General features: G+C 40.0%; 3 protein-coding genes across 3 annotated transcripts in view; 1 reads left to right on the forward strand and 2 right to left on the reverse strand.

The window, feature by feature from the left end:
- Window positions 1–3,180: 3,180 nt before the first annotated feature.
- Window positions 3,181–9,419, reverse strand: LOC122431422 (tripartite motif-containing protein 43-like). Its single transcript, XM_043452733.1, has 5 exons — window positions 9,009–9,419; window positions 6,569–6,799; window positions 5,776–5,798; window positions 5,170–5,267; window positions 3,181–3,680 (listed from the first exon to the last, which is right to left on the reverse strand). The coding sequence occupies exons 1-5, from the start codon at window positions 9,417–9,419 to the stop codon at window positions 3,181–3,183; spliced, it is 1,263 nt and encodes a 420-aa protein (XP_043308668.1).
- A 30,359-nt stretch (window positions 9,420–39,778) lies between these two features.
- Window positions 39,779–48,799, reverse strand: LOC122431276 (tripartite motif-containing protein 64-like). Its single transcript, XM_043452499.1, has 5 exons — window positions 48,389–48,799; window positions 47,794–47,889; window positions 46,655–46,898; window positions 44,543–44,650; window positions 39,779–40,266 (listed from the first exon to the last, which is right to left on the reverse strand). Exons 1-5 carry the CDS (start codon window positions 48,797–48,799, stop codon window positions 39,779–39,781), a joined length of 1,347 nt encoding a protein of 448 aa, XP_043308434.1.
- Window positions 48,800–57,493: 8,694 nt separating this feature from the next.
- The window catches only part of LOC122431423 (upstream-binding factor 1-like protein 1), an 18,775-nt gene continuing 4,179 nt past the window's right edge, over window positions 57,494–72,089 (forward strand). Inside the window, exon 1 of the mRNA XM_043452734.1 lies at window positions 57,494–57,554. Within this exon, the coding sequence (XP_043308669.1) occupies window positions 57,494–57,554 (61 nt within the window). The remainder of the gene's footprint in view (window positions 57,555–72,089) is intronic.

Raw genomic sequence — 72,089 nt, forward strand, 5'->3', positions numbered from 1 at the left:
GGCAGCGCCCTGTGAGCAGGAGCTTTGTCTTTCTCTCTCTCTCCTGTAACTGAACCCTAGCTGATGCAAACCTGATACACTGACGATAACTATTAGCTTAACTTTAACTGTAAATCTTATAGTCCATTAACTAACAATGGCCCTCCCAATATATTAAGATAGATAACCCAAACTTTTCATGGATTTTTTTTTTTTTTTTTTTATTACTGCAAGTTCTTAGCAATAAAACTTACTTCCACTGCTTCTTCTTGGGTCAAGGAAGAAGGTGACTACTCTTTGACCCAATTAAAGACCTTGCCCAGGTTATTAGGAGATGCCAGTTTTGAAAATTTACATTTAGGAAGAAAATATAAATGCACCTTCTTAGAAGAAATGTATCATCAGTAATTTTCTGCTCTTTACTCCTGATTGCATGCAAGGTGTAGGTTCCACTGCTTGCTAGTTGCCCTCCAGACTATCATCTATGTATAGCTTCATCAATCACCAACTTGAATGATTTTGTTCATAAAACTTGCTTCCTAGACTTATTTTATTTTTATTCATGTAGTTTTATGATTGTGCTCATTGCAACACATTTAGTTACTAAGGAGTTTATAAAGGAAACATTTTACAAGGTAAGGCCCCAGTCATAATTACCAACTGCAACGTTCTCATATTTATTCTATGATCCATTACTTTTCTATGGATCTCTCCTCACAGACCCCTATATTGGAACTGCGGTGGGGAAATTTTAATGAGAGATGGGCTAGGTGACATTAAGAAAGCTTTCAAAATCTTGGCATCTCACTTCCTTACTTCCTAAATTTAGAAGTAGGTCACTCTCCTACTGGGAGTGCATAGATTGGGGCAGAACTATTTCCATATGTATATTTAAGTTCTGATCTGCCAATAAAGTGTTTCTTTCTGACTTAGAAAAGTAAAAATAGAAACAAATTCATGTTCATTTGAATGAGGTATGCCACTTGTTTTCAAGCCAGCTTCTGCATTTATTCTTAGCAGAAATCCTGACTCTTTGTCACTAATACATATTCTACTGATGTATGAATGATATTGGAAATCTGCTTAAGATTAAGGTCCTCTCATTATTTGTTCTTTACTCCCCCTCTAGGTTCCTGGCTTTTTTCCTTTTTTTTTTTTTTCATGAACTATTGTATCTTTTAGTAGTAGTAGTATCTTTTATACACAAAAAAATTGAGTTTGAATATTAATCTTGTTTCCAAAAGAAATCTTAGTGATTTATTTATTTTTTGTATACTTTTTTTTTTACTTTATTTTTTATTAGTGTGTTTCAGGTGAACAGCAGTTGCATCCGAAATAATGATCATACTTGACTTTTTATACCTAAAGTTTATTTCTTACTGTGTTTTGACAGTTGTCTAAAAAAACATTAATAGTGGTGATGTATTATTGTCCTGATTGTGAACTTTAAAGTTGACACTCCAAAGCTTTAATACAGAATTTGCAACTACTAACATGATTTAAATTTATGTTTAAATTAACATAAGTTTAAATTATTCTTAAGCATCTATTAGCTTATTTTGTTTTAGGTTTTTAGCTCTGTTGGTAAAGAATCCACCTGCAATACAGGAGACCCTGGTTCGATTCCTGGCTTGGGAAGATCCCCTGGGGAAGGGATAGGCTACCCACTCCAGTATTCTTGGGCTTCCCTTGTGGCTCAGCTGGTAAAGAATCTGCCTGCAATGCGGGAGACCTGGGTTTGATCCCTGGGTTGGGAAGAATGCCTGGAGAAGGGAAAGTTGACCCAGTCCAGTATTCTTGCCTGAGAAGACCGTGGACTGTATTCCATGGGGTTGCGAAGAGCTGGACACGACTGAGCGACTTTCACTTTCATTTCAGTTCATGATGTGTACTCGTACGTTCATGGCATCCTTTCTGTCAACTATCAGTCTGACTTTTCCTCAGACACATTAATATAAGGCAATTGTATTCATTGGTTACTTTCAGAAAGCCTGTTTTTTTCGAGAAATAAGCCACATGTAATGATTTTTTTACAATATGACAAATTCAGACGGATTATCTCAACCTTTGTTAGAGTGGAAATTCATATTTATGCAAGGCCCCATGGTATACAGGTTCTTCACTTGCTATTTTTTTTTTTTTTTTGATGACCTAGATGTTAATCCTCTGTTCCACAGTAACATTACCCACAGGAAAACTTGGAAATTATTCAAAGTCCAAACACTTCTTTCACTCCTTTCTCTAGATTATTATTTTTTTAATATAGAGTAAACTATTCATCTGCAGTTTTGCTTTTCTTGATTTCAGTTACCCAGGTGGTTAAAACCTTGTTCAGGAAATATTAAATGGAAAATCTAAGAAATAAACAATTCAAATATATTTAATTGTGAGTCATTCTCTGTGGTGCAATGAAGTCCCACACCATCCAGCTTTATCCCAACGAGAACATGTATTATCACTTTGTCCTGCTTATCCCACCCTCACTGACTTAACTTTCTGGGTTATCATATCAATGGTCCTAAAATTCACACTAAGTGTCTTCAAGTAGCCCTTATTTAATAATGGCCCTCAGGTATGGTGATAATGATGGTGGTATTTCAGATATGCCAAAGGGAAGCCATAGGGTCCATCCTTTAGGAGATTGTTTCTGTCTTTTCCCTTATACTATTGTAATAGCAAAAGACACGCAAATTCTGAGTTCTCTAAAAGAAATGCTTTTCCCAGTTTCCAGGGCAATGGCGATTTCCCTGCAAATCAGATTTCATCCGGAGGATGAATAGATGTATATAGGGCAGAGGAAGTTACAAGGAAGCAGGAGAAGTTTGCAGGCTGGTGTTGGCCTGGTTGGTGACCAGGTCTGCCTGTGCTGTGCAAGCTCTGAGTTCTTGTATTGAGGTCCAGGAAGTGGGAGGCACATGGTCATATTGTTGTGAATTTAGGAAGTTCATGAAGGAAGTGAAAAACCACAGCATACATTCTGGACACATGGTAACAATAGAAGAATTTATTGTCAAGAATATGGAGGGCAACCAAGTGAAATTTGCATTCGACACTATCTTCACATCAAATAACAATAAAGGAAGCTCCATTACAGTAGAAAGTGCCTAAAGGTCAGGAAGTCTCCTTGATATACTGCAGGGGACAAGGGTCCCCTCAGAGAAGGAGTCCTGAGCATCCCGTCTGGGCTGTGACTCAGCCTCCTCACATGTGGCCAGTGCAGATGAAGGGCCTGACAGGGAAAGTGCACACGCCATCATCGTATCTCCAAAGGAGGCAGCGCTTGGCAACATCCACAAAACTAATACTCCCACTGTCACAATCAAGGAACACCCCAACCCTGTCCAGAGGTCTCTCTATGCACAGAGGTGTGGTGGGGGCGGTGGTCCAGAGTTGGTAATGGTCATCCTGCTTCGCACACACAAGGAGAAAGTTGTCCCTGTTGGACTTGTCCAGTATGCCGTCGTCCTTCCTTATCCAGGAATCCTTACAGACACCTACAGCCCAGTCCCAAGAGCTGTCCACGAGCATCTCCCAGTACTGTTTGCCAGAGGTGAAGCTCTGGTCTCCCCATGCAGCAAAATACTTGGATGTTCCACCATCTGAAGATGCATGGAGGCTGCCATGTTCATAAGTCAGACGTCTTGCATCATCGAACAGCCTGATGTGCTGACTGCTTACTTCATTATTGAATGAAAAGGTAACTGTGGAGAGATGAGAGAAAATGTCAGTCAAAATCAGTGTTAAAAATCAAATTATCTACCAGAGAAGGTGGTCCACCTGGAGTCTCACTGGAAATACATTGTAAGATTGGAAGGGCAGTTCTGATTGGAAAGTATAGGATTTAAATATTGCTAACATATCTGCTGAAGAAAGAGCTAATTAAAATGTAAAAAAAAATTCCCACAAGTTTAGAGATTATAAGTTAGGGGGAGGTCAAGGTAATTTCTGGCTGGGTGTAATATTGTATATTTATTATATCTAAAAGATAGGACTCCTGGACATCGATCACCTCCAAGACCATGACAGCATATCTTATCCCCACCTTCCCTACCACTGTGCAAGGAAAAGAGCTGCATTGTAGAAAGGAAAATGGTGATCACTCTACCATTTCAGTTAAGTTAGCAAATGGACACTGAAGAAGTACAACCTAAGGATGGCTTCTTCAGAGTAGTTTCTTTGTAGGGCTTATCTGTCTTTGATCTGTGGTTCCAAACTGAGGCCTAGTCTTCCACTTCCTGTTAAGTCACCCTCCAGGGTGAGGTTTATCACGGAGCTCATTGTGGCCTCATCATCCAACCATTTGCTTCCTTTTGATTTCTGCATTTGATTTTTGAGGCTTATGCATTTTGTCATATTATGTGAGTGGAAAAAGCACTTTATGTCTTCAGTTGCTAAGAACTTGTTAAGCAAAAATGTTTTTAGGACTTCCCTGGTGGCACAGCGCATAAGATGCTTCCTGCCAGTTTAGGGGACATTCCTAATCTGGGACGATTCCACATGTTGTGGAGGAACTGAACCTGTGAATTACGACTACCGAGCCTGTGCTCTTGAGCCCAGGACCCACCACTACTGAGCCCACACGTTACACTTACTGAAGCTCACTCATCAGGGGTCTCTTGTGCTCTGCAGCAAGAGAAGCTGCTGCAATGAGAAGGCCACCACTGTCGTGAAGGGGAACCTGGCTCATCACAGCTAGAGAAAGCCTGAGCAAAGCAACAAAGCCCTCGTGTGGTTAAAACTAAAGAAAGAAAATATTTTAAAAATGATATAAATAAAAAAGAAAAGAAAATGTATTCTTAAAAGAGGTTTTAAAACTCTAACTTCACTTAAACTCTGAAATTTTAATATCCTGTTTTAATTACCAGTTTTCTAGAAGTCAGTGAGCAGCTGACATTGTATGTCATGATATTTCTAGGGCTCAAGAAGCCATTTTGGGAACATGTTACTTTTTTCATTATACAAATTTTTATGAAATTTAAAAATATTTGATGAGGCCTGAATCAAATCAGTATCTGCACCAGCCTGCATGTAATCTGTAAGGATGTTACTGACTCTGTGACCACATATGTCTGCACCTGCCTGTTTGCAGGCTGTTCCCCTGCAGGAGGTGAAAGCTAAGCAGGAAAAGACTCTGTGGACACCATCACTGAAGGAGCCTGCAGAATGGACGCACCATGGGTTGACACTCACCTCGGAAGCGGTGGAGCCAGTCCATCAGCCCGGACATGGGTCGCGCAGGGAGTTCAGGGACCAGGGGCTGAGGCACGTGCCGCTGTGCTGACTCACTCCTGTAAGAGGAAGATACGGGTCATCCTTCCGCTGCCCAGGGCTTTTAAACACAGCCTTTACGATAAGACAACATCCTTCAGCTCAGCATTCTTCATCTAAATCTCTTCTCCACCCTCATGGGATAGAATTGAGCTGTTTTTGGAAAATTACTCTCACTCTTCTTCTTGCCCTGATTCCAGCCCATTTCTCAGAGATAATTGCCTCTCTAACCTCAAATCTGGGAAAAACTAGTCTTTGCACGTCTAGCTGTTTGTGATTTTGAAATCTAAATCGGAAATTACTGACGTTGAAAAAAATTTTGCACTGAGCTGGATAATACCTCCCTCTGCCACAGGAACAAAAAGGCTAACTTCCTTTTGAGCAAGAAATCATACTCAGCAAAACAGGTGCAGACACATGTACACAAGCAATCTAGCATTATCTAGGTAAGTCACGTCATCGCTTTGTTAAATGCTGCTGTATCTCTGTCAGAGCCCACAGGTGCCCTCATCAGCATCAAAAACTTACCATTTCAGTTTGTCTTCCAATTCCTGTCAAGGAAAAAAAAAAAAAAAGACAAGTTAGACCTTATATATAGGCAACCATGATTTGGGTTGGCGAAACTTCAGTAGAGTTCAAATCATCACCATCAGAAACAGTCTGAGACATCTGTTTTCCTTTTCTTTCTGAAAACAAAAACAAAAACCTTTGGGACAACATATTTTATATGGATGGAATGTATTTCTTGATGAGTTAATGAAACGAAAGGTGAAACAGAGAAAGGACAAGAGTGCTGGTGATTCACCCTCCGCTCTCTGCACATTGATCTTTCCTGCGGCTTTTCCCCAGAGTGTAATAAGCTCCAAACTAATGTTTAGTGAGACCTGGTATATCCCAATAGGAAGTGGAAATATATACACACACACACACACACACACACACACACACACACATATACATGTGTATGTGTGTTTGTATATATGTATATACATACATATACGCACTTTGCCCAAATGTCTCCCATTACACATTTGGAGACCAAAAAATGGAATGAGTACATAAGCTGTTCCTTTCTGGTTTTAATAGAGGCAAGTTACAAAAGGAGATTTTGAAAAGGGAATATTCCCTGGGGAATGTCTGGGATCAGAATACTGTAAAGCTTGCTCAGTCATGAGTTGCATGAGTTGTACTTTATCTATAATATTTCCAAGTAGGAGAGAATTCCATCTTAGTCTCAGGGGATGAAGAAATTTACTATGTCACGGAAGTCAAAGGTGTGAACTGCAGGTAATGTATTTTCAAACAGATCCTCAGTTCTTACCTGGAGCAGCTCCACATCTGGTTTAGAGCACATTTGAATGAGCTCCTTGTGTATTTCTTGGAGCTCTCTCTTCTTTCTGATTATTTCCTCTTGCCTTCTTCTGAGTTGATTGCATATGTTTTGGCCTTCTTTTATAACACTCTCTACATAGTAATCTTCTTCCTCTGGGAGAAATGGGGGTGCCATCTGATAAGTTCTCCTAACCATGTCTCCATGTCGATACACATAAAACTGTTGAGAGATGAATTTCAACATCATTTAGTTTGCTCTGATTCACATTCTCTCCCAAGAAGCTACATCCATGCTAAATGCATGCCCTCCCTCATCTCAGAAGTCAAGTTCATTCCTCTTTCCTTCACTTTGTTTTCATTCTTTTTAATTGATCAGAAACCAAACCCACCCTTTCCTCAAACAACTTTCATCTAATTCAGGAGTTCCTAAAACACTTGGAGAAAATCTTTTCATGAATCATTTCTTTCATATGCCCCCTCTTAATTGTGAAAGAGCCCATGTAAGCAATTGAAATTTATGGGTGATTCATGTGTCATATGAAATATCCTCATTTCAATGCTAATAAGTAAGCTTGTGTTTCACCTAGTATCTCCTGGCTTTCTCTCTTAGCAGCCATGCTACATAATACTTTCAGTGTTGGTAATCTCAGGAAACATCTTCCTAAAATTTATTGCCTGCCCTCGAACAGTTGTCCAGCCTCAATCATTTATTGCTAGTGTTCTTTTCTCTATGAATCAGTTTTCTTCCTCCCTGTAAGTTCACAAGCTTCTTCCCATGCTGTTTGGAAGATCATTTCTCTTCATTCCATTTCATATTCCTCCTGGTATTGAATGATTCATTCTCTCATGCTCCAACTCATTCTCCTTATTCCTTTCCCCCTTGAGTTGTTTAACATGTCACATTTTCTCCAACTTGAACCAATATCACTCTCTAGTCAGAGAGCAATCACTCTTCACCATGATGGACACACTCCTTAAAATGTTAAGGAGTTAACTGTTCCTGTTTGCTTTGCATCACCTGGGCTCATGTACTAATCAGATTAGTACTAACCATAGTGCTTTGTACTAACCACAGTACTTTGTGGTTCCCAATGACATGCCTTTTACTTTCTGGAATGTATGACTGACAGAAATCTGTGCCTGAAATAACCCATGGATTTTAAAACATTTACTTGAACTTCAGAACTGGAATTGATCTTAAACTTGAGAAATTTTCCTTGAGATACTGAATCATGTCTATATAATCATCCACATCACACCATAAACCTCCACCTTAGAACTTTCTTCTAATGGGTCTTTTGTTTTAGTTATTGATCCACTGGATTCTAAAGAGCTCGAGAGGCACGAAAATGTTGGTTGAATGGTGATAAGATTTTTTCTGATGGTGTTCAACTCCCTCTCTGAATTTCACTATACATGGTAATTTCAGCTCACATTATTAATGACAAGTGTCTGACTGTCTGCCTCAATCTGTTTTTTTCAGAGAAATATGTTATTCTGCTTACCATCCAAGGGTCAGTTCCTCTGCCATTTTTCTTGAGATTTCTTTCAGTTTCTTGAATCTTTTCCCATAAAGATCTCATTTGGTTTGCCAACTTTTCCTGTAAAAGAATTGTGAATTTTAGTACAAGAAAAGCAAATACATTGGAGTTTCAGAGCCCAAAGATTGGAATGTACTGACGATTATTAGATAAAAGTCCTTGAGGGAGACACTGACAGACCATGGCAGGTGACCAGGTGTCCCTATTTTTCCTCACTCATGATCTGTTTTATGAAATTCTACACTAAAAATCCACACATCATTAGGTAATTATCTGCTGAAGGTATGACTAATTTTCAGCTTCTGTGGCAACTTACATCAAAATTTGAATATACTTATGTTTATCTTCTGTAAAAATCCAATGTACTGACTATATCTTCCTTCTTGTATAGGATTAGAAAACCTGTATTCAATGAAAAGTATTTTGGCACTTGTTGATTTTACAGTCAGTTTCTTTCTTAAAATGAAGGTCCTACAGTGTCATTAGCATAATAATATATCACCCAAATAATTTCAGTTAGCTTCATCAGCCAGCCATTGGATACAATTTCCACAAAGCAGGTATATTGCTCTATATTCTTCACCACTTTACTATTGTAAACTAGATCTGTTCGTGGCAGTCAGTAAAAGTGAAAGTTGCTCAGTTGTGTCCAACTCTTTGTGACTCCATGGACTATACAGTCCATGGAATTCTCTAGGCCAGAATACTGGAGTGGGTAGCCTTTCCATTCTCCAAAGGATCTTCCGAACTGAGGGATCAAACCCAGGTCTCCTGCATTGCAGGTGGATTCTTTACCAAGTCAGTAAAGAGAGGATTTAAGCATCATCATTTTAGTCTCTTAGCTGTACCACCCCCAAGCTTCCTACATGTCTCAGAGGCATCACTCACCCAGGATTCCTCAGCAGCCTCTTCAGCGGGACAATGTCTGTGAGTCTTGTGCTCCTGACCTTGAGAGCAGACCAAACAGAGCAAGCTCTTGCCAGCTTCACAGAAGATCGTCTTTGTCTGCTTGTGGGTCCCACACAGCTGTTCCTCACACTTCAGGAATTGCCTGAGATTGGCTTTTCTAACAGTGGACACCAGATTCTTCAGAAGAAAATTGGTTTTGAAGTTTGTCTGTTCTGATCGTTGTCTGCACACCGGACAACTGGCAGGGACTTCGGCTTGTTCCCAGAAAAGACAAAGACAGGACCTACAGAAGCTGTGTCCACAGCCTATGGTGACTGGGTCTAGAAGGAAATTCAGGCAGACGAGGCAGGTGAGATCCTTCTGGAAGGCTTCTGGGATTTCTGAGTCCATTTTCCTGAGGGAAGAACATCAGTTTATTCCTCTTTCCCCAGGATAAAAAGGGAACAAACAAAATTAGACTTGGGTTGTGACTAAATAATGCACTGCTTAAGGAGCAGAAGAATCTGGATTTTTCATTGGATGCAAATGGAAAACAGAAACACAAAGAGAGCTTTCAAGAGCTGCAGAAAATTTTCTCAGTGGCCTCACCAACACTACCTATTTTCTGGCCTGTTTCCCTTCTAACTACTGGAGAAGCTCAGTTTGCTGAGGTCTTGTTTTCCTCTAGAGAGCACGAGCTTCAGGAGCTTGACCAAATTGATGGCTGTACATGGTGGGTCCTGATTTCTGCAAACAGTCACGATTCTCTATGCCAGTCATTGATTTGGTGTGAGGTAGTTGATTAAGCTTGTGTTTTTATTATTTAACGTAATTATCATGCATTTTCTTTAGATGTCCTTTTTTTTTTATCTCAATCTGCATTTGTATCCAATTTTTTTTTTCTTCTTAAAGCACTTTGAGTACATTCAGAGTCAATAAAGAGGAAACTAAATCTTGGCAAATTGTAACTTATCCAACCAGTGTCACTTTTCTGACTGCTCAATCATTCCCTAGCTTCTTTAAGGTTTCTGTCAAAAATGTATTTTTTGGAGGGATGATAGTTACCTCACTTTAGCAATATTTTCAGCAATTCATTGTGTGCACTCTCAATAGTGTAGAGTATTATCTCTCTGGTATATACCGACACACTCCACTTTTCGGGTAAGTGGTGATAGGTACTACATATTGAATCAAATAGTCTTAAGAAATATTTTTAGAAGCTATATCAAACACAAAACATATCAGTCAGCCACTTTCTGAGTCCTGAAAATGCATGGGGACAACTAAGAAAGAAATGCAATCACAGAAGTAAAACACATCCCCCTAATCATTCCACAGTGCATGCCAAGACAAGCTAACAAAACCGGAACAGGATCATTTCACTAAATTAGTAAACAAGGTTGTTACATTGAAAAAACTCTCATTTTACCAATAAATTAAAATTAGGGAATTTCATTTGTTTTCCCTTAGGAGAGTCACAGGAGCTGCTCTGTGGTGAACTGTGTACTTACCTAAGGAGCTGTAGAAACAGTCTACCCTGGAGAATAATATGAAGTTGGTTCAGGGGTCAAGAGTTCCAAGTGTGGCTTTCAGAAGTCTCAAGATGCAGGTGAACTCCAAACACTCCCTCTCAGTTCTGGAGAAGACTGACTTTGCCTCCTGGAGTCTCCTTATATTGTGTCTCTGAACCCCACCCATTTGTTCAAGTGATTACATTTCACCAGTCCTCCAATGGGGTTAATATGGATGATTAGATTTCCTGAAACAAGACTCCTTTAACAAATTGGCTTATCTTCAAAAACATATCTGCAAACATCCTCTCATCAAGAGTCACTGATTGTATCACAAACCCAACCTGTGCCTCTGTCAATCATTTTTATTTTTAATTTACCAGACAAGTTGGAAAGATTCTTTCATCTCTATAGAGTTTAGCAAATGTCTTGAAAAACTTGGGAACTTGTTTTCTGAGGTTTCACTAAATATATTCTGTCATGGAAGAAGAGCTTTACTGTATTGATTCATTGAATTTTGGATTGTAAAAAAGCACTTCAACATAAGAACTCCTCTGGTCACCACTCTAGAATGGAAATTTCTCTGCCCCATATCCTCACAGAGATCAAGCTTCCCAGTGCCCCCCAGTAACAAAAGACCAGGAAACTCCCTGCCAGTAGAGAAAGGCCCCAGCTCAGACACCCCTTTGGGTCAGTTTCATGAATACGTTACTCTCAGTCAAAACAGAAACAACAGTGACCATCCTGGAAAAATTAAGGCAAAAAATATTTTGAAGAAGTCACACATTTCCTTACCTTTCTTCCCTGACATTTTTTCCACTGAACAATCAGTTTGAGAACACAGAATTTTTTAAAGGAGTAGGAATCTTGACCCTGTCTTTAAGTCTTTTAAGACACATGTACCGTTTGTGTACATTTCAAGTGGCTGATGCTCCTAAGTGCTTGTGAACAAGCTTTTTTAAAATGACAGTATGTTGCAAAGGCACAACCATTCCTTGCTGGGGCAGGTTCTTGTTAACATCAACCCCAAGGGATTTATATTCCAAGTCTTAACCAATTTCCTTACCACTCTCCTTTCCTAAGTGAAATATGCCAATATAGGATCATTGCTACAATAGTATAATTTGTCATAGTCATGAAGTCTTTTTAGGAATGCTGGCATGATAGTGATTTTATTTCTCCATGTTTCTGTATTTTACAAAATAATGACAAAAGTGAGGTCACCAGACCCAAGTATAATGTTTCCTCTTGTGGAGACACTGGTGAACTGGATCACCTCAGAGGAAGAGCTTGAAGATGGGACTAACCCAGAGCTTCCTGTAGAGGAAGACACTGGGCCTATAAGTGTGTGTTTATTAAAAGTCTGCCCGTCAAGCAACAGTGAGAAGATGAATTAGTGTAAGCTCTCTAGTTTAAAATCAGGGTAAGATTCTTGCATGTAAACGTCCTTCATGATCGTCTTAGCTTACTGTAGTGCCTGAGTGAATAATCACAGAAGATGTGTGCATGCTACAATATGGCTGCTACTCTCACTCCCCTCTTTGTTGTCTAGCCCTGCCCACCCGCATGTCACAGAGCCATTGTGAGGTTCTGTGACACAAAACTTATCAAATACAAACGTAAATCTACCTACTTCATTGAAAGTTTATTATGCAAGACCACTCACAAAGTAAATGTTCTAGATATACATTCTGAAACTCAATAAAACGATCATGTTACTACACTTTTCGGATTGAGAAATTAAGAAGGCAAAATTTTGTCTTCTAAGTTTACTCTCTGTGAGCTTGAGTGATGTCAAGGAATTTCTATATTTAATTTTACCTCAATCAGTATTAATTGTCTTGCAGTGTTTTTGTTTTGTTTTAATGTGGAATCAGTTATTTTAAAATATTAATGAAATCTATTATTTTTAAAGAATAATATTAATTCTGCTTCATTGACTATGCTAAAATGTTTGACTGTGTGGATCACAGAAAAAAAAAAAAAAGTGGAAAATTCCTAAAGAGATGAGAATACCAGACCACTTTACTTGCCTCCTGAGAAACGTATATGCAGGTCAAGAAGCAACAGTTAGAACTGAATGTAGAATGATGGACTGGTTCCAAATTGGGAAAGGATTATGTAAAGGCTGTATGCTGTCACTCTGTTTATTTAACTTAAATGTGGGGTTCATCACGTGAAATGCTGGGTTGGATGAAGCACAAGCTGGAATCAAGATTGCTGGGGGAAATATCAATAACCTCAGATATTCAGATGACAGCACCCTTATGGCAGAAAGTGAAGAACTAAAGAGCTTCTTGATGAAAGTGAAAGAGAGTGAAAAACTGGCTTGAAACTCACCATTCCAAAAACAAAGATCATGGTGTCCCATTACTTCATGCAGATAGTTGGGGAAAATGTGGAAACAGTGATGGACTATTTTCTTGGGCTCCAAAATCAGTGCAGATGGTGACTGCAGCCATGAAATTAAAAGATGCTTGCTCCTTGGAAGAAAAGCTATAAAAACCTAGATACTGTATTAAAAAGCAGAGACATCACATTGCTGACAAAGATCTGTATAGTCAAAGCGATGGTTTTTCCAGTAGTCATGTGTGGATGTGAGAGTTTAACCACAAAGAAGGCAGAGCGCCCAAGAATTGATGCCATCAAATTGCAGTGCTGCAGAAGACTCTAAGAATCCCTTGGACTGCAAGGAGATCAAACCAGTCCCTCCTAAAGGAAGTCAACCCTGAATATTCACTGAAAGTACTGATGCTGAAGCTGAAGTTCCAGTACTTTGGCCACCTCAAGAGTTGACTCTTTGGAAAAGACTGATGCTGGGACAAATTGAAGTCCAAAGGAGTAGGCTGTGCCAGAGGGTGATTTGGTTAGCTAGCATCTCTGATTTAATGGTCATAAATTTAAGTAAACTCTGGGAAACAGTGGAGGACAAAGAAGCCTGGCATGCTGCAGGCCGTGACGTTGCAAAGAGTTGGAAATGATTTAGTGACTGAACAGAAACCACAAATGTATTGGAAGAAATCAAAAGGAGTAATTGGAAAAGATATAAGCACCCTAATATTCATTGTAGTAAATATGATCTCTTGTGTCTCTTTCTCAGGATTTAGGCTGTTTTTTTCCCCAATCTACAGAGGTATGTAGGAGGCCTTACAAAAAGCTGAGAAAAGAAGAAAAGTTAAAGGCAAAGGCCAAAAGATATGACACTAAAAGATGAATTCACCAGGTCAGTAGGTGCCCAATATGCTACTGGAGAAGAGTGCAGAAATAACCCCAGAGAGAATGAAGAGATGGAGCCAAAGCAAAAACAGTGTCCAGTTGTGGATGTGACTGGAGATGGAAGTAAAGCCTGATGCTGTAAAGAACAATATTGCATAGGAACCTGCAATGTTAACTCCATGAATCAAGGTAAATTAGAAGTGGTCAAACAGGACATGACAAGAGTGAACATTGACATTTTAGGAATCAGTGAACTAAAATGGACTGAAATGGGTGACCATTATATCTACTACAATGGTCAAGAATCCCTTAGAAGAAATAGTGTAGCCCTCCTAGTCAACAAAAGAGTCTGAAAGGCAGTTTTTGGGTGCAGTCTCAAAAATGGCAGTATGATCTCTGTTCATTTCCAAGGCAAACCTTTCAACGTCATAGTAATCCAAGTCTATGCCCCAACCAGTTATGATGAAGAAGTTGAAGTTGAATGGTTCTATGAAGACCTATAAGACCTTCTAGAACTAAAAGAATAAATAAATAAATAAATGTCCTTTTCACTATAGGGGACTGGAATGCAAAAGAAGGAAGTCAAGAGATACCTGTAGTAACAGGCAAGTTTGGTGTTGCAGTACAAAATGAAGCAGGGCAAAGGCTAACAGAATTCTGCCAAGAGAATGCACTGGTCATAGCAAACACCCTCTTCCAACAACAAAAGAGAAGACTACACATGGACATCTTCAGATGGTCAATACTGGAATCAGATAGATATACTGTTTGCAGCCAAAGATGGAGAAGCTCTCTACAGTCAGCAAAAACAAGACGAGCTGACTGTCTCAGAGCATGGACTCCTTATTGCCAAATTCAGACTTAAATTGAAGAAAGTAGGGAAAACCACTAGCCACTCAGGTATGACCTAAATCAAATCTCTTATTATATACTGGAAGTGATGTATACATTCAAGGGATTAGGTCTGATAGACAGAGTGCCTGAAGAACTATGGATGGAAGCTCATGATATTGTATAGGAGGCAGTGATCAAGACCATCCCCGAGGAAAAGAAATGCAAAAAGGCAAAATGGCTGTCTGAGGAGGCCTTACAAATAGCTGTGAAAAGAAGAGAAATGAAAAGAAAAGGAGGCGGGGGAGGAGCTAAAATGGCGGAGGAATAGGACGGGGAGACCACTTTCTCCCCTACAAATTCATTGAAAGAATATTTGAACGCTGAGCAAACTGCACAAAACAACTTCTGATCGCTAGCAGAGGACATCAGGTGCCCAGGTAAGCAGGCTGTTGTCTTCAAAAGTATGTAGGACAAAATATAAAAGATAAAAAGAGAGATAAAAGAGCTAGGGACAGAGACCCATCCTGGGAAGGGAGTCATAATAAAGGAAGTTTCCAAACACCAGGAAACCCTCTCACTGGCAGGTCTGGGGGAAGTTTTCGAATCTCGGAGGGCAACCTAACTGGGAGGAAAAATAAATATAACCCACAGATTACATGCCTAAAAGCAACTCCCAGCAGAAAAGTACACCAGACGCTTGCATCCGCCACCAGCAAGTGGGGGCTGAACAGAGAGGAGTGGGTGGCATTGCTTAGGAACAAAGGAAGGGCTGAGCAATTCCAGAGAGGAGCTAGCCGGCTGCAGACCGGCCCATCCCCCGCCAGAGGCAGGAGGCAGGGGGGAGGGGAAAGGGGCAAACTCCGCCCCAGAGACCGCACCCCCTACCAAACTGCAAACAGGCTCCCAGTTTCCAACCAGAGACTTCCTGAGATTCTGGATGGTTGACATTTGCCAGGAGGGTCGTGGCTAGAAACCAGCTCCCCAGAATAGACACAAGGCGCACTGGACCAGAGCACGCAGAAACTGAGACTGGGACCGCGGAGGGGATAAGGCGCACCACACCCGGGGAGAGTGCTCTCGTCAAGCTCCTGGCTGCCTGAGCTGCTCAGGCCCAACTGAGTCTGTGCTTTTGTGGAATACCCGAAAACTGGAACCGCATGCAACTCAGGGCTCGCTCCCTATAGAGCAGCCTGGAGCCTGAGCAGTGTAGCACACGCGCTGTGAGCCGGGACAAACCCAGTGTGGCCAGAACACTGCGAGTGCTCCCCACACACGCCAGTGACATTTGTCTGCAGCGCCCCTCCCTCCCCACAGCACGACTGAACAAGTGAACCTAAACAAGAGACCATCTCTGCCCACTTGTGTCAGGGTGGAAATTAGACACTGAAGAGACCAGCAAACAGAAGCCAAATAAACGAAGGGAACCGCTTCAGAAGTGACAGGTGCAACAGATTAAAATCCCAGTAGTTAACACCAATTACACCGGAAGGGGCCTATAGATATCGAGAAGTGTAAGCTGGAACAAGGAGATATCTGAAACTGAACCGAACCCACACTGCCCGCAACAGCTCTAGAGAAATTCCTAGATATGTTTTTACTTTTTTTTAATTAAAATTTTTTTCTTTTTTTAAAATTATTTCTTCTTTTATTTTCTTTTAAAATTCCCTCTGACTCCTCTATTAATCCTCAATTTTCATTTTCATATATTTTTTACTCTTTTTTAATTAATTTTTTTCCATTTTTTTTCTTTTTCTTTCTTTTATTTTCTTTTAAAGTCCTCTATTGCTCCTCTATTACTCCTTAATTTTTATTTACATTCTCATATATTTTTACTATATCTTTAATTAAAATTGTTTTCTTTTCTTTTAACTTTTCCTTTCAAGTCCTCTATTACTCTCTATTACTCCTTAATATCATTTTCGTTTCACTATAACCTTGCAAAAAACAAAAGACCATATTTTAAAAGTGAACTTCATATATATTTCTTAATTTTTTTGTGTTTTTGTTTTTAATATTGTATTTTTAAGAGTCTAACCTCTACTCTAGATTTTTAATCTTTGTTTTTCAGTATTTGATATCAATTTTGAACATTTAAGAATCCAATATCCAGTACCCATTTTTACTCAGGAGTGTGATGATTACTCTTTCCCCCTTTTGACTCGCCTTTTTCTCCCCCAGATAACCTCTATTTCCTCCCTCCCCCTTCTCTTCTCAATCCAATTCTGTGAATCTCTGTGGGTGTTCCGGCCTACAGAGAACAATTAGGGAACAGAGTACTGCGTAGATCTGTCTGTCTCCTCTTGAGTTCCCCTTTTTCTCCTCCTACTCATCTCTATCTCCTTCTTCCCTCTACTCTTCTTCATGTAACTCTGTGAACCTCTCTGGATGTCCTTCACGGTGGAGAATCTTTTCACAATTAACCAAGAAGTTTTATTATCAGTGATGTATAGTTGGAGAAGCCTTGAGGCTACTGGAAGAATAAGACCAAAAGCCAGAGGCAGGAGACTTAAGCCCAAAACCTGAGAACACCAGAGAACCCCTGACTACAGGGAACATTAAGTAATAAGAGATCATCCAAAAGCCTCCATACCTACAATGAAACCAACCACTACCCAAGAGCCAATAAGTTCCAGAGAAAGACATACCATGCAAATTCACCAGCAATGCAGGAACAGAACCCTGAGCACTCCAGAGGTAAGAAATCCAGTTCCATGCACCAGAACACTGACACAAGCTTTCCTAACCAAGAAACCTTGACAAGCCAATCGTCCAACCCCACCCACTGGGAGAAACCTCCACAATAAAAAGGAACCACAGACCACCAGAATACAGAAAAGCCACTCCAAACACAGCAATCTAAACCAGATGAAAAAGCAGAAAAATACCCAGCAGGTAAAGGAACATGAAAAACGCCCACCAAGCCAAACAAAAGAGGAGGAGATAGAGAATCTACCTGAAAAAGAATTTAGAATAATGATGATAAAAATGATCCAAAATCTTGAAAACAAAATGGAGTCACAGATAAATAGCCTGGAGACAAGGATTGAGAAGATGCAAGAAATGTTTAACAAGGAACTAGAAGAAATAAAAAACAGTCAATTAAAAATGAATAATGCAATAAATGAGGTCAAGAACACTCTGGAGGGAACCAACAGTAGAATAACGGAGGATAGGATAAGTGAGGTAGAAGATAAAATGGTGGAAATAAATGAAGCAGAGAGGAAAAAAGAAAAAAGAATCAAAAGAAATGAGGACAACCTCAGGGACCTCTGGGACAATGTGAAATGTCCCAACACTCGAATCATAGGAGTCCTAGAAGAAGAAGACAAAAAGAAAGGCCACGACAGAATACTTGAGGAGATAATTGCTGAAAACTTCCCTAAAACAGGGAAGGAAATAGTTACACAGGTCCAAGAAACCCATAGAGTCCCAAACAGGATAAACCCAAGGCAAAACACCCCAAGACACATATTAATCAAATTAACAAAGATCAAACACAAAGAACAAATATTAAAAGCAGCAAGGGAGAAGCAACAAATAACACACAGGGGGATTCCCATAGGATAACAGCTGATCTATCAATAGAAACTCTTCAGGCCAGAAGGGAATGGCAGGACATACTTAAAGTAATGAAAGAGTATAACCTACGACCCAGATTACTGTACCCAGCAAGGATCTCATTAAGATATGAAGGAGAATTTAAAAGTTTTACAGACAAGCAAAAGCTGAGAGAATTCAGAACCACCAGATCAGCTCTTCCAGAAATCCTAAAGGATCTTCTCTAGACAGGAAACACAGAAAGGTTGTATAAATGGGAACCCAAAACAACAAAATGGCAATGGGACCATACCTATCAATAATTACCTTAAATGTAAATGGGTTGAATGCCCCAACCAAAAGACAAATACTGGCTGAATGGATACAAAAACAATACCTCTATATATGCTGTTTACAAGAAACCCACCTCAAAACAAGGGACACATACAGACTGCAAGTGAAGGGCTGGAAAAAAATATTTCACACAAATGGAGACCAAAAGAAAGCAGGAGGCGCAATACGCATATCAGATAAAATAGACTTTAAAATAAAGGCTGTGAAGAGAGACAAAGAAGGACACTACATAATTATCAAAGGATATATCAAAGGGTATATCAAAGAAGAAGATATAACAATTATAAATATATATGCACCCAACATAGTAGCACCACAATATGTAAGGCAAATGCTAATGAGTATGAAAAGGGAAATTAACAATAACACAATAATAGTGGGAGACTTTAATACCCCACTGACACCTATGGATAGATCAACTAAAAGAAAATTAACAAGGAAACACAAACTTTAAATGGACCAGCTAGACCTAATTGATACCTATAGGACATTTTACCCCAAAACAATCAATTTCACCTTCTTCTCAAGTGCAGACAGAACCTTCTCCAGAATAGATCACATCCCGGGCAATAAATCTAGCCTTGGTAAATTAAAAAAAAATTGAAATCAGTCCAGTCCTCTTTTCTGACCACAATGCAGTAAGACAAGATCTCAATTGCAGGGAAAAAAAAAAAAAAAAAAACTATTAAAAATTCAAACATATGGAGGCTAAATAACATGCTTCTGAATAACCAACAAATCATAGAAGAAATTAAAATATGCATAGACATGAATGAAAATGAAAACACAACAACCTAAAACCTATGGGACACTGTAAAAGCAGTGCTAAGGGGAAGGTTCATAGCATTATAGGTTTATCTCAAGAAACAAGAAAAAAGTCAAATAAACAACATAACTCTACACCTAAAGCAACTAGAGAAGGATGAAATTAAGAACCCCAGGGTTAGCAGAAGGAAATAAATCTTTAAAATTAGGGCAGAAATAAATGCAAAAGAAATAAAAGAGACCATAGCCAAAATAAACAAAGCTAAAAGCTGGTTTTTTAAAAGATAAACAACATTGACAAACCGTTAGTAAGACTCATTAAGAAACAAAGGGAGAAGAACCACATCAACAAAATTAGAAATGAAAACGGAGAGATCACAACAGACAACACTGAAATACAAAGGACCATAAGAGACTACTACCAGCAGCTCTATGCCAATAAAATGGACAACTTGGAAGAAACAGACAAATTCCTAGAAAAGTATAACTTTCCAAAACTGAACCAGGAAGAAATAGAAGATCTTAACAGACCCATCACAAGCACAGGAATCAAAACTGTAATCAGAATCTTCCAGCAAACAAAAGCCCAGGACCAGATGGATTCATAGCTGAATTCTACCAAAAATTTAGAGAAGAGCTAACACCTATCCTACTCAAACTCTTCCAGAAAATTGCAGAAGAAGGTAAACTTCCAAACTCATTCTATGAGGCCACCATCACTCTAATTCCAAAACCAGACAAAGATGCCACAAAAAAAGAAAACTACAGGCCAATATCACTGATGAACATAGATGCAGAAATCGTTAACTAAATTCTAGCAAACAGAATCCAACAACATATTAAAAAGATCATACATCATGACCAAGTGGGCTTTATCCCAGGAATGCAATGGTTCTTTAATATCCACATATCAATCAATGTAATACACCACATTAACAAATTGAAAGATAAAAACCATATGATTATCTCAATAGATGCAGAAAAAGCCTTTGACAAAATTCAACATCTATTTATGATTAAAACTCCCCAGAAAGCAGGAATAGAAGGAACATATCTCAACATAATAAAAGCTATATATGACAAACCCACAGCAAACATTTTCCACAATGGTGAAAAATTGAAAGCATTTCCCCTCAAATCAGGACCAAGACAAGGGTGCCCACTCTCACTACTACTATTCAACATAGTTTTCGAAGTTTTGGCAACAGCAATCAGAGCAGAAAAAGAAATAAAAGGAATCCAGATAGGAAAAGAAGAAGTGAAACTCTCACTGTTTGCAGATGACATGATCCTCTACATAGAAAACCCTAAAGAACCTATCAGAAAACTACTAGAGCTAATAAATGAATATAGTAAAGTTGCAGGATATAAAATTAATACACAGAAATCCGTTGCATTCCTATACACTAACAATGAGAAAACAGAAAGAGAAATTAAGGAAACAATACCATTCACCATTGCAACAAAAAGAATAAAATACTTAGGTGTATATCTACCCAAAGAAACAAAAGGCCTATACATAGAAAACTATAAAACACTGATGAAAGAAATCAAAGAGGACACAAACAGATGGAGAAATATACCGTGTTCATGGATTGGAAGAATCAATATTGTGAAAATGAGTATAATACTCAAAGCAATCTATAGATTCAATCCAATCCCTACCAAGCTACCAATGGTATTCTTCACAGAACTAAAACAAATAATTTTACAATTTGTATGGAAATACAAAAAAGCCTCGAATAGCCAAAGCAATCTTGAGAAAGAAGAATGGAATGGGAGGAATCAACCTGCCTGACTTTAGACTCTACTACAAAGCCACAGTCATGAAGACAGTATGGTACTGGCACAAAGAAAGAAATATAGATCAATGCAACAAAATAGAAAGCCCAGAGATAAATCCACATACATACGGACACCTTATCTTTGACAAAAGAGGCAAGAATATACAATGGAAAAAAGACAAGCTCTTTAACAAGTGGTGCTTGGAAAACTGGTCAACCACTTGTAAAAGAATGAAACTAGAACACTTTCTAACACCATACACAAAAATAAACTCAAAATGGATTAAAGATCTAAATGTAAGACCAGAAACTATAAAACTCCTAGAGGAGAACATAGGCAAAACACTCTCCGACATAAATCACAGCAAAATCCTCTATGACCTACCTCCCAGATTATTGGAAATAAAAACCAAAATAAACAAATGGGACCTAATGAAACTTAAAAGCTTTTGCACTACAAAGGAAACTATAAGCAAAGTGAAAAGACAGCCTTCAGAATGGGAGAAAATAATAGCAACCAAAGCAACAGACAAAGGATTAATCTCAAAAATATACAAGCAACTCCTGCAGCTCAATTCCAGAAAAATAAATGACCCAACCAAAAAATGGGCCAAAGAACTAACAGACATTTCTCCAAATAGACATACAGATGACTAACAAACACATGAAAAGATGCTCAACATCACTCATTCTCAGAAGAATGCAAATCAACACCTCAACGAGGTGCCATTGCACACCAGTTGGAATGGCTGCTATCCAAAAGTCTACAAGCAATAAATGCTGGAGAGGGTGTGGAGAAAAGGGAACCCTCTTACACTGTTGGTGGGAATGCAAACTAGTACAGCCACTATGGAGAACATTGTGGCGATTCCTTAAAAAACTGGAAATAGAACTGCCATATCCCCCAGCAATCCACTCCTGGGCATACACACCGAGGAAACCAGATCTGAAAGAGCCACGTGTGCCCCAATGTTCATCTCAGCACTGCTTATAATATCCAGGACATGGAAGCAACCTAGATGCCCATCAGCAGACTAATGGATAAGGAAGCTGTGGTACATATACACTATGGAATATTACTCAGCCATTAAAAAGAATTCATATGAATCAGTTCTAATGAGATGGATGAAACTGGAGCCCATTATAAAGAGTGAAGTAAGACAGAAAGACAAAGACCAATACTAACGCATATATATGGAATTTAGAAAGATGGTAATGATAACCCTATATGCCAAACAGAAACAGAGACACAGATACAGAACAGACTTTTGGACTCTGTGGGAGACGGCGAGGGTGGGATGTTCAGAGAGAACAGCATTGAAACAAGTATACTATCAAGGGTTAAACAGATCACCAGCCCAGGTTGGATGCACGAGACAAGTGCTCAGGGCTGGTGTACTGGGAAGACCCAGAGGGATGGGATAGAGAGGGAGGTGGGAGGGGGGATGGGAATGGGGAAGACATGTAAACCCATGGCTGATTCATGTCACTGTATGGCATAAACCACTACAATAAAAAAATTAAAAAAAAATAAAGAAACGGAGAAAAGGAAAGATATTCTCATTTGAATGCACACTTCTGAAGAATAGCCAGGAGAGATAAAAAAGCCTTCCTCAGTGATCGATGTAAAGAAATAGAGGAAAACAATAGAATGGAAAAGACTAGAGATCTCCTCAAGAGAATTGGAGATACCAAGAGAATTTTTCATGCAGAAATGGGGCAAATAAAGGACAGAAATGATACGGACCTAAGAGAAGCAGAAGATATTAAGAAGAGATGGCAAGAATACACAGAAGAACTATACAAAAAAGATCTTGATGACCCAGATAACCATGATGGTGTGATCACTCACCTAGAGCCAGACATCCTGGAAAGTGAAGTCAAGTGGGCCTTCGGAAACATCACTACAAACAGTGCAAGTGGAGGTGATGGAATTCCAGTTGAGCTATTTCAAATTCTAAAAGATGATGCTGTGAACGTGCTGCACTCAATATGCCAGCAAATTTGGAAAACTCAGCAGTGGCCACAGGACTGGAAAAAGTCGATTTTCATTCCAATCCCAAAAAAAGGCAATGGCAAAGAATGCTCAAACTACTGCACAATTCCACTCATCTCACACGCTAGCAAAGTAATGCTCAAAATCTCCAAGCCAGGCTTCAACAGTATGTGAATTGTGAACTTCCAGATAGTCAAGCTGGATTTAGAAAATGCAGAGGAAACAGAGATCAAATTTGCAACATCCATTGGATCATTGAAATAGTAACAAAGCTCCAGAAAAAAACATCTACTTCTGCTTTATTCACTATGCAAAGCCTTTGACTGTGTGGATCACAATAAACTGTGGAAAATTCTGAAGGAGATGGGAGCACCAAACCACCTGACCTGCCTCTTGAGAAACCTGTATGCAGGTCAGGAAGCAACAGTTGGAACTGGACACGGAAAAACAGACTGGTTCTAAATAGGAAAAGGAGTGTGTCAAGGCTGTGTATTGTCACCCTGCTTATTTAACATATATGCAGAGTACATCATGAGAAACGCTCGGCTGGAAGAAGCACAAGCTGGAATCAAGATTGTCGGGAGAAATATCAATAACCTCAGATATGCAGATGACACCAACCTTATCGCAGAAAGTGAAGAGGAACTAAAAAGCCTCTTGATGAAAGTGAAAGAGGAGAGTGAAAAAGTTGGCTTTAAGCTCAACATGCAGAAAACTAAGATCATGGCATCTGGTTCCATCACCTCATGGGAAATAGATGGGGAGACAGTGGAAACAGTGTCAGACTTTATTTTTTGGGGCTCCAAAATCACTGCAGGTGGTGACTGCAGCCATGAAATTAAAAGACGCTTACTCCTTGGAAGGAAAGTTATAACCAACCTAGATAACATATTAAAAAGCAGAGACATTACTTTGCCAACAAAGGTCCATCTGGTCAAGGCTATGGTTTTTCCGGTGGTCATGTATGGATGTGAGAGTTGGACTGTGAAGAAACCTGAGCGCCGAAAAATTGATGCTTTTGAACTGTGGTGTTGGAGAAGACTCTTGAGAGTCCCTTGGACTGCAAGGAGATCCAACCAGTCTATCCTGAAGGAGATAAGTCCTGGATGTTCATTGGAAGAACTGAGGCTGAAGCTGAAACTCCAATACTTTGACCACCTCATGTAAAGAGTTAACTCATTGGAAAAGACCCTGATGCTGGGAGGGATTGTGGGCAGGAGGAGAAGGGGACGACAGAGGAGGTGATGGCTGGATGGCATCACTGACTCGATGGGCATGAGTTTGAGTAAACTCCGGGAGTTTGTGATGGACAGGGAGGCCTGGCATGCTGTGATTCATGGGGTTGCAAAGAGCCGGACAAGACTGAGTGACTGAACTAAACTGGTATGTGTGTGTGTGTGTGTGTGTGTGTGTGTGTGTGTAAGCTAACTGGTTTATTAACATTTTGAGACAAAAACATCTAATTGAGAACAAGGATCAGCAGCAGGCAAAAAAAAAAGCTTCAACACTGAAGAATATAAAATTAAAGATTAAAAGTCCCTGATGTCAGTTAAGTTTACATAAGGTGATTTAAGATAGCAAGATTTCAGTTATTATCATCGTTAGCATTCCCATATTATTATTTATTGCAAATAAAAATGTTTACTAAATGCCACATTTATTGAGAAACAGAGTTCATATTCAGGTCTTTTTCTGGGTAGGCAATCATTTGTAGTATACCAAAAATGAGAGAATACTTACGTTTTAATACTTTTTCTGCTAAATAGCATGTGACCTTGCCTGGATTTGTGGTGTGTCAGACTGTCTAGGGTAAATTGCGGGAATTTCAGAACACACTGACTACTTCCTGGCACACAGATCTCCTACAGCTATTCAAGCGAATATTAGACAAGGTGCTGCTGTGAAGGGATGTCTCAAGAGGCAGGTCAGGTGGTTTGGTATTCCCATCTCTTTCAGAATTTTCCACAGTTTATTGTGATTCACATAGTCAAAGGCTTTGGCACAGTCAATAAAGCAGAAATAGATGTATTTCTTCAACTCGCTTGCTTTTTCAATGATCCAGCGAGTGTTGGCAATTTGATTTCTTGTTCCTCTGCCTTTTCTAAAAAGAGCTTGGACATCTGGAAGTTCACGGTTCACATATTGCTGAAGGCTGGCTTGTAGACTTTTGAGCATTACTTTACTAGTGTGTGAGATGAGTACAATTGTGTGGTAGTTACAGCATTCTTTGGCATTTCCTTTCTTTGGGATTGGAATGAAAACTGATTTTTTCCAGCCCTGTGGCCACTGCTGAGTTTTCCAAATTTGCTGGCATATAGAGTGCAGCACTTTCACAGCATCAGCTTTTAGGATTTGAAATAGCTCAGCTGGAATTCCATCCCCTCCACTAGCTTCTTTGTAGTCATGCTTTCTAAGGCCCACTTGACTTCACATTCCAGGATGTCTGGCTCTAGGTCAGTGATCATACCATCATAATTAACTGGGTCGTGAAGATCTTTTTTATACAGTTCTTCTGTGTATTCTTGCCATCTCTTCCTAATATCTTCTGCTTCTGTCAGGTCAATACCATTTCTGTCCTTTATTGAGCCCATCTTTGCATGAAATGTTTCCTTGGTAGCTCTAATTTTCTTAAAGAGATCTCTAGTCTTTCCCATTCTGTTGTTTTCCTCTATTTCTTTGCATTGATCACTGAGAAAGGCTTTCTTCTCTCTCCTTGCTATTCTTTGGAACTCTGCATTCAAATGGGTATATCTTTCCTTTTCTCCTTTACTTTTTGCTTCTCTTCTTTACTCAGCATTTGTAAGGCCTCCTCAGGCAGCCATTTTGCTTTTTTGCATTTCTTTTTCCTGGGGATGGTCTTGATCCCTATCTCCTGTACCATGTCCATAGTTCGTCAGGCACTCTGTCCATCAGATCTAGTCCCTTAAATCTATTTGTCATTTCCACTGTATAATCATAAGGGATTTTATTTAGGTCATACCTGAATGATTTAGTGGTTTTCCCAACTTTCTTCAATTTCAGTCTGAATTTGGCAATGAGGAGTTCATGATCTGAGTCACAGTCAGCTCTCGGTCTTGTTTTCGCTGATTGTATAGGGCTTCTCCATCTTTGGCTGCAAAGAATATAATCAATCTGATTTTGGTTTTGGCCATCTGGTGATGTCCATGTGTAGAGTCTTCTCTTATGTTGTTGGAAGAGGGTGTTTGCTATGACCATTGCGTTCTCTAGGCAAAACTCCATTAGCCTTTTGCCATGCTTCATTCTGTACTCCAAGGCCAAATTTGCCTGTTACTCCAGGTGTTCCCTGACTTCCTACTTTTGCATTCCAGTCCCCTATAATGAAAAGGACATCTTTTTGGGGTGTTAGTTCTAAAAGTTCTTGTAGGTCTTCATAGAACCGTTCAACTTCAGCTTCTTCAAGAATACTGAAGTGGTTTGCTGTTCCCTTCTCCAGTGGATCGCATTCTGTCAGAAATCTCCACCATGACCCAGTCATCTTGGGTGGCCCCACATGGCATGGCCTAGTTTCACTGAGTTAGACAAGGCTGCAGTCCATGTGATCAGATTGGCTAGTTTTCTGTGATTGAGCCACCATCATCACATGAAGCTATTCTTTATAAATGTGAATTCTCTCCCTTGTTTTCTGTCACTATAAAGAATATAGTTCACTGACAATCCTTCTCTCAGAAATACCAGGATTATCATTTCCAAAATTCCCTTCTTCTTTTTGAATTTGCTTGCAAAAACACAAATCTTTGGTATACAATAAAAAATAGGTGCAATATATATTGGAATATATATATGTATGTGTGTGTGTGTGTATATATATATATATGTGGAATTTGTATATGAACAAAGCTCATGGAATCTGAAACTATGCTGGAACTTCTCCATCTTCCAAAAATCCCATTGTGTCATTCAGCTTCCTGCATGTCCCATTCCCAACATCAGCCTGAGCAGGGTGTCCAGGAAGTGACAGCACCTTAATGAAAAAATTTGAGAGATTTTTCTCTTGAGTCCCAGATTTTATTTCACTTAGTATCTTTGCAGTTGACTTCTCTGGTGGCTCAGCTGGTAAAGAATCTGCCTGCAACCTGGGAGACCTGGAGACCTGGGTTTGATCCCTGGGTTGGGAAGATCCCCTGGAGAAGGGATCTCCACTCCAGTATTCTTGTCTGGAGAATCCCATGGACTGTGTTATATTGATCATTTGGTTGCAAAGAGTCAGACACGACTGAGCGACGTTCACTTTCATCTTCCCATTTTAGCACAAACTCTGTAGAGTTAGAGCCTTGCAGTTAATGGGATATATTGGGGTTCAGTGAATATTGCCTTGGAAGAGTTTAGGACGTTTTAGAACATTTCTTTTAAAAAAGAGTTTCTATTTTGGTGTGAAGTGTTCAGTTCAGTTCAGTCGCTCAGTCATGTCCAACGCTTTGCGACCCCTTGGACTGCAGCATGCCAGCCCTTCCTGTCAATCAACAACTTCTGGAGTTTACCCAAACTCATGTCCATTGAGTCGGTGATGCCATCCAACCATCTCATTCTCAGCCATTCCCATCTCCTCCCACCTTCAATCTTTCCGAGAATCAAGGTCTATTCAAATAAGTCAGTTATTCGCATCAGGTGGCCAAAGTATTGGAGTTTCAGCTTCAGGATCAGTCCTTCCAATGAATATTTTCAGGACTGATTTTCCTTAAGGATGGACTGGTTGGACTTCCTTGCAGTCCAAGGACTCTCAAGAGTCTCCTCCAACACCATAGTTCAAAAGCATCAATTCTTCAACGCTCAGTTTTATTTATAGTCCAGTTCCCAACTGCTCCCAGGTTCGCACATGTGAAGTGTAAAGAAAGTGAAAGTGAAGTCCTCAGTCGTGTCCAACTCTTCGCGACCCCATGGACTGCAGCCTACCAGGCTCCTACGTCCATGGGATTTTCCAGGCAAGAATACTGGAGTGGGTTGACATTTCCTTCTCCAGGGGATCTTCCTGACCCAGGGATGGAACCCCGGTCTCCTGCGTTGTAGACAGACGCTTTACCTTCTGAGCCAAGTTAGAAACAAAACCTAAATGACATAGAGTCAAGAGACCGGGAGAGGGTGTGTCAAGTCCTGGTAACAGAGTGGACCCCAACAAGAAGAAAGGCTACTTTCCTGACAATTAAGCCAATGAAAAACCGAAGAATCTTTCCTTACCATAGCCTTTCCCCTTCTTTTTCCTCTCTAAAGGAGAGCTTTTCTTAAACAATAGTAAACTGTTATTTTTTGCTGTAGCTAATGAGGACGACCTCATGCATGGAGTTTCCAGGCAACCCGTCAGATTCCTGACTAAGCCCTTATCATTTGTGTCCAGTATAAAAGAAAGGCCTAGCAGGGACACTGAAGAACTCATCTGAGTAGAAGGAATTCTTGGCGGCATTCAAGAAACCAACATCTCTCCTTCAACATCTAGAAATACACCAACCCCGCCTGCTCACAAGTTTTGCTATGGAATGAAAAACACATTGAATGGGGGCGGCGTGGGGGGAAGTCAGAAACTGTGGGAAATCTTCTTTCTCACACGTAAGAAATGAGTCTGGATTCAGTGTTCCGTCTTTCTTAACTCTGAGTCCTTACCCAAGGCTGAAGCTCCGTCCCAGAAACCCACTACTTCCTGCTCCCGCTGATATTGTGTAGAGGTGAAGGTCTGGGCTCCTCCTGGAGCTACTAGTTAGAGCACTGAGAATTCAGAAATGCATCTTGATGGTCATGTCTTCACCGATAACTTCTCACATTGTCAGACAGCCTGTGAGAGTAGTTGGTTACTTGATTTTAGGAACTTTACACAGTTGAAACAGAATAAGAGTCCAATAAAAGTCAATTTTAAATGTCAAATTGTCTTTGACATAAGAGCTTCTTCCTAGAATCTACCTGGATAAGAAAAGCAGGCTTAGACTCATAGACAGTTCTGGCTGGAAAATGTCAGACCCAAGCCCTACAAGCAAAACTGCAGTAGAAGCTACATCTAACCCCAGACAACAAACTTGCTAACATTCAGAGATTATAGAGGTCTGTTTGTCTTTTGTTTGGTCTGATTACACAGTATTGCTTTTGCTCTGGCTGTAACTGAACACACAATAGCGGATGGTGGTTATTCCCCAAGACTCTGTTCTTTTAGTCATTCCCAGCATATCGTCTCATACCCCATCATTCTATTATGCAATCTGTATGCACATTTGAAATAATGATGCTAGCTTGTCAAGTTAAGGATTATGGCATAAATGTATAATACAGGATAGACTAAAAGAAATCACAATCTGTGAAAGAAATGTGATACTGTCTATGAAGTTTGGCCACCATCTCTTAAGATTTTCTCTATTTTGACTGTTTGCATTCTATTCTTCAAAACATTTTCCTATTTAATCAAAGATGGGCCATCATGGTCCACTCAAGGAAAGATACTTTATTTTTTAATTTTTTCTGAAGTATGTTTGATATGTTTGATTTACAATATTGTGTTTAGTTTCAGTTGTATAGCAAAGTGAATCAGTTTATATATAAACTGATATCTCCACTCTTTCTTCATACTGTTCATGGGGTTCTTGAGGCAAGAACACTGAAGTGGTTTGCCATTCCCTTCTCCAGTGGACCACGTTTTGTCAGAACTCTCCACCATGACTCGTCCATCTTTGGTGACCCTGAAAGGTATGACTCATAGCTTCCTTGAGTTACACAAGGCTGTGATCCATGTAGTCAATGCAAGAAGGTAAAGTATTTCTGAAGAGGCTTTACAAACAGCTGAGAAAAGAAGAGAAGGGAAAGGCAAAGCAGAAAGGGAAAGATATTCCTAACTGAGTGCAGAGTTCCAGAGAATGGCAAGGAGAGCTAAGAAAGCCTTCTTAAGTGAACAATGCAAAGAGATAGAGGAAACCAATAGAATGGGAAAGATGAGAGATCTCTTCAAGAAAATTGGGGATAACAAGGGAACAGTTCATGCAAAGATGGGCACAATAAAGGACAGAAATGGCTAGGTTTTATCTTTATGCTTAGAACCCACTTGACTTGATTTTTTTGTGGATGATTTGTGCTATTTATTGGAACTTTCTGGGTTTTTTGCAGTTAGTGTTTCAGTATAAGTTTTTGAAAAGATTACCGTTTCTCCACTAAATTCCTTTCACTTTTATTTTAAAAAATCCATTTTCACATATACAGAGGTGTATTTCTGAGTTCTTTCTTTTTGTGCCATCGATTTAGTTATTTCTTTGAACACCAACACCACTCAGTTGTGATTACTGTTGCTTTAAATAAGTTTTGACATTAGGTAGTATTATTCCTCCAATTATCTTCTTTGCAGTAACACAATAATTTATTGCCGCTGGGAGTCACGTTCTATAAATGTCCATTAGGCCAAGTTGGTTTATAGTGTTGTTGTGTCCTTCATGATCTTCTATTTAATGTGTGGATAAATTTGATCTATTGGTCTATTAATCTATGGATTTCAGTGTTCAAAGAGATGTTAAAGTATCTATTGAAATCTCAGACTACAATTTCCATTTCTCTTGGCAGTTCTATCAGTTTTAGCCCTATGTAATGTGACTCTCTCTTATTAGGTGCATGAACACTTAGGATTCTTAAGTCCTCTTCATGATTTTATCCTTTTATCACTTTGAAATGAACTGGGAATAATATTTTTATTCTGAAATTTATTGTTTCTAATATGAATATAGACACTCCTGTTCTTAGAATAGTGTTAATATGTATGACTATTTAGTTGTTTTAATTTAGCCAATGTGTGAATCTATATTTTGAGTTTGTAGACAACATGTAGTTGTACCTTACTTTTTTATCTATCAGAAAACATTCGCCTTTAACTAGAATGTTTCCATCACTTATATTAAATATGATTATTGATATGGTTATCAGTCAGTCTATCATTGCTGCTATTTGTTTACTGTTTTCCCACATGTTGTCCCTCTTTCTTCTCTCTCCCTGTCTTTATAAAATATTGTTTATGATTCCGTTTTGTCAACTTTGTTGGCTCATTAGTTGTAACCCCCAATTTAAAGTTATTTTAGTTGTTCATAAAAAGTTTAGAATATTTATCTTTAATTTATCATAGTCTATATATATATATGTGATATCTCACCACTTCACAAATACTATAAATATAACCATAACAAAAATAACCATATTTTATGTGTAAATAAATATACATGTATGTATTTCTCCTTCCAAACTCTGTAATATATTTGTCATATATTTTACATTTATATACATAGTAAAAGTTTCATAATATTGTGAAGTTTTTAATAGTCATATTGCTATTTTATTATAATGTTTTTATTTTTAAAATATAATCCATTATCTTAAAGAGTTTCAAATAGCAAAATAAAGCCTTATATATTTACCCACATAATTATAATTTCTGGTGCTCTCCATTTTTGTGTGTTTATTTTCCTTGTTATGTGCTATACATCTAGAAGCCATGATTTCTTGCACTTTTTGGTATAATACAAGAAGAAACACCTAGTCTCTATTTCTCCATCTTAAGAAGTAGAAGTCTCCCCTTGTGTAACTTTTGTGAGCAGTAGTAAAAACTTTATAATGAAAAGAAAATGGACTTTCTGTTAATTTTCTTTTACTAGAGTTTTAGTATTTTAAAACTAAAATTGGATTGCTAGTGAGAGTATCTTACCTTGCTTATTTGGGACATGAACACCTAAGAAAATATTAAATTAAGATGCACCAGTGGGAGACTGGAAAACATTGTGGTTGTTAACAATGACTTCTATCTGGGTGATATTATTACAAACAAATGCGCAGCTATGTATTTTGAAAAACATGTGGAAAAACACGTTTATTTTTCTTTATTGTTTTATACAATCCCATTGTCCCTTTGAAAAAAATTAATATTGAACACTTAGTTGTAAATGCGCCAGAGTTTTGAAGTCACAGAAACACTTCTTACTTCTTTTTCATTTTTTAAATAAAGCTAATTTTTTAGAACAGTTTAAGTTTACAGCAAAACTGAGCAAAGTAAGGGGATTCTGATATACCCCTCCCTCACACATGCATAGCGTCCCCCACAAGCAAAGTCCTATAGCAAACTGGAACCTTTGTGGCCTTTGCAGACTGGCTTCGCTTACTTACTCATAAACAATTAGACTTCCTTCCTGTCATCCTGTGGTTTGACAGCTGCTTTCTTTTGAGCAGCGAGTAACATGCCGGGGTCTGGATGCGCCATGGTTTACTCATCCCTTCACCTAGTGAGGGACGTCTTGGTTGCTCCCATGTTTTCACAATTATGAAAAAAGTTGCTACAGACGTCTGTGTACAGGCTTTGGATAAGCAGACATTTTCTACACCTTTGTGCAGATAACAGACTGAGATTGCTGGACAAACACAAGTTTAGATTTGGAAGAACTGCCGAAGTTTACTCCTAAGTGTCTGCGCCATTGTGCATCGCCAAGAGCAATAAATGAGTTTCTGTTACTCCATGTCCGTGTTGGCATTTGACATGTTTTCTACTCCTTTATATTTTGCATGGCAGTCAACACTTGTTGGTACGTGTTTATCTGAAGAAATAAGTTTAAACAAACAGCATGATATTCAGAGTTGAAAGCAAACAAACAAACCGGAAATCCCAGCTGGATTTACCTCAGAGGAAAAAGGCCAGTGCTAGGAGCGCACCAGGGCTTCCCAGGAGGCTCAGTAGTACGGACTCTGCCTGCCAACGCCAGACACAGAAGACACGCCGGTAGGACGCGGGGTAGATGCTTGACCAGGGACGATCCTCTGGAGGAGGAAACGGCAGTCCCGTCCGGAATTCTTGCGTGGAAGATTCCATGGACAGAGGAGCCTGGCGGGTTGCAGTCGTCCTCGGGGTTCCGAGGAGGAGGAGGAACTGAGCGCACACAGGAGCTCCCGGGTTCGCTGTCCAAGGCCGGCTGCGCCTGGCCTGGGGGGTCCGGCAGCCCCGGGGATCCGCCTCTCAGGTCGCCCTGGACCCAGAAGTCCCCCGCGGCCTCGCTCCGCACCCGGGCCCTCGGCGTCCTTGCCCGCGGAGCCGGAGGTGAGGTCGCGGCCACAAAAGTCCGCGAATCTCCTCTCGGGCTTAGTGGCCTGGCGCGCCCCGTTTCCTGCACAGGGCCCGCAGATCCCGGTTTTCTCACGTGCGACCCGCCTCCTTACCGCGACAGCATCCCCGGGGACGCAGGCCTCCTCGGCGCCACTGGGCACTCGTGGACAGAAGGAGCCCGGGTCCCGTGAGGAAGCCGCCGTCTCCCACCAGGACTTGGTTGCTCTCCGTCGCCCTCCGCGGCCTCCTCACTCCCTGCGCGGCTTCGGCGGGACGAAGCCGGACACCTCCGGCAGCCCGGCCCGGGACCCGCCCCCGGGCGCCCTCCCGCGTCCTCCCAGGGATCTGGAGCCGCGCGCCTCGCGCTCCATTTCTGCGCTTCTCTCGGCGGCGGGCGGGCTCGGCGGGGCGCGGAGAGGAGCCTCCCGCCGCCCGGCGATGGCTCGGAGCTCAGATCCGCGGCCGCACCATCTGGAGACACGCCTCTCTCTGGGAAGGAGGAGGCTCCTTCCAGAAAGGATGTGAGAACCAGGGACAGACTCTAAGCTCACAAGAGCTCTGTCCCCAGCAGTGACACGGAACCAGAGGCGGGGCTGAGGCCGGGGGTCTCAGACCTGCAGGGTCAGAGGGTCCCCAGGGCCGCCCCTGCTCTTGCTCCCGCCCCTGGGGCCGCGGAATTCTGCGCTGTAGGGCTTCAGTCTAGGACCTGTTGTATATTATCTTTGATCCAATGTTTTTCTGTAGCACCGCTTACATTTTTTTTTCTAGATAACGTTTGTATTTTTTATTCCTATTGTTTTTGTTCAAAGCTGAATCCCTTGATATTTTGAAAGATAATACAAGAAATACAGTGAAAACTTTGTTTCTAAATTAAACCGATAAAAATAAATACAAATTATAAATCTAACCAATTTACAAAAAGCCGGCAGTATCACAAATTCATGAAAGAGGAAACTGGAATTTTTTATAGTAAGAAAGAAATGAATTTACTCATTTTTATATATTCTAAAAATAATAATACTACATAATGAAAAAGTAAAACTAATGTGGAAATGCTCTCAAATTTTATACAACTCAGATTCATTTAACCCAATTACTGACTGTGTCATTTTTAAGTCATTTTGGACAAAACCTCTACTTGCCTTTGCCCTCCCATGCATTCTCGCATCAAGTCACGTGTACCAAAGGGCTCTGGAGTTACTGGTCTCACTCTATTAGAGAGACATAAACAGGCCACAACTCCATCCAAACACCTGTTTTCCCATCAATAGAATTCCTGAAACAGTCAGCTGATTTAAATTCCCTGTCTTAGATTGTATACTGTACATGATACCCATATTAAATATTTTCAAAGTGTGTGCAAACACGAAAGAGGACAGTAACTAGTAGTTTCAGTTTCCAGAGTAAGTGTTGCCAGATCTCTCCTGCTATTGATCCAGAAAGGAAAATTACAAGTAGGGATTTATTTTCTGCCCCCGCACTAAGGTAGTTGTCATTTTTCTGGGCACTGGCAGTGAGCGTTTCAAGGAGACAGGACAGAGAAATTGGGAACACTGGGTCACAGCCGGGGAAGGGAAGGACTAGGACCACACCTGAGTGTGTGCACTGTCCTGGCCCATTAACTTCTGTGACAGACTGTTCCGCCTCTCCTGCGTCATTCTCATTATTACTTTCACTTCATCTTGGCTCCTGTATCAGTCACCCTTTGTATATTGTTACCCTACATATGCTTTGCATGGCTCTCTCAATGATAATGCTTTCTATTACTGATTACACTCACTGTTCAATCTTCAATCAAGAATGAAATACTATAAAGTTAAGAACTGTAACTTTTAGGCTTGTATCCTATGCAACAAGACATGCTTAGAAAATCTGTTCAATCTTCAAGGATAGAATAACATAGAACTGTAACTTTTAGGTTTTATATCCTCTGCAACAAGACATGGCTTAGAAAACAGTAGATGCTGAAAGAATTAGAAAATATGCACTTTAAATTCACAAGAAGAGCCCCACTTGACTGGATATCTTACTATCTATCTTAGGTTATAAGACTTATTAGCACTTCATGGCAAAAATAACTTATGAGAAAATCTCCTGATTTTAGGTAAAAAGAATTGTAACTTAGACCTAGTTTTGCAAGTTAAAGCCAAGTAGGGAAGCAAGTGACACAAACTGATAAGAAATTTTCCATACAAATTCAATATTTTAGTTATCTATTAATAAAAGAATATAAAATTGAAAATTTCTGGAAACTTTAAGAAATCAAAAGCATTTATGTACAGTGCATCCTAAAAGCATATATTAAAGAGCATACCAGTGTATGAAACTTCATACACAGCATTCTATGGGAAATAAATGTATTGGTCATTTTTTGGATACCAAATGCCTTGTACACTACTTAAATGCTTGTTATTTTAAAAAGAAAGTCAAAATCACCTTTTACAAATATTTGTTTAATAAAGTAAAACATAAAAGTGTTTTGAAGAGTCTGAAAAAAAAGTATTTTGAAGAGTCTGAAATAACTAGCTATCTGCCTATCTACCTAATATGTATCTATCTAATTTAAAGACCTTTATGTTTTAAAATATATTTTCATATAGCAACAGTGAAAACTATGGGCTTGGGTGATAATGATGGGTCCATGTGGGTTCACAAGTTGTAAAAATATATATATATATATGAGAGACAACCTACAGAAAGTGTGAGAACGTGAGCATGAGGGAATCCCTGAGCCCAGGTTCAGGCAGATCTACAGTCCCCATCTACAGCACGTCCTTCAGGACACTAACTCTAGAGCCGAGGACCCAGGTCCACCTTGTGCTGTCTCTGCACCTCCTCAACCTGTGTCTTATAACACTGTTTCTGACTCTTCAGGACGCCTTGGCAGGACCTGCCAATCTCCAGCCTCCTGCAGGGAGATTCTGGCAACTAGACTTGACCATGAATCCTCATGGAAAATCTGATCTTTGTCCTTGGAGGGGTTTTTAGACTCTCCATGGAATTGAACCCCTCATGGAAAAATAGTTTTCTGGGGGAGGTTCAACTCTTACACATTGTCCTAAAATTTCTCGTGGGCTTTCATTTGGATTCCTTTGGGGACATCCGATATCTTGGAAAACTGGACACATAATCTCTTGGAATATTTCTTTGGGAACATCCGTTGTCTTGGAATATTGAACACTCGAATCGTGTTCCCTGAAATGAACCACTTTCTCCTCGGACTCCTATTTCTCCTTGAAATCTTGAATGTATTTCAGCTTTATGTTCTCTGAGAACTACTTGTCTTTCTCAGACAGGACCATTGTCAGCCCCTGATACTCAGTTTGGGGTATTTTGGGAAGTATTAGGGCCATAACTTCTTTAAAAAATGGGTAAGCTTTCAGGGGCTTCTTGGGTAAATTAGAATAGTGTGTGTGTGTGTGTGTGTGTGTGTGTGTGTGCGCGCGCGCGCGCGCATGTGTTTTGTTTTTGTGAGGACTTTTTAAATATTCCTTAATTTCCAGGAATAATTCTTAAAGTGCACGGTTTCCTCATGTTGTAAAAGTTTCTAACCATTCCATTATACACATTTCTCTGGAAGTATCTTACAAGTAATTTTTCCCCAGTCTATCAGGGACGGAGGTATTTTGAATGGGTGGCCATCACTGAGCAGGGGACTATTCTCCATGTCTTCTAGTAATTTCACAAGATCTTTCTTGGACACTGGAAACTCCATTTCTAGAATTTGGGGCCACTTACAAGGTGCCAGTGATGCAATCACCATCCCAAGAGCTTGACCATCCTCACACTAAAGATGTAGAAGGTTAATTCCTTCTTGAAATTCTATAGTGTGTGGGATGCAATGATTCCACAGACAAGCGAAGGTAAATCCCTTTCCTTGTATTTCCTAAATGGGAAAATCACACCACACTTGTTATATATCAATTCTATAATCTAAGTTGACCCTAAAAAATAAAATGAAAATTGCTGCAAATCCTGAATGAAATTTGTGTTTGGATTTCAGATGCAACATCTGTACTCTTTAACATTCCCTTATCTCTTCAGCCTGTTTTCCACCCAGTTTTACAGGGTTTATCCTAAATGGAACTTAACCAAAAAAAATGAGTTATTCAATCAAGAGTGTTAGAATCAGAGATGTAATCCAGAAAAGTGTAGTAAAAAGGTGAAAATGAAAAGAGAAATGGCTGAAAGGAAAGGCCTTGGATTCCATACCACAGAGAATGGCCTTCTGTGAATTGAAGGACCAAGGGTCCAAGAGAGGATCTGGAAATAAAATGAGATAAACAGAGAAGCTGGTTTGAGATCTGTCAAAAAGAGACTGATTGTCTTAGGGAAATCTCAAAATCAACAGTATAAAACAAGCTTCTGTAGTAGATAATTTTAACCTCAAAATAATGGAATTTCCTTAAGCTGTGAATTTGCAGCTCAGTTTCCTCTCTACTCCTGACTTTATCCCTAGTACTTTATGTCTATTATGTTCACTATCTTTTGGAAAATTTTGTCAATGAAGGAATAATATTTTGTCTATACAGTTCAGTTCAGTCTTTCAGTCGTGTTCGACTCTTTGCAACCCCATGAACCTCAGCACACCAGGCCTCCCTGTCTATCACCAACTGCCGGAGTCCACCCAAACCCAAATCACCGTCCATTGAGTAGGTGATGCCATCCAACCACCTCATGCTCTGTTGTCCCTTACTCCTCCTGCCCTCAATCTTTTCCAGCATCAGGGTCTTTTCAAATGAGTCAGCTCTTTGCGTCTGGTGGCCAAAATATTGGAGTTTCAGCTTCAACACCAGACCTTCCAATGAACACCCAGGACTGATCTGCCTTAGGACGGACTGATTGGATCTCCTTGTAGTCCAAGGGACTCTCAAGAGTCTTCTCCAAAACCACAGTTCAAAAGCACCAATTCTTCAGCACTCAGTTTTCTTCATAGTCCACCTCTCACATCCATACATGACCACTGGAAAAACCATAGTCTTGACTAGATGGACCTTTGTTGACAAAGTAATGTCTCTGCTTTTTAATGTGCTGTCTAGGTTGGTCATAACTTTTCTTCCAAGGAGTAAGCATCTTTTAATTTCATGGCTGCAAGCACCATCTACAGTGATTTTGGAGCCCAGAAGGATAAAGTCAGCCACTGTTTCCCCATCTATTTGCCATGAAGTGATGGGACCAGATGCCATGATCTTAGCTTTCTGAATGTTGAGCTATAAGTCAACTTTTTCACTCTCCTCTTTCACTTTCATCAAGAGGCTCTTTAGTTCTTCTTCACTTTCTGCCATAAGGGTGGTGTCATCTGCATATCTGAGGCTATTGATATTTCCCCCGGCAGTCTTGATTCCAGCTTGTGCTTCTTTCAGCCCAGCATTTCTCATGATGTACTCTGCATAGAAGTTAAATAAGCAGGGTGACAATATACAGCCTTGATATACTCCTTTTCTTATTTGGAACCAGTCTGTTTTTCCATGTCCAGTTCTAACTATTGCTTTCTGACCTGCATACAGGTTTTTCAAGAGGCAGATCAGGTGGTCTGGTATTCTCATCTCGTGAAGAATTTTCCACCATTTATTGTGATCCACAGAATCAAAGGGTTTGCCATAGTCAATAAAGCAGAAATAGATGTGTTTTTCTGTTTCTCTTGCTTTTCTGATGATCCAGCGAATGTTGGCGATTTGATCTCTTGTTCCTCTGCCTTTTCTAAAACGAGCTTGAAATCTGGATTTTCACAGTTCACGTATTGCTGAAGCCTGTCTTGGAGAATTTTAAGCATTACTTTACTAGCGTGTGAGATGAGTGCAATTGTCCAGTAGTTTGAGCTTTCTTTGGCATTGCCTTTCTTAGGGATTGGAATGAAAACTGACCTTTTCCAGTCCTGTGGCCACTGTTGAGTTTTCCAAATTTGCTGACTTATTGAGGGCAGCACTTTCACAGCATCATCTTTCAGGATTTAAAATAACTCAACTGGAATTCCATCCCCTCCACTAGCTTTGTTCGTAGTGATACTTCCTAAGGCCCAGTTGACTTCACATTCCACGATGTCTGGCTCTAGTGAGTGATCACACCATCATGATTATCTGGGGCTTTTGTCTATACGGATTCTTTAATTCATGTGTTTCTTCACTGATTCACCTAACACTTCTATGTGTTCTGTTCTGAGTACTGCACAGACAGTGGGATGTAACAATAATATGAAATAAGATAAGAACTGTCTGAACTGTCAGAGGAATTTGACTAATTTAGAATTCGTCAAAATATCTACTAACTTGAGAAAAGTTTGCTGAAGAGTGTAATGAGAAGGTATATGCTAGAGTCAGTAAATGGTATTGGGCATTGTTTCCTTTTGGAGGTCATGCATATGTCCCACAATGAGATAGTCCTGGTTTTACAATTTTGTATATTTCTAAAAACCATTGATTATGTAGTTTAAAAGTAGTGACCTTTATGACACATAAACTTTAGTTAATATAATCCTTATTTTAAAAAGAAAAGCAATTGAATATATTCTATGAAATACTTCATAATGAATGTTTATTAAAAATTTAACAGATTTATACATACAACAATTTTATGCCATTTTGTAAACATACAATCACTATGTCACATTAAATAATAATCACTGCTGAGTACAGTCAGGTATCCTGTGTCCTCACATGAAGTGAAGGGCAGCAATATACCCAGACAAGAAGCTCCAGTAAATGGCCCGAGAAATGGGCAATTCATGGAGATTTAAGGCAAAGGAAAGGTATCAGAGGGGAGGAGAAAGCAGAAGGAAGGGAAGTATATATGAGGGAACTTCTGAAAACATCATAGAAGCTCACAGTTCCCTTGTCATAATCCAAAAACACTCCAATCTTACCCAGAGGCCTTTTCACAAAATGAACTAAGGGTGGGGAGGTGGTGGACAGAATATACTGACTGTTCACCTTTGTAGAACACAGAAAAAATGCTTCTTCAGCACCAATGCTGATACTGGTATCACGTGTGAAGATGCTCTTACAGACCCCCAGAACCCAGCTGGAGGACTGTGCCACGTCCAGCTCCCAGTAATGCCTCCCGGAGATGAAGGCCCAACCTCCCCAGGACACAGCACACGCCCCGCCCCGGGGCTGTCTGGACCCGCCGGGATGGTCATCCTCAAACAGCACACTTGCATCATCCAGGATCACATGGTGAACGGTCGTTGTCCGACTCAGAACATTATTCACTGAGGAAAGAGTAACAATTGTGTCAGCCAGTTGAATTTCCATGTCTCTGAGAGGCAGAGGCTGTCTACACAATAAGCTTTTTAATTTTCCTTTCCTCCTTCAAGGAAATCAAAACAAAGATAGCAAAGGGAGTTAGAGTGACTCTTCTCTGAAGAATAAAAGTTATTTAAAAAGACATATATCATGAACTGGGTGAAGTCTGACTTAATGTCAATCTCTTCATAGTTTACTTTAGGACTCACCTAAAAACATTTATTCTTATATTAGAAAACTTTTCTTGTGTCCTTTGTACTTAATACTATGGAAACTGCAGATGGCACTTTGTTATCACGTGGATATTTATGGGGGTATAATCTCTACCTATTACATTTTCAAAGGTCAAAAGAACTGATAGAAATCCATCTATGAATAATTTGGAAGCTTCAAAATAGATGTTCTGACTAACAGTGTTCATGCATCCCTTGCCTTAAAGTTGTTGTGAGATTGAGAGCATTACAATTCTTCTGCCAAAGCCCATTTCAGTTTTTCTGTCATTTATCCCTAATTTTAGAAATAATAAATATTCTTTGGACAATGTGTAATAAATGTAGCTATAATGCAGTGAAAATGAAAGTGTTAGTCCTTCAGTCCTGTTTGACTCTTTGTGACCCCATGGACTGTATGTAGCCCACCAGGCTGCTCTGTCCATGGAATTCTCCATGAAAGAATACTGGAGTGGATTTCCATTCCCTTCTCTAGGGATCTTCCCGGCCCAGGGCTTGAACGTGGTTCTCCTGCATTGCAGGCAGACTCTTTATCATCTGAGCCACCAGGGAAGCCCATACAGTGAATTAAAAAGCACCAATGGAAAACAAAACAAAACAAACAAACAAAAAAAAGCAGCAATGATGGATTTAAGCTCAAGAGTGAAATAAACTGAGTAAGCAACGTATTTATGGTCACTCACAAAACTAAATATTCTGTCTGTTTATAATCACAGTAACAACCTGGTTGCTCTCCTTTAGCTCATCCTATTTCATATATATTTATATATATGTGTATATATATACATATATATATATATATATATGTTGTTTTGGAGAAAAATGAATGAAACTGAAACACATTAAAGGAGTTAAAATCATTAGGACTTGGTGACAGTCTGTGAGGTGTGATAAAGAGGGAAATGCCAAACATAACTCGTATAATCCTTTCTAGCTTCACTAAGATATGGAATGGTAGAAGAGAACCATGTTTGTGCTCTCTTCTTTTTGATTGGGGGAATCAAGAGTTCTCCACATGTTTAACTGTGCATCCAATTAAACGCCAACCAACAGATAATTTCTTAATCTGGATGAGTAGTGTATAGTAGAAGACAAGAAATAGTTGAACAATACTCAATGCTCACAAAAATTTTAATGAAGATAAAAAATGAAAACTGTTTCTAATCTGACTACAGAGGCAACAAAAGTGTCCGAAATGCAGTACTTGGATGCAATCTCAGAAATGACAGAATGAACTGTTCATTTCCAAGGCAAACCATTCAATATCAGAGTAATCCAAGTCTATGCCTCAACCAGTAATGCTGAAGAAACTGAATTTGAACAGTTCTATGAAGACCTACAAGACCTTCTAGAACTAACACCCAACAAAGATGTCCTTTTCATTATAAGGGACTGGAATGCAAAAATAGGAAGGCAAGGAAAACCTTGAGAAACAGGCAAATTTGCCCTTGGAGTACAGAAAGAAGCAGGGCAAAGGCTAATAGAGTTTTGCCAAGAGAATGCACTGCTCATAGCAAACACCCTCTTCCAACAACACATGAGAAAATTCTATACATGGATCACCAGATGGTCAATACCAAAATCAGATGGATTATATTCTTTGCAGCCAATGATGGAGAAACTCTATACAGTCAGCAAAACAAAGACAGGGAGCTGACTGTGGCTCAGACCATGAACTCCTTATTGCCAAATTCAGACTTAAATTGAAAGTAGGGAAAACCACTAGACCATTCAGGTATGACCTAACTCAAATCCCTTATGATTATACAGTGGAAGTGACAAATAGATTCAGGGGATTAGATCTGATAGAGAGAATGCCTGAAGAACTATGGACAGAGGTTCATGACATTTTACAAAAAGCAGTGATCAAGAAAAAGAAACGCAGAAAGGTATATGGTTGTCTGAGGAAGCTTTATAATTAATTGTGAAAAGAAGAGTACCTAAAGGCAAAGGAGAAAAGGAAAGATATACCAATTTGAATGTAGAGTTCCAAAGAATAGCAAGGAAATAGCAAAAAAAAAAAAAAAAAAGAAAGAAAAAGGAAAAAAAAAAGAAAAGCAAAGAATAGCAAAGAAAGCCTTCCTCAGCGATCAATGCAAAGAAATAGAGGAAAACAACAGAATGGGAAAGACTAGAGATCTCTTCAAGAAAATTAGAGATACCAAGGAAATATTTCATGCAAAGATGTACTCAATAAAGGACAGAAATGATATGGACTTAACAGAAGCAGAAGATATTAAGAAGAGGATGCAAGAATACACAGTAGAACTATAAAAAAAAAAAAACCTTAATGACCCAGATAACCATGATGGTGTGATCACTCACCTAGAGCGGGACATCCTGAAATGTGAAGTCAAGTGGGCCTTAGGAAGCATCACTAAGAACTAAGTGAGTGGAGGGGATGGAATTCCAGTTGAGCTATTTCAAATCCTAAAAGATGATGCTGTGAAAGTGCTGCACTCAATATGCCAGCAAATTTGGAAAACTCCGCAGTGACCACAGGACTGGAAAAGGTCAGTTTTCATTCCAATCCCAAAGAAAGACAACGCCAAAGAATGCTCAAACTACTGCACAACTGAACTCATCTCACACGCTAGTAAAGTAATGCTCAAAATTCTTCAAGCCAGGCTTCAACAGTACATGAACCCTGAACTACCAGATGTTCAAGCTGCATTTAGAAAAGCCAGAGGAACTAGAGATCAAATTCCCAACATCTGCTGGATCATTGAAACAAGAGAGTACCAGAAAAAAACATCTATTTCTGCTTCTTTGACTACACCAAAGTTTTTGACTGTGTGGATCACAACAAACTGTGGGAAATTCTTCAAGAGATGGGAATACCAGACCTCCTGACTTGTCTCCTGAGAAATCTGCATGCAGGTCATGAAGAAACATTTAGAACTGGACATGGAACAACAGACTGTTTCCAAATTTGGAAAGGCGTAAGTCAAGGCTGTATATTATCACCCTGCTTGTCTAACTTAAATTCAGAGTACATCATGAGAAATGCTGGACTAGATGAAGCACAAGCTGGAATTAAGACTGTTGGGAGAAATATAAATAACCTCAGATGCGCTGATGACACCAGCCTTATGGCAGAAAGTGAAGTGGAAGTAAAGAGTCTCTTGATGAAAGTGAAAGAGGAGAGTGAAAACGTTGGCTTAAAACTCAACATTCAGAAAACTAAGATCATGGCATCCGGTCCCATCACTTCATGGTAAATAGATGGGGAAACAATGAAAACAGTAGTAGACTATTTGGCAGGGGGTGGGGGGTGTGTGGTCCAAAATCACTGCTGATGGTGACTGCAACCATGGAATTAAAAGATGCTTGCTCCTTGGAAGAAAAGTTATGACCAACCTAGAAAGCATTTTAAAAAGCAGAGACATTACCTTGCTAACAAAGATTCATCTAGTCAAAGCTATGGTTTTTCCAGTAGTCATCTATGCATGTGAGAGTTGGACTATAAAGAAAGCTAAGCACCAAGATCGATGCTTTTGAACTGCGGTGTTGGAGAAGACTCTGGAGAGTTCCTTGAACAGCAAGGAGATCCAACCTGTCCATCCTAGAGGAAATCAGTCCTGAATATTCACTGGCAGGACTGATGCTAAGGCTGAAACTCCAATACTTTGGCACCTGATGGGATGAACTCACTCATTCGAAAAGACCCTGATGCTGGGAAAAACTGAAGGCAGGAGAAGAAAGGAACAACAGAGGATGAGATGATTGGGTGGCATCACTGGCTCAATGGATATGAGCTTGAATAAACTCCAGGAGTTTGTGATGGACAGGGAAGCCTGGCGTGCTGCAGTCCATGGGATCGCAAAGTCAGACAAGACTGAGCGACTGAACTGAACTGATAGAGGTAGAGAAGATGTTACCAACTTCAGGAATGTGTGCACCACCTTCATATCCAAAAAAGAAAAAAGAAATACAACAAAAATGAAAGAAGGTTTTTTCCCAAGAAGCTCTAATGAAATGTAGCCCTGATCACCAAAAGGCTGACTCTTACCTCTGAAATTGTTCAGCATGTTTAGGAATCCAGAGACAGGCCAGGAAGGGAGCTCTGGGTTCACGGGCTGAGGCTTCTGTATCTGTGCCAAGTCAGTCCTGTAACAAAGAACATCGGTTCCATGTCAAGACCAATGGCTAATCACATGAACATTGCAAAACAGCATACTTCACTACAGGATCCAATATGTTCTCAGGATTCTCCTACTTTTGGTGATTTGCTTATACAATATATTCTACTCATTGAGAATATAAAAATGTTGCCATATATTTTACTAAATATAAATTATATCAAATTTCATTTTCCCCATTTTTCTCAGACAATATTCCAAATTTGCACTCACTAAACTTCATTCCCTTCCCCAATTCCATCAATTCCAAGATCCTGGGCATTTTACAGAGAGCAAAAAATTCAGGCTAAGCTTTTGAGACTTCACTCACAAAGTAGCCATAAAGGATGCATTCTGTTGTCTAAACGGAAGTGCTCACTGACCAGACATGTTTACTCTTGTCAGTCCAGCAAAGTGACCCAGGTCCAACCTGGCTGCCCTGGTCCTGAACGTCTCACTTCCCAATGGGCAGCAGAAAGCCGCTCCCTGTGAGGTCCTGCCTGCAGGGGGCTTGCTGTGATGGAACGGGCTGAGTCACTGCTACGCAGTATTAACAAAATCACAGTCTCTCTTTTCATGGTAGGGAGGGTGCCTCTTTCATGCCTTTTCCACCTTTCAATTACTAGGCTAGGTGCTTACTCTGTGATGTCTTAGAAAAATCCCTGGCTACGTTTTATTGCAGTCAGGCTGGAGAGAATGGGTCGAGTGGGTGGAACAAAGCCCAGAATGTCAGCAGGTTTTCAGATATATTCGATTTCAGTCAAATGAAAAGGAAACTAATGAGACCAAGGGTCAGAAACCCATGAAATTCTTTTGAAATAAAATAGAAAATAGCCAAAAAGACAATGTTGGCAATCCATATGTTATGGTTCTGTACCTGTGGATTCACACATGGATTCACCGGTACATTCTGGGCTATGTATTTGCTTATTTATTCCTTTATTTTATAATCGGATCAGAGCTACTGTTCTACCTATACTTCATATACAGTGTGCACCAGTCAATCCCAAATTCCGTGTTCCCCCCAGTGTTCCAAAACCCCTAATGCCTTTTCTTTTGCCTTTGTTCTGAGTTGAAAAGTTCACCAAAAATTCCAGAAACTTCCAAAAATATAAAAATTGAAAATGCCACACACCAGGGTATGACTTATGTAGCATTTACTTTACACTGTATGTGTTAGTTGTAAAGTTGTCTAGAGATGACGAAGTGTTCAGGAGCATGCGTATTAGTTATCTGAGAATACTATGGCATTATGTCTAAAGGATCCTGTATCCTGGGATTTAGATATGGGGAGGACCTGAAATCAATCCCCAGGTCCCAAGCAAGAACTATGGGTCCACCTCATTAAAAAGACAAAAATATTTCAGAAATCAAAAAATGTCAGTGTATACTCACGTTTCCAGCACATTGTCCAAGTCCTGCAAAGGGAAAAAAAAAAGATCATGTTAATCATTAGGGTTCTGTCCTTTTCCATCTCCTTTCCTACTCCTGTTTCAAAATAAGACATGGTTTTATAATTCTTTTCTAAGTAACACTCAGAAGCAATCTTCATAACAGACCCTAACCTAAAACATGATGGGCTTCCTCAGGTCTCGTTAAAGAGGGAAAGAGGGCAGGAACAGTCTGCACAATCATGCAGCAACATCTAGATTTCCAGGGTCACTCACTGCCCACTGCTGTCTTCAAGAAGTGATCTCACCATTTATGGTAACGATTAAAGTAAACCAGACAATTGCATAAAAATAATTATATATTGCATTAAAATTGATACCAGTTCTAAACATCTTGCCTGTGTGACAGGAAGAACTTCAGTGTCTTCAGGAAGCATGGATAACAAAGGGTGCCAAGGGTTTAAGGGGATGTATACTGAGATTTACTCCAAGAAAATTAACTTTCCCCTGGTCACAGAATCTTGCTGATTATGTTATCATCTGTCTGGATAGGTAATATTTCAGTGTCCTAGCAACTCATCTAGAAGAGTGTTTCTCTCTCTGAGGATGGATCCTCCTTTCTCACCTGGAGCAACTCCACGTCCGGCTTGTGGCACATCCCGGTCAGCTCTCTGTACATTTCTTTCAGAGTTTCTCTCTGTTGAGTCATTTGGAGCACACTCTCCTTGAGTTGTTCACAAATCTCCTTGGCTTCTCTCTCCAGGGCTTCTAGATGCAGTTGCTCCTCCTCCCGGAGCAACAGAAGCATCCTCTGATACTCAAGCTTGATCATTACCTTCCTTAAGGCCATGTAGTCCTGCAGAGAGAGTGGATCCAAAGCATTACTTATGTTCACATTCAAAAGAAAACCTCAAATATTATTTCCTTAGTGTCATCAAGGAAGTTCCTGACAAATTGCCACATGCATCAAAGAGTCTTAAATATTTCCTGGTCCTTATTGCCCATGCTTTCTCTGAATTCCTAATCTCTTTCCCTGTTTAAATTAAGTCATCTGAGGGATCCAGGCTGTCTCCCAAGGAGGATTCTTTAGCGTTCTTACTCCATCAATTATTTCCTCTCCGACCTGAGTCTTGTTTTTCTCTTGTTCCTTTCTCTGATTCTTCTCAATATTCCTTCATGAAGTAAACCCCATTTTGTGTATATGTATTTATTTTTTCCTGCATGCTCTCTTCAGTTGTGCCCAACTCTTTGTGACGTTGTGGACTGTAGCTCGCCAGGCTCCTCTGTCCATGGGATTCTCCAGGCAGGAATACTGGGTTGGGTTGTCATTTCCTCCTCCAGGGGATCTTCCCAACCCAGGGATGTACTCCACGTCTGTTGTGGCTCCCACACTGCAGGCAGATTCTTTACCCCTGAGCCATCATTTCCCCTCTAGGTACGACTCCCTTCCTCTCTCCTCCTTCACAGTCAGTTAGTGCGATGTGTCTAATACCCCATGTCTGAAAAGGCTTATTCCAATCTTCAAAGTGTGGCCTTGGAATACATTTCATGGCTTGGTCTCCCAAAATACTAGCATTCTTTGAACTAGCATATATTAACCTGTTCTAATTGCACTTACTGATCAGTCATTTGAAACCACTCCTCCAAGGAAGAGACCAGTAGCCTTTAACAGGAACTTACATAGACCTAAAAAATCTAAGTTAAAATTATATCAATATTTATACAAATAAATAGGAACATTTAATTCTCACCTCAAAGGTCTGAGTTGTGTTAGCTTCCTGATTCAGGCTGATTTGTATTTCTTCTCTCATTTTCCATAAAGACCTCATTCTCTTCAAGAGTTTCTCCTGCAAAATACCCATGGGATTTAGTGACATAGAAGATGACACCATAAATTTAATCCCATTATTCATGAGCAAAGGCAGTTGTTGGTTACACAGAAACCTTGACTTAGGAAGCTGTCGCCAGACTTTTCCACATTAATTTAATTTGATGCCAATATTTGAATATCAAGGAATAGAACTGTATACTAGAGAACTGGGGGAACTTTACAGATAATGGAATACATTTCCCAAGATACTGAGACTCAGACTCTAATAACCCGAGTAAGAAAGCCTCACGCTCCCATCAGAAGCCTGTGTCCCTGGTGCCACCCGCCCCGGGAGGCTGCATTTCCACGCATGTGGACAACTGGGCAACAACCCTGACAGGACACATTATACGTGAGGATCCACATTCAGAAATCCCACCTCCACTGTCTCCATCCCATCACCATCATAGCATCCTCATCTTCCTCTCTGACTTAGGAGCCTCTAGATCCCAAACTGCTCTAGAGGCATCACCTACCCGGGACTCCTCAGCAGCCCTGTGTATGGGACTGTGGCTGTGAGCTGCATGCTCGGGGCGTTCAGAGCAGGGCCTGCAGAGCAGGGTCTGGTCAGCCTCACAGAAGAGGCCTCTGGCTTCCTGGTGTGTCTCACAGATCTGCTCCTCAGAGCGGTGGTCGTGGTCAGCTCTGGCCTGTCTGGCAAGGGAAGCCAGCCTCTTGAGGACAATGTTGGTTTTGAAATCGGGCCTCTCTGATATTCCCCTGCACTCAGGGCAGCTCCTTGGAGTCTGGCCTTCTTCCCAGCAAAGGCTCAGACAGGGACGGCAGAAGCTGTGCCCACAGTCTATGGTGACGGGGTCCAGGAAGCAGTTCATGCAGATGGGGCAGGTGAGTTCACTCTGGAAGACCTGCAGTGTGTCTGAATCCATGTTTCTGAAAATTAAAGAAAGAAATAAGAGAGGAGAAGGGAAAAAGTCTTTCTTCTTCCCTCATCAGAAAAAATAAATCCTTTGGACAAAGTCCTGTCTTGAATTCTAATTTCCCTATTTGTTTACCTCCCCAGAACAAACCTAGAAATGGTGACTATATACACCTTGAGTTTGAACTATTATACAAAAGTTAAAATACAATAAAAGAGTCCTTAGCACCTTTTTTGTTTAAAATAAACCAGGATTTCAGTCATACTAAAATTATTAATACATGGAGAGGCTTAAAGTTTAGTGTGAGTATGCTCAGTCCTGTCTGACTCGTTGCTATGCTATGGACTGTAGCCCACCAGGCTCGTCCTGGGATTTCCCAGGCAAGAATCCTGAAAAGGGTTGCCATTCCCTTCTCCAAGGGATCTTCCCAACTCAGTGGCTGAACCCGTGTTTCCTGCATCTTCTGCATTGGCCGGTGGATTCTTTACCATGGAACCACCTGGGAAGCCCCTTAAAGATTAGAACGGAGGTAAGTGTTGGGATGATGTCAGTTACTTAATTAGCTGATTCGAACAGAAGCACACACAGAAAAAAAAAAGTTACTTCTAGTTCAGGAAAGCAAGTTTTCCTGGAGTCAGTTCATATCATCAGAGCATGTCATATTTTGAACTGGTGAATGTTCAAGTATCACAATAATCAGGGAACAATAGTCAACATGAATATAATCATTTGTAGACTGATAGCATCAATGACCATGATAATATTAAAACAATAATAGGAGAAATTAATATGTGTTGCCTAGTGTTTCTCAGCATTGAGTTAAATCCTTTTCTATGGATTAACTACTTTAATTGTCTCAACAATATCTACTAATTTTCTATTTTTACCCACATTTTATAAGGAGGTTACTTGATATAGTGTAGGTAAAAATAAGTTACTTGTCTGCAAATCCCACATGGAATCAATGCTTGAGGAAGTGCTCAAACATAGATAGTACTGACAGAATAAATACAACTAGCTTTTGTGTCCAAGACTGCCATTAAAGTTTTACTTTTAACTGAACATATCAGAATTTCATTGTACCGTATTCAGAACTCACCTTTGGTTGTAGTTAATAAAACTTTCCACTCTTTTTCAGTAGGTAACTCTCAAATTCAGTTCAGGGTTTAGGTGCTCCACTGCTGGTGGCAGAAACTTTCAAAAGTCTCCACAGCTCAGCCAACTCCAAACACCACAGCTCTGGGCTCCAGAGAAGATTGAGCTTGGTTCTTGCTGGATGCTTTATATTCTCCAATGACCACGCCCATTTCTTCCAAGTGATAGGGTTATCAACTCCATGAAAAGGTATAGGTGCACATGATTAGATTTTGCAGAGTTGGAAACACATCAGGATGCCAATGATTGAATTCAAACATTTGAAACCTACTTAATCCAATTGCCACAATCCAACCCGTGATAAAATTCTCACCATGAATTTACCTTTGTAATTCATGAAGTTTTTTTTTTTAATAAAATATCCAAGTATGAATTTCACATCTCCATCTAATAAAATGTATTATAGTTTTAATATATCCTACCTATCTAGACCTATCACCCACTAGATTTACTTGCCTTTCTGAATTAGCCTGCATTCATTTGGTGATATTTCTTCAGAATGAGGAGTCCCTCACATTCTATTTTTCAACCTGGGTACTCCAGCTCCCCCAAAATACCACATACTGCTCTGGCTAAGATAGCTAGAAGCTGTTGTTTGGAAATAACTGAACTCTCCAGGACTGAATTTCCTATCTTCATTTTACAAACTATATGATAGCCCTAATTGCAGCAACCAATAATCTCACCAGTAACAAGTGAGAATGCATGCCTGCTAATCTCTTCAGTTGTGTCAGACGCTTTGCGACCCCACGGACTATAGCCCACCAGACTCTTCTGTCTGTGGGATTCTCTAGGCAAGAATACTGGAGTGGATTGCCATGCCCTCCTCCAGGGGATCTTCCCAACCAAAGGATGGAACCCTCAGCTCTTATGTGTCCTGCATCTGCAGGTTCTTTACCACTAGCTCCACCTGGGAAGCTCACAAGTGAGAAAACGGACTATGATTTTCCTTCTAGGAGTAGCAGTGACTCAGCTTGTTCCATCACAGCAAGCCCGCTTGTTCTCTAAAATGCAGCAATCTTTGCCTTACCTGACATGGAATAAGGGAAGGGAATGAAGTTCAATGACTTGAAAATTGAAATAATGTCTGAGAAAAATAGGATAGTTTAAATTGGATATATTTTGAAAACATAATATGGTAAGATTTTATATTCCCAAAGGTGCCATTGCTGGTTTTTAATTTTCTCTGTATTATAACTGAATCTATTATTCATTGCACAAAGAATATTTATTATTTGTAAAATCAGGAAGAATTGACAAAAAAGATTAAAATTGTCTTAGGCTGAATAATTGTAAGGATCATATGCGGAATCTAAATATTATATCAATATCAACTAACTGAAAGGCAAGAGATATGTGAACATGGTTATCTGGAACATCCTTTTTGAAGTTCCCTGTATTCATTGATGAATTGCTATCAAATTTTTGGACTTTTGAAAATGTACTAGGCAGAGAAAACCCCCCCAATAAATAACCACGTGATAGCAAAGTGCTATCTACATGCTCCATGAGTTTAACAAAAGGGACACAAGAAAAACTTTCTACTAAAAGATAAAAATAATGTTTTGGGTGAGTCCTGAAATAAAGGATCAAGATTACAGAGCATGTGCGTGCTCAGTTGTGTCTGACTCTGTGACTCCATGGACTATAGCCTGCCAGGCTCCTCTGTCCATGGGGTTTCCCAGGTAAGAATACTGGAGGAGGTTATCATTTCCTTTTCCAGGGGATCTTCCTGACCCAGAGATCAAACCTGATCTCCTGTGTCAGCTGCATTGGCAGGCAGAGTTTTTTTGTTTTTTTGTTTTTTTTTTTTGCCACTGAGCTTCCTGGGAAGCCCAAAAGTATCAAGAGACTGACATTAAATCAGACTTCACAGTTTATAATATACCTTTCTTGCTTATGTTTTACTTTCTCTATGTGATTGGAGGTGTTTCTATATGATGTAGTGATACTATTAACTTATGTTCTTCCTAGAAAAGTCAGTCTGAACTCTACGGTTTGTGCTCTGTCCTTCCTTGGAGAAGGGAAACTGAACTAACTCACTGAACAGAGAGACTTTCTCTCTGAGGATATGGAAATGCCATTAACTGACCTGATGTTCCTCTTTCTCCCTTGGATAACACTCTCAGTCAGAAAATTATCATTCACAACGTGAGCCTTTCAGAGGATGATACAAGTGTGATGTTTTGAAATCACCATTACTGAATGTTTCTTTTAAAAAATAAACATCTAGCAAAAAATGTAAGTGCTGCTACAGAAAAAATATTGAATCAAAAACAGTATATAAAGGCTTCAGCTCCGTAGTTTGAACTCCTACAGCCCAGAATTCCGCGGCCACCGCAGCGGGAGGGAGAGCAGAAAGCGGTCCTCAGGCCTCTCTGACCTGCAGGGCTAGAGACAAGCAGCCCCCAACCCCGACTCAGGGTCAAGGCTTCCCCCTGGAGACGGGCGTTTGGAGTCCTGGGGAGACCTTAGACTCTGCCCTTTCTCTGGCATCCCCGCTGATGGAGCCACCTCCTTCCACAGAGACCTGCCTTCCCCGAGAGCAGCGTGTCTTTCAGGAGAACCGGGTCTTCCGGGGTCTGAGCCCGGGCGGTCCTGACGGTCAGTGGGCTCCGGCCCCGCCGCTGAGGGACCCGCCCGAGGGGGGCGCAAGGCTGACGTGCGTGGCGATGGGAGGGCGGCCGTATTCCTGGATCTTAAAAGGGCTGCTCCAGGGAACCCCAACATCTTTAGTCTGCAAGTGCCTGATGGGACCCCGGAGTCCGGTCCGTCCTGAGGATACTGTCTCCCGATGGACGTGGCCCGAGTGTCAGAAAAGAACTCAGATCCGCGGGCACCATGTGCCGGCCTTGGCGAGAGTCACTGCTGCAAAGAGGGGCGCTGGACCATCGAGCCGGAGGGGGTTCGTGGGGATTCCGCGGCTGCGGCCTTATCGGGCTCTCAGGAGCTCCGCAGGCCCCTGAACCCTGCAGGTTCCCCGCATTGCACCTGCTACCCGCCGAATCTTCCTGTGCGAGGCCCCGAGGGTGGCTCTCTGTCAGGGTGAACTCAGGGGAGAAGCGACTGAGTCAGAAAAAGAGAGATAAATAGCATGTGATATTGACCATATGTGGAATCTACAATAATGGTACAAATGAGGTTATTTACAGAAGAAAGACACAGATGGAGAAAGCAAGCTTAAGGTACCAGGCGCTAAGAAACAGGGTGGAGGATGGGAGGGATAAAGTGGAGATCTGGATGATCATACACCCATTCCTATGCATAAAGCTGTAATAAATAAGGACCTGCTGTGTAGCATGGGAAATTCTATTCTATACTCTGTAATGACCTGTATGGGAAAAAAATCTTTTAAAAAAGAGTGGATACATGTATTTATATAATTGATTCACCAGGCTGTACAAGAGAAACTAACACAACCTTGAAAATCAAGGATAATACAATGAAAATTAAAAAATAAATACATTTTCTCATCTAGTAACCTTCCCTGAGCGAAGTGTCATGGCCCATCATTGAATAAATAGAAAAATGTTTTGAGGACTAGAATGCAAACACAGTATCATAAAGAAAACCTGAAGAGATAGTTGCCCAAACTCAACAGACAATATCATATTTCTTTCACAAATTGTCTATTATTTTCTAGTCAATCTTGTACAAAACAATGACATAATCATTAACTCCACAACCTAGCATCAATATTTCCACTGTGCATACATGTTGAATAATAGAATGAGAGAGTATGAGGTCATATGCAAAGAATGAGGAACAGGTATAGAGTCTTAGAGAAAAACCACCAACAGCTATTGTGTGTGGAGTTACAGACATAAAGACAAAAAGCAATAGTGTATAACCTAAACAGAATAACAAAACAAAAAATAAACAAATAAAAAATATTCTGAAGTAAAAATTTCATGCAGAATTGTATGAAAAGAATAAAACGTGAAAGAATTTTAGTTCAGATGAGGTTGAGAATACCTATCAGAGACTAGAGGGCTATCTCAGCACAGTCAGTGGTATTTGGGGGAGACTGAGTGTCCCGTGTTGAAAAATGGAATCTGAAGGACTCTGCTTTCTGAAGAAGTGTCACAGAGTGAATGCAGGCAAATTCAGACAGACAACTAAATCTAGTGGGTGATGAGCCTGGATGGGTCAATGAAATTAGGACTATTATATTGTTCATGAAATGAAGGCATGAAATTCATATTTGAGGAGTTCAATTATTCCCAAACAATAACTTCATGGATAACAAGTGTAAACCATGGTGTGACTTCACCAGAATGAAATATGTAAAGACATATATATGAAGCACACACACACACACACATATATATATATATACATATTTTTGTGTATGTATATTTATATGCATACTTCTGTGTGTGTGTGTGTGTGTGTATATACACACATGAGAGGAATTTGTATCAAAGGGGTCTAGTGAGATTTGAAACCACGCTGGTCCCGTTCCTTTCTTCCTCCAACAATTCCACTCTCTCATTCAGTTTCCTGTCTGTACCATTCCTACCACCAACATGAGCAGGTTGTCTAGGAAGTTACAGCTCTGTAATGGAAGATTTAAGAGATTTTTGTCTTAATTTCCAAGTTCCATTTCGCTTAATAGCTCCCCATTTTGACCACAATTCTTTATAGCAAGAGAAGTTTGAATTAATAGGATGTATTGGAGTTAAAAACGAATTGCCGTGGAGGGTTTAGGAAATTTGAGAAAGTTTCTCAAGTACTTGTTTGGTGTGCACAGTGCATGTGTCCTTAGTCATGGCTGACTCTGGGATCCTTTAGACTGTAGCCCACCAAGGTTCTCTTCTGCAATGCAGGAGATCCTGGTTGTTCAATTCCTAACTCAGGAAGATCCAGTGGAGATCCACTCCAGTATTATTGGGCTTCCCTTGTGGCTCAGCTGGTAAAGAATTCGCCTGCAATGTGGGAGACCTGGGTTCGATCCCTTGATTGGAAAGATCCCCTGGAGAAGGGAATGGCTACCCACTCCAGTATTCTGGCCTGGAGAACTCCATGGACTGTATAGTCCACGGGTGGCAAAGGGTTGCACAGGACTGAGTGACTTCCACTTTCAGATAACATAGAGGCAGGAGACCAGGTGAGGGCGCGGTCCTGACTGTTAGGAACTTTACACCTTGGAAACCAAAGGAGGGAGTCCAGTAAAATCCTATTTAACAATAAAATTTTCTCTCATAGAAGAGCCTCCACCTAGATTCTTTCTGGAAAAAAATAACAGGCCATGACTTTCTGATAGTTCTGACTGGAAAAATATCAGTCTCAAGACAAATCAGACTGGGAAGAAACTGGGAAAATATTGTAAAAATTCTGAGATTATAAAGTGTAGGGAAATCATAGCTATGTTTCTCTGATTACTTTCCACGGCACAGGAAAGTTATGACCTGTGTATTGCTGCAAGTTCACAGCAAGCAGCTGAGCCTGACCATCACCCAGTGATGGCTCCTGAAAAGAGCTCCGGGGTCACAGGCCCGCACAAGGACAGCAAGACTGATTAATTATTGTGGTGAGGATTCTGCAAGTGTTCCTCTTTTGGTGCCTCAGGCTTTAGCAGTGTTTACTAATACATATTAACCTGAAAATGTTCATCAGAATTTTTTTCTCATATTATATTAATCAGGCAGAAACATCAGGTGAATTTGTATCATTCTTAGAAAATCTTTCTAATTTCTCTTTTTTCCTGTCTGCTTCCACTGTCCTGACTCTCAGAGGCACTTGCCTCTATTACCTACAACCTGAGGAAAATTATCCTACAAGCTTGAAGAAGTTTGTGAATTTGAATCTTAAAAGCATAGGTAGCAAATGTTTAGCAGTTCATGCCTTGAAGCCTTCAAAACATACCACTGCAACAAAAGAGGGCTGCAGGAAAAAGGAGCCCAGAATAACTTCAGATTCAGAGACACAGGAGATCATATTCACTATGATGAATATTGGAGTGCATATATGTTTTCCATGTAGTCTGTTTGATTTTTTCTTAATAAAGACCCAGAAGTGAAATTGAGGGAAAATATGCTAATTCAGGACCATGTGGTAGGAAGGTATTATTCATTAAAACTTTCAAGATTTTTGTTTTTATTTTCACTACTTTAGGAGGTGGGTCAAAAAGTATCTTGCTGCGATTTATATCTAAGTAGGTTCTGCTTATGTTTTCCTGTAGAATTTTATAGAGTATGATCTTCCATTTAGGTCTGTAATCCATTTTGAACTTTGGTTTATGGTGTTAGGACGTGTTCTGATTTCATTCTTTTACAGCTAGCTGTCCAGTTTTCCCAGCACCGCTTCCTGAAGAGGCTGTCTGTTCCACCATATATAGTTGCCTTTTTTGTCAACAGTAAGGTTACCATAGGTGTGTGGGTTTTCTCTGGGATTTCTGTCCTGTCTCCTTGATCTGCATTTCTGTTTCTGGGTCAGTACCCTGCTCTCCTGATCACTAGTATAGTCTGAGGTCAGGGAGCCGGATGCCTCCTGCTGACTCAGCTTTGAAAGTCTGTGGATGATGTGTGGTGTCCGGAAGAGCCGTGCGGTCCCTGCGGCCTCAGAGGGGCCTGGGGGAGAGGCCGAAGTGACCCTGGGCTCCGGGGCGCCTCCACTGGAGCTGCTGCGGGTGAGGACGGTCCGGCCCAGGAGGCGGGGCTCACAGAGGAGGCGGGGCTCGCAGAGGAGGCGGGGCCCGCAGAGGAGGCGGAGCCGCTGCAGCTCGAGAGGGGAGCGGGCGGGGCCCTGACCTGGTGCCGGTGCGGCACTGCGGCCATGAGGCCGGGATGTGGACCGGAGCTCACACTCAGCGCCTTTCCCGTCCCTTGAGGTGGACGAGGGCACAGATCTCTGATCCCAGCCGCCCATGGCAACCGAGGAGTGATTGGGAGGAATTTACAGGGAATGGCAGTGACCTGAGTGTCGGTGGACGCTGAAGGCCTTGCTTTCTTCTGAATTTCCATCAACCCTCCCTCCATCAGCTTTCCCTGGTGATCTGGAACTTTCGGCGCCTGGGGCTCCCCTCTCCCCGAAGCCGAAGCTGGGGAAAGGGGCTGAGGCCTGATCCTGTCCCTAGCTCTGGGGACACAGGGAGCTCACACTGAAGAGGAATCGCCACCTCGTTGTTTGAGTCTCATTTGTTACCTGCACTGGCCTTCGGTGTCTCTTGGTTCGCTTGCTTTGTTTCCGGGCTGCTTGAGGAGTGGGATGCTTCAGTGCTGGTTACAGCAGAAAATAAAACTAAGTTACTTTAAAAAATATATTGGTAGATTATGTTTTTATATATGATATGCTACCTCTATTAACTTACTCAAACACATATAGTTTAGACATATAGATTTGTGCTACTTGTGTAGAATTTATCTGTACAGACTGTAGATAGACATGTTCTTCTAATAGGTAAACTAAATGGGACGGCCAATATTAGGCTGTGAGCTCTAAACAGAAAAAAAATACGAGATGTGCCAAGTCTACCCGAAAAAATGACCTCATTCAGTCAGTAACTTTAAAAATAAATCTGTGAAATAATGACTTTCAAACTTAGACATGGTGAAGGAAGATGATGTTGGAGATGCACAGCACGGAGAAGAAAATTCTAAATCTGCCAGTGAGAAAAATCTGTGTTGTTCCTTTAACCTATTAAGCTGGAGAAACATAAGTGATATGCTTTGACCTCCAGCTATCTTAGAAATCAAACGAACAGACAAGAAAGAATAACAATTGCAAAATATTTCCAGAGAGATTACATTTAATTCAAGAAAACAAACAAATTTATATACTTATATTACATTAAAAAATGCATTTCATAAAACAAGGTGAAGTTATGGAAAGTCAAGTGGGCACAAAATTAACAATCTCCATTATTGGAATTCCTGACCCTGGGGTCAGAATTTTGACCTCTCCCTCATCAGCAGTGTCCAGAGCAAAGAAAAAGTTTAAGAGCAAAAGAGAAGGAGCAGTAGAGGAAACTGCAAATGAGGCAACTCTTGGACACACAGGCAAACTCACAGCACCACCATCATAAGCCAGGAACACCCCCACCGGACCCAAAGGCCTGCTGACAGATTGAGATGCTTGTGGGGAGGGGGTAATAGCCTGCACTGACTGTTCTCTTTGATCCAAAGAAGCAGAAAAATTCCCTCCGAGTCAAGGACCATGTCATTCTCCCAGGATCAAGAACAATTACAGAATCCCATAGCCCGGTTGCCACAGCCCGTCACGTCACGTTTACTTCCCAGTAATATTGACGTGAAGTAAATGACTCAGCTCCCCAGGCAAGAAAATAGCTAGATCTTGGTGGAGTGTTGTCGACACCAGAATGATCAGGACCAAGCCAGCAGACATCTCAGATCTTCAAATAAAGGGACATCGCAAGTGACTATTTCGTCATCTGAGGCAATGTACACTGTGTGCGCGCGCGTGTGTGCATGTGTGTATATGTGTATGTGTGTGTGTGTGTGTGCACATGCATGTGCACACATGGGTTCAGTCATGTCTGACTCTTTGACACCCCAATGACTCTAGCCCACCAGGCAGCCCTATCCATGGAATTTTCCAGGCAAGAATACTAGAGCTGGTTGCTGTTTCCTTCTCTGGGGATCTTCCTGATCAAGGATCGAACTCACATCTTTTGTATTTCTTGCATTAGCAGGCGGATTTTTTACCTGTTTGCCACCTAGGAAGCCCCATATAATAATATTACACAATAGATATTTCAAATCTCAAACTAATGAAATTTCTATTGGTTATGACTCAAAATCAATTTCCTGTCTCTCGTTGACGTTATTCATTAGTATTTAATGTGTAATATGTTAGGTAGATTTTGGAAAACTTTAATAACCATAGAGTAATATTTCAGAGTTTTAACTCTTTCACTCATGTATTTCTTTGTTCATTTGCCTTATATTTATTGTGTGGCATCTTCTAAGTGCTGAACTGAATAGTGGGAATAGAGAAGTAAATAAGGCAAAGGCTGTGCTTATTCTCTCAGTATTTGCATTCTCCTAGTAAAATACACCTAGTTATTTAAAGAAATTTTGTTGAATATTATGATGAAATGGCATCTGGCCAGAGAGTATGTTTTAATAGAAAGCAAACTGGTCTGGACAGTCAGGAAAATCTTCCTGTAAAAGCTGTTGATGAGCTATGATATGGTGGATGACTAGGGTTTAGAGAAAGTCTAAATGTTTGACAAGAAGAAAGGGTTTCACATGTCTGTCAAATACGTGAATCCACATAAGTAGGTCACACCCGAAGAAAACCTGAGTTATTTCTTTAGTTAATGAGGCTGCAATATATATCACTTCATTCTTCTCAAATATGATTCAACTATGCAAGGAAAACACATTTCTTTAAGTGAACATGAAACTTATGGCATGCAACATGTATTCTAATAAAACTATTATAAGTAAACCAAATATCCACTGATTATATTCAAGAAATGCTCAAGTGTTTTATTAATAGATAATTTAACAAAGTTATATTTTCAACCTGGTTATGCTACTTTATAAACACACAGTCATAATGTTCCATTAAATCACAGTGAGATCAGAGACAGTCAGGTATCATCCTGTAGCCTCACGTGGTGTTTCAGGGCTATATTTTCCTCAGATGAGAAGGTCATCAAATAAACTGGCACAGAACTTGACAATTCATGGAGACCTAAGGCAACCGAAAGCTCCAGATGGGAGGAGAAGGAGGAAGGAAGGAAGCTATATGTGAGGGATCCTCTGGAAACACCGGAAGCTCCCAGCTCCATTGTTATGATCCAGAAACACTCCAATCCTACCCAGAGGCCTTTCCACATACTGAACTATGGGTAGGAAGCTGGGCGGCAAAACTAACAATTGTTCACCTTCATAGAAAATAGAAGAAATGCTTCTTCAGAATCAATGACTTCCCTGGTGGCTCAGACGGTAAAGTGTCGGCCTACAATGCGGGAGACCCGGGTTCAATCCCTGGGTCGGGAAGATCTCCTGGAGAATCAATACTGATAGCGGTATCACTTGTCAAGCTGTTTGTACAGACTCCCACAATCCAGTCGGAGTGGGTCACATCCGCCTTTTGAGTACTGCCTCCCGGAAGTGGAAGGCCTGAGCTCCCCCCATCACAAGAGTCTCTGCACCGTGGGCTGTCTGGACAGTCCACGGCAGTTATCTCAGAAAGGCTTATATTGTGAATGGTCATTGTCTGAGTCAGAACATTATCCACTGCAGAAAGAGCAAAAATCAGATCAGCATGTGGGAATTTCGCGTCCTGAGAGGTAGAGGCTCTTTACACAATGAGCCTTTTCATTTTCTTTCCTCCAAGAAAACAGGAAATGAATACAAAAGGGAGTTCAAACAGGTGCTTCTATGAAGAACAGCAGTTATTATTATATCTATAGCATATGGAAAATACTCAAATCATGTAGAAAAAGTAAAGAAAAAATACAAATATATAATGAACTCTGTGAAATCTGGCAATACCAAAATCTTGACAGCTTACTTCAAGAACACATAAAATTTAATCTATTCATTACTTTAGAAAATGTATTTGTGTCATTTGTCTTTAATATTATTTAATATATAAACAGCACATTACTTTACATGGGTATTTTGTGGACTATAGTCTCTACCTCTTAAGTTTTCAAAGTAAAAATATTTGAGAGGAGTTCATTCATGTCTTGTTTGAAAGCCTTTGAGTGGGTGTTCTGACAAGCCATGTTCACATACCCCTTGAATTCTGTTGTTTTGATATCATCTAACAGCATTACATTTATTCTGCCTAAGACAATTTTCATCTATTTTCTCAAATGTTAGTAATTTAAAAAATAACAAATATTTGTGTACAATGAATAACAAATGCAACAGTAATAGAGAACAAATTAAAACCAAGCAATGCCATATTTAAACTTTCAGAAACAAAATAACTGAATAAACTTACATGATGGACTGCCACACTGAAACTAAAGCTTCTGTTTAGAACCAACTAACCAACAAATCTCTTCTTGCTGTCCTTATTTCAGACGTAACTAAAAATATATGACAAGGCCACATGCCATTTGGCATAAAATTATAAATATTCTCTTATTTTCTGCTTACTACACGTGATTGCCTATTCTGAAAATGACTGGAATATGCACTCTGTTTCTCAATAAATACATCATTTTAGTAAATATTTCTAATTTCATTGTCAATGATATGGAAATGCTAGCAATGATAACTGAAATGTTAGCATCACTTTAAATGTTAAAATCACTAATGTGAAATGAAATGTTAAATCACTTTATGTGAATTTGGCTGGCATCAGCCTTTTAATCTTTAATTTTATAATCTTTAGTGTATGAAGTCATTTTTTTCCTAGTGATCATTGTTTTCAATAGATGTATTAGTCTCAAAATGTTAATAAATAACAGCTTATATACACACAAAACATATATTAGCTTAAATTACCACTTTAAAATATCTTCATTTCTTTAGATGGAGGAAATACAGCTTTTTAAACAAGAGGTTCTGGGAGAACACATAGCTCCAAGTGAAAATATGAAATAGAACATTCTTTAACTGTTCAGTTGCTAAGTCATATCTAACACCTTGCAACCCCCCAAAACTGTAGCTTACCAGGCTCCACTGTCCCCCACTGTCTCCCAGAGTTTGCTCAAATTCATATCCATTGAGTCGGTGGTACTATCTAACCATCTCTTCTGCTGCCCCCTTCTCCTTTTGCCTTCAATCTGTCCCAGCATCAAGGTCTTTTCCAGTGAATTGGCTCTTTGCATCAGGTGGCCAAAGTATGGGAGCTTTATCTTCAGCAACAGTCCTTCCAATAAATATTCAGGGCTAAATTCCTTTAGGATTGACTGCTTTGATACACATAAATAAACTCAAAATGGGTTAAAAACCTAAATGTGAGACTGTGTACTATAAAACTCTTAGATGAAAACATAGACAGAACACTCTTTACCATAAATCACAGCAAGATTTTTTTTGAGCCTTCTCCTAGAGTAAAGGAAATTTTTAAAAAATAAGAAAATGGAACCTAATTAAACTCAAAAGCTTCTCCACAACAAAGAAAACTGTAAACAAAACAGAAAGAAAACCCACAGAATGGGAGAAAATATTTGAAAAAGATGAGACCAACAAGAGATTTGTCTTCAAAAATTTATAAAGAGCTCATGTGGTTCAATATATAAAAAAGTAAAAAATAGGCAGATGGGCTAAACAGACATTTCTTCAAAGAAAACATACAACACATGGCCAAGCAACACATGAAAAGATTATTGACATCAATATTTACTGGAGAAATGCAAATGCAAACCTACAGTGAGATCTAACCTCACACAAGTCAGAATGACCGTCATCAAAGCTACTACAAACAGTAAATGCTGGGGAGAGCGGTAGCTCAGCGCTGAGACTGCTAACACGTGCATGATCGTGGCCTCCAGAGACATGGGTTCAACCCGGGACCAAAAGAAGCAGGCCCAATCATTCAGCTCTTTGTGCAATAAAGTTTCTTAGAGTAACAGTGAAAGCTTGCTGGAGAATGCTTCCAGCAAAGTTACTGGAAGAGGCAGGAGAGTGACTGCCTCACTAGTTTAAGCGGGGCCTTATACCTCATGTGAAGAGTTGATTCATTGAAAAAGACCCTGATGCTGGGAGGGATTGGGGGTAGGAGGAGAAGGGGACAACAGAGGATGAGATGGCTGGATGGCATCACCAACTCGATAAGCATGAGTTTGAGTAAACTCTGGAAGTTGGTGATGGACAGGGAGGCCTAGCATGCTGCGATTCATGGGGTTGCAAAGAGTCAGACATAACTGAGAGACTGAACTGACTGATTATGTACTTCTCAGCTGGCTGCTGAGAATAGATAAAAAGAAAACCTCAAGGTTGTAAGAGTTCCATGAGATCCTTTCCCAAGGCACACATCCTGAGATAATTTGGCACAAGATTAGCTGGGGAGAACGGTACTTGGCAATGGCGCAGGGGTAAGAGTCTTGAGAAAGAGGTTCCCAGGCAAGATCTGTTACAATTATAATCATTAACACAGAGCCTAAGAAAAGCATTTCCACCAGTAAGATGTGCTGTGTGATCATTAGTTCCTAGAGAGGCCAGTTCTCAGGCAAGATACCTTGCTGCACAAGGCATAAGGAAAGCATGAGTGAGAGTGTTCACCTCCTCCTTAAAGGTGACCTGGACTGCCTAAGCTTTAACTCTCTCAAGAGTGTGGGGAAAAGGAAATCTTCCTGCTTTATTCATGGGGATATACATTGGTAAACCACTGTGGAGAACAGCTAAAGTGTCCTTAAGAAACAAAAATAAAGCTACCATATGATCCAACAATCCCACTCCTGGGCACATATCCAGGAAAAACTGTGGTTCAAAAGGATACATGCACCTCCGTGGTCACCGCCAAGTTGTTTGCAACTGTCAAGACGTGGAAGGAACCTAAATGTCCAAGGACAGATGAATGGATGCAGAAAATGTGTTACATATATACAATGGAATATTGCTCAGCCATAAAAAGAACCAAAAATGCCATGTGCAGTGACATGCAAGGAACTGGAGACTGCCATAAAGAGTGAAGTAAGTCAGAAAAAGAAAGAGAAGTATCATATGATATTGGAATCTAAGAAAATGATGCAAATAGTGATTTATAAAACAGAATCACAAGTATAGAAAAAAATAACATGTAACTTGGGGCTAAGAAGGGGTGAGGGATTAATTGGGAGTCTGGGATTGACACATACATGTTACTATATATGAAGTAAATAATTAATAAGAACCTACTGTATAGCACAGGAAACTCAAGTGAATACTTAGGAATGATGTGTAAAAAAAAAAATCTTAAAAAAAGAGTTATTGTTGTTATTTAGGAAATAAGTCATGTCCAACTCTTTGCAACTCCATGAACTGCAGCATGCCAGGCTTCCTTGTCCTTCACTATCTCTGGAAGTTTGCTCAAACTCATGTCGATTGGGTCAATGATGTCATTCAACCGTGTCATCCTCCTTCACCCCCTTTTCCTGCCTTCAGTCTTTCCCTGCATGAAGGTCTTTTCAAATGAGCTAGCTCTTTGTATCAGGTGGCCTAAGTATTAGAGCTTCAATTCAGCTTCAGTCCTTCCAATGAACATTCAGGTTTGATTTTGTTCAGGATTGACTGGTTCGATCTCCTTGCTGTCCAAGGAACTCTCAGGAGTCTTCTCCAGCACCACAGCTTGAAAGCACCAATTCTTTGGCACTCAGCCTTCTTTATGATCCAACTCTCACATGACTACTGGAAAAATCATAGATTTTACTATAGGGATCTTTGTTGGCAAAGTGATGTCTCTGCTTTTTAATATGCTGTCTAGATTGGTCATAGATTTTCTTCCAATGAGCAAGCAGCTTCCAATTTCATGGCTGTAGTTATTGGCTGCAGAGATTTTGGAGCCCAAGAAAATAAAATCTGTCACAGGTTCCAATTTTCCCCCATCTATTTGCCGTGAAGTGATGGAACCGAATGCCAGGATTTAGTTTTTTGAATGATGAGTTTTAAGCCAGCTTTTTCACTCTCCTATTTCATCCTTATCAAGAAGCTTTTAAGTTCCTCTTTGTTTTCTGCTGTAAAAGTGGTATCATCTGTATATCTGAGGTTGTTGATATTTCTCCCATCAATCTTGACTCTAGCTTGTGTCATTCAGCCTGGTATTTGGCATGATGTACTCTGCATAGAAGTTAAAGAAGCAGGGTGACAATATACAGTCTTGACACCCTCCTTTCCCAATCTTGAGCCACTCACTTGTTCCAAGTCTGGTTACAACTCTTGCTTCTTTTCCTGTATACAATCTTCTTAGAAAACCTGTAAGGTAGTCTGGTATTCCCATCTCTTTAAGAATTTTCCAAAGTTTTATTTGATTCACATAGTCAAAGGCTTTAGAGTAGTCAAAGAAGCAGATGTAATTCTTTTTTGGAATTTCCTTACTTTCCCTATGCTCCAACAGATGTTGGCAATTGCATCTTTGATTCCTCAGCCTTTTCTAAATGCAGCTTGCACATCTGGAAGTTCTCTGTTCACAAACTGCCAAAGCCTAACTTGAAGGATTTTGAGCATAATCTTGCTAGCATGTGAAGTGATTGCAGTTGCACAGTAGTCTGAACATGCTTTGCCATTTCTTTCTTTCAGATTGGAAGAAAAACTGACCATTTTCAGTCCTGTAGCCACTACAAATTTTCCAAATTTGCTGGCATATTGAGTGCAGCACTTTCACAGCATCATCTTTAGCAATTTGAAATAGCTCAGCCTGAATTCCATCACCTCCACTAGCTTTGTTCCTAGTAACATCTCTTAAGGCCCACTTTTTTCACACTCCAGAATGTCTGACTCTAGGTGAGTGACCACACCATTGTGGTGATCCAGGTCATTAAGACCTTTTTAGTATAGTTCTTCTGTGGATTCTTGCCACTGCTCCTTAATCTCTCTGCTTCTGTTATGTCCTTGACATTTCTGTCCTTTATAGTGTCCATCTTTGCAAGAAGTGTTCCCTTGGTATCCCCAAATTTTCTTCAAGAGATCTCTAGTCTTTCCCATTTTCCTCTGTTTCTTTGCATTTCTTACCTTTCCTTGCTATTCTCTGGAACTCTGCATTCAGTTGGGTATCTCTTTCCCCTCCTCTATTGTGTTTGCTTCTCTTGTTTTCCCAGCTATTTGTAAGGTCTCCTCAGACAAGCACTTTGCCTTCTTGCACTGACTGCATGGATCACAGCCTGGTGTAACTCAAGGAAGCTATGAGTCATACCTGGCAGGGCCACCAAAGATGGACGAGTCATGGTGGAGAGTTCTGACAAAACGTGGTCCACTGGAGAAGGGAATGGCAAACCACTTCAGTGTTCTTGCCTCAAGAACCTCAGGGAAACAGAGGTGAGATTTTACATATATATATATATATATATATATATGCATATATACATACATGGGGTCGCAAAAAGTTGGACAGGACTGAGTGACTGAACTGTACTGAACTGATATCTGATTCACTTTGCTATACGCCTGAAACTAATACAATATTATACATCAACTTTATATTTCAAAAAATTAAAAATAAGTAAAGGAATTTTCCCATCTAATATCTTTCCCTCAGTGGAGAACCATGACCCATTTTTGATTAAATAGGAAAATGTTTTGAGAAATAGAATGCAAACAGAGTCAAAATAAAGAAAATCTTAAAAGACAGGTGTCCAAATATCATAGACAGTATCACATTTCTTTCACAGATTGTCTATGATTTCTTCAGTCTACCCTGCAGTGTACAACTATGCAATAATCCTTAACCTCACAGCCTAGCATCAATATTTCAAATGTACATACATGTTGAATAACAGAAAGGGTATGAGATGATATTCAGGGAATGTCTAAAAGGAGCAGAGTCTTAGAGAATAACCACCAACCGCTGTTCTGTGTGCAATTATAGCCAGAGCAAAACAATAGTGTGTAACCAAAATGAGCCTCGGAGGGAAGAATTTCATGGAAAACTGAATGAAAAGAATAAAATTTAAGAGACTTTAGTTTTGAAGGGGTTGAGGACACGCATCAAACAGCAGAAGGCAAGAGTAGTAAGTGGTATTATTGGGGAGTTTGACTGTTCTGTGTTGAAGAACGGAATGTGAAGAACTCTTCTGCCTGAAGAAATATCCAGGAAGTAATCCAGGCAAATTCAGACAGGTAATCAAAACTAGTGGGTCACTTCAATTAGGACTATAATAAACTTCTATAAATGGAGATATGGAATTTATAATTGGGGAGTTCATTTATTAACCAAACTTCATGGATTGGAAGTGTGAACTCAATCTGTGACTCTTTACCTGAGATTGAATTATGGTAATTGGATTAAGTAAATTTCAGAAGGTTGGACTTCAATCTTTGGCATCTAGATGTGTTTACAATTCTTGAAAAATCTAATCATGTGTTCCTATAACTTTCTTCAGGGTTGATACCCTATCACTTTGAGGAAGTAGATCTGGTCTTCAGAGGATATATAAAGCATCCAGCAAAGATCCAAGCTCATTCTTCTCCAGAGCCCAGAGCTGTTGCCTTTGGAGTTGACTGGACCATGGAGACTTAAACCTGTTTGCCACCAGGAAGTGAGCACCTAAACTCTGAACTGAATTTAACAGAATTACTTACTAAACAAGAGAGAAGACTTCTGTAACAGTACTGAGGTGAGTTCTGATCCAGGTATAATGAATTTGTGCTATGTTCAGTTAAAAATGAAACTTTAATGGTAATCATGGATAGAAAGCTAATTTTTTTTTTGGTCTTCCAGTGATATCTGTTTTTAAGCCCTGCATCAAACGTTTGTCCCATATGTGATTTTTAGACAAGTAACATTTTACCCACAGTATGTCAAGTATCCTCTTTACAAACTGGGGGCAAAAATTAGTGAATATTGCTGAGAATACTAAGATGGTTAATCCATATAACAGGAGTTAATCCATTGTCTAAAAATAGTTTTTGTGGGAATGGTTTTGACCACCACCTCCTGTACAGTGTTATGAACTTCCATCCATAGTTCTATAGGAACATGGTCACTCCTTAAAACAGCTGAGAAAAGAAGAGAAGCAAAAGGCAAAGAAAAAAAAAAAGAAAGAAATATACATCTGAATGCAGAGCTCCAAGGAATAGCAAGGAGAGATAAGAAAGTCTTCCTAAGTGATCAGTGCAAAGAAATAGAGGAAATTCATAATGGGAAAAAATAGAAATCTTCAGGAAACTAGAGCTATCAAGGGAACATTTCATGGAAAGCCGGGCACAATAAAGGACAGAAATGGTATGGACCTAATAGAAGCAGAAGATATTTAGAGGAGGTGGCAAGAATACACAGAAGAACTATACAAAAAAAGATCTTAATGACTCTAATAGCCATGATGGTGTGATCACTCACCTACAGCCAGACATCCTGGAGTGCTTAGTCAAGTGGGCCTTAGGAAGCATCACTGCAAATAAAGCTAGTGGAGGTGATGGAATTCCAGCTGAGCTATTTCAAATCCCAAAAGATGATGCTGTTAAAGTGCTGCCCTCAATATGCCAGCAAATTTGGCCAGCAAAATATGCCCTCAATATGGCCAGCAGTGGCCACAGGACTGGAAAAGGTCAATTTTCATTCCAATTCCAAAGAAAGACAATGTCAAAAATGTTCAACCTACCACACAAATTGCACTCAACTCACAGGCTAGCAAAGTAATGCTCAAAATTCTCCAAGTTGGCTTCATGAACCGACAACATCCGGAGGTTCAAGCTGAATTTGTAAATGGCAGAGAAACAAGAAATCAAATTGCCAACATCCATTGGATCATAGAAAAAGCAAGAGAATTCCAGAAAAATATCTACTTCTGCTTCATTGACTACACTAAAACCACTAAAGTCATGTCCAACTCTGTGTGACCCCATAGATGACAGGTTCCCCCATCCCTGGGATTGTCCAGGCAAGAACATTGGAGTGGGTTGCCATTTCCTTCTCCAATGCATGAAAGTGAAAAGTGAAAGTGAAGTTGCTCTGTCGTGTCTGACTCTTAGCGACCCCATGGACAGCAGCCTACCAGGCTCCTAAACCCAGGGGATTTTCCAGGCAACAGTACTAGAGTGGGTTGCCAATGCCTTCTGCCGCCATTGGCCCTGGAGGTCACTATTTTTATCAATTTCCTAAGGCTTCCACAACACTCGACCCCACATGGGGTGGCTTAAAACCAGTGTAATCTCTGACAAATCTGGAGGCTGGAAATCAAGGTGTTGGCAGGGTTGTACTCCTTCCAAAAGCCCTGAAAGAATTTGTCTTCGTTTCTTTCAGTGCCAGGTGGCTCCTGGCCATCCTCAAATTATGACATTTAACTTGAATCTCTGCCTCCTTTCAGGACCTTTTCTGCTGCATCTAAAACATCCCTCCTCTTTCTCTCATCAGGACAGCTGTCAGCATATTTAGGGTCCACTCTTTACCCTGGAAGGTCTCATCATGGTCCCTTCACCTCGATTATGTCTGCAAAGACTTTATTCTAAAAATAAAGTCACAGAGATACTGGCTGTTGGGATTTGGACATAATTTGGGAGAGGGTAAGGGGCACATTTTGGAGAAGGGCATGGCAACCCACTCCAGTATTCTTGCCTAGAGAATCCCATTAACAGGGGAGCCTGGCGGCTACAGTCCATGGGGTCACAAAGAGCTGGACACGACTGAGCAACTAACACAATGGGCACATTAACTCTCTACTTCAAGAACAGAATGAAAGAATGTTGTCCTAAATTCAAGAGTCTCAGATTTTTCTGGGGGAAGTAAAAACCTCAATATTTTTTCTTTGCTTTGTACATAGATTATATGCAGTAGAGAAATAGTTAAAGCAAGGTTTCAGATTTGTGAGGTTTTGTCCAGTGAATTCCTTTGAAGTTTTTTCGAGGTTAGAATTACTGGGTCAAAGGCAAATATACTTTTTAAGATTTGAATGCATATATACAAAACATCCTAAAGTCCATCAACTGGTTGGATCTCCTTGCAGTCAAAGGGACTCTCAAGAGTCTTCTCCAACCCCACAGTTCAAAAGCATCAATTCTTTCAGATCTGGTTTCCTCAGTGTGTATGCCCAGGAGTGGTATTGCTGGGTCATATGACAAGTGCTCGAACCTGGTGCACTGGGAAGACCCAGAGGAATCGGGTGGAGAGGGAGGGGTGGGGGGGATCGGGATGGGGAATACGTGTAAATCTATTGCTGATTCATGTCAATGTATGACAAAACCCACTAAAAAAAATAAATAAATTAATTAAAAAAAAAAAAAAGCATCAATTCTTTGGTGCTCAGCTTTCTTTATAGTCCAACTCTCACATCCATATATGACTACTGGAAAAACCATAGCGTTGACTTGACAGAACTTTGTTGACAAAGTAGTGTCTCTACTTTTTAATATGTTGTCTAGGTTGGTCGTAACTTTTCTGCCAAGAAGTAAGTGTCTTCTAATTTCTTGGCTGCAGTCACCATCTGCAGTGATTTTGGAGCCCAGAAAGTAAAGTCTGTCACTGTTTCCCCATCTATTTGCCATGAAGTGATGGGATGAGATGCCATGATCTTCCTTATTTGAATGTTGAGTTTAAGCCAACTTTTTCACTCTCCTCTTTCACTTTCACATAAGAGACTCTTTAGTTCTTCACTCTCTGCCATAAAGTGTGGTGTCATCTGCATGTCTGAGGTTATTGATATTTCCCCTGGCAATCTTGATGCCAGCTGTGCTTCATCTAGCACAGCATTCCTCATGATATACTCATGATATCTATCATGATATACTCATGATATAAATAAGTAGGGTGACAATATACAGCCTTGATGTACTCCTTTCCCTATTTGGAACCTGAACGTTTTGGAAATTTTTTATTTTCTCTAATAGTGAATTTACTAATATTTAATCTTATTTTTGTGTTATAAATAATGCAACATTTATTGATTCCCTTAATTTTTATGGATGATAAAATATTATATTAAAACTAATTAGAACTACTGACCTCTGCAAACTATTTATGTGAATGTCATATATGTAAGAAAAATAGCTGTGCTTTTTCAAGAGCAGTTCAGCAAAAACTATGAATTATATACAGAGAGATGAAACATTTATTTTTAGCAAATCCGATCTACTAACTACCATGGAATCCTCCAGAAAGTTGAGCAATCCAGTGTATATTTTAATATATGATTTCAGCTTTGCCTGTGCACATCCCTAAGTAAAAGTATATGCCCCAAAATTATGCCATAGTTATTTACTGTTTTTTGATGCTAAGTATCAAAATATTTCACTGATTTAGGTTTTCCAAATAATATCCTACTGTTCCATGTTTCACAATACTAGTTGCAAAGTATATTGATATATAATTTTGGAAATAGAAGAAGTCAGTTTTAAGACAGTTATGAAATCTGTTATTGAAAACATTCTTGGGCCTAATAACTAGTCATTTCAAGCTAGATATACTTTTGCCCATGTTGGATTAAATCATATTTTTCTCAACAAAGCAACTGTATTTTTAAAAATGCAATGTTCCTGTTTAATCACTCTAAAATCAGAATTATATCAATCATGGATGCCAGAATTTGGAGCCTCTTTTTTCTCAAATTCCCAAACTAATCTACAATAATTATTCATATTTTGATCTATTCTATACACTGGTAGAATATGCCTTCGAACTGAAGGGGTTTTAATGACCACTGTAAATTTGATATGTTATTAGGCCTTAGAGTTTGTGAATAAAGTGTAGAAATTATCAAATCATGGAAGTATACATATTCAAATATCTTAGCAAACTAAAATCAAATATGGAGGGAATTTAAGGAGAATGTAAGATCCTTAAAATCACAGAGGAATGGGTATTCAATATAAAACTCAGAGATGAGGACTGGGACTTCAGTTGTGGATTCTATTAACATATAGAGATTAGAAAGATATTTAGTGCAGTTAATGTTGATTGGGTTTATCCAAGGAACTGTGGTAATCTAATCAGGAAGGGGCCTCTAGGCTCCTGATAGGTGGATCTCAGATGCACTGTTTCTTCTGTTCACAGTTGTTCTGAGTTGGCTGGACCGTGGACAGCTCTGAAAGTTACAGCTGCTGACCCATCCAGAGAACATAGAACTCCTGACTGGATGGGACTGATTTTGTACCAGCACTGAGGAGACCAAAGCTACAACTTTCTGGTGAGTAGATTGTTCTGAGTAGATGGATTCATATTTCTTTCCCTCAAAAATTTAAAAAAAAAAGATAATTTAAATTTAGCAGTAGCAGGCTTAAGAATTTTTTAAGCAAATGAAAACAACCAGTTCATAAGAATTATGTTATTACTTAGAATTCACTCTGAATCTATAGGCTTACTTCAAATCATTGGAATTTGTGAATGAACATGAGTGACTCTATGAACTTATGATTTCATGATATAAAAGGAAAATATGAATTTCTTGATGGGAAGTCCTAGACAGTTTTTCCATTTAGCATGATACCTAAAATTTGATTGAGAAACTGTGCTATAGAGCATGAAGAGTAATATATTTGTAAGGAAAAGTTGGGATTTCCGCCTTTAAATTGTCCATAGCAATCCAGACCTGATGATGGCTCTCAAAACAACATCGGTAACACACCAAATAGCTGAAAGAAAAAGAAAC

Source organism: Cervus canadensis, chromosome 29 (genome assembly GCF_019320065.1).
Source record: "Cervus canadensis isolate Bull #8, Minnesota chromosome 29, ASM1932006v1, whole genome shotgun sequence".
NCBI lineage: Eukaryota > Metazoa > Chordata > Mammalia > Artiodactyla > Cervidae > Cervus > Cervus canadensis.

Excerpts from the sequence above, each read along its gene's own strand:
- LOC122431422 (XM_043452733.1), bottom strand. The coding sequence starts at position 9,419 with ATGGACTCAGAAATCCCAGAAGCCTTCCAGAAGGATCTCACCTGCCTC. Across the intron at positions 6,800-9,008 it reads AGGCTGCTGAGGAATCCTGG|TTTTATGTGTATCGACATGG; the intron begins GTGAGTGATGCC and ends ATCTCTCAACAG. Across the intron at positions 3,681-5,169 it reads CTGGCTCCACCGCTTCCGAG|TTACCTTTTCATTCAATAAT; the intron begins GTGAGTGTCAAC and ends ATCTCTCCACAG.
- LOC122431276 (XM_043452499.1), bottom strand. The coding sequence starts at position 48,799 with ATGGATTCAGACACACTGCAGGTCTTCCAGAGTGAACTCACCTGCCCC. Across the intron at positions 47,890-48,388 it reads GGGCTGCTGAGGAGTCCCGG|GAGAAACTCTTGAAGAGAAT; the intron begins GTAGGTGATGCC and ends GGTATTTTGCAG. Across the intron at positions 46,899-47,793 it reads ACACAACTCAGACCTTTGAG|GACTACATGGCCTTAAGGAA; the intron begins GTGAGAATTAAA and ends CTCTCTCTGCAG.